This window comes from Pleurodeles waltl, chromosome 10, assembly GCF_031143425.1.
Source record: "Pleurodeles waltl isolate 20211129_DDA chromosome 10, aPleWal1.hap1.20221129, whole genome shotgun sequence".
Taxonomy (NCBI): domain Eukaryota; kingdom Metazoa; phylum Chordata; class Amphibia; order Caudata; family Salamandridae; genus Pleurodeles; species Pleurodeles waltl.
In genome coordinates, this window is record NC_090449.1 from 188,687,373 (window position 1) to 188,759,240 (window position 71,868).

Genomic DNA, 71,868 nt, shown 5'->3' on the forward strand with positions numbered 1-71,868 from the left:
TTTTTTTGCAAAGTGCCTACCTGTAGATTTTGGCCTGTAGCTCAGCCGCCACCTAGGGAAACCTACCAAACCTGTGCATTTCTGAAAACTAGAGACCTAGGGGAATCCAAGATGGGGTGACTTGTGTGGCTCGGACCAGGTTCTGTTACCCAGAATCCTTTGCAAACCTCAAAATTTGGCTAAAAAAACACATGTTCCTCACATTTCTGTGGCAGAAAGTTCTGGAATCTGAGAGGAGCCACGAATTTCCTTCCACCCAGCGTTCCCCCACGTCTCCCGATAAAAATGATACCTCACTTGTGTGGGTAGGCCTAGTGCCCGTGACAGGAAATGCCCCAAAGCGCAAAGTGGACACAGCCAAATTGGTGAAGGAAAAGAGAGGTGTTTTTTGGAAAGTGCCTACCTGTAGATTTTGGACTGTAGCTCAGCCGCCACCTAGAGAAACCTACCAAACCTGTGCATTTCTGAAAACTAGAGACCTAGGGGAATCCAAGATGGGGTGACTTGCGTGGCTCGGACCAGGTTCTGTTACCCAGAATCCTTTGCAAACCTCAAAATTTGGCTAAAAAAACACATGTTCCTCACATTTCTGTGGCAGAAAGTTCTGGAATCTGAGAGGAGCCACGAATTTCCTTCCACCCAGCGTTCCCCCACGTCTCCCGATAAAAATGATACCTCACTTGTGTGGGTAGGCCTAGCGCCCGTGACAGGAAATGCCCCAAAGCGCAACGTGGACACAGCCAAATTGGTGAAGGAAAACAGGTGTTTTTTGCAAAGTGCCTACCTGTAGATTTTGGCCTGTAGCTCAGCCGCCACCTAGGGAAACCTACCAAACCTGTGCATTTCTGAAAACTAGAGACCTAGGGGAATCCAAGATGGGGTGACTTGTGTGGCTCGGACCAGGTTCTGTTACCCAGAATCCTTTGCAAACCTCAAAATTTGGCTAAAAAAACACATGTTCCTCACATTTCTGTGGCAGAAAGTTCTGGAATCTGAGAGGAGCCACGAATTTCCTTCCACCCAGCGTTTCCCAACGTCTCCCGATAAAAATGATACCTCACTTGTGTGGGTAGGCCTAGCGCCCGCGACAGGAAACGCCCCAAAGCGCAACGTGGACACATCCAAATTTGTGAAGGAAAACAGAGGTGTTTTTTTCAAAGTGCCTACCTGTAGATTTTGGCTTGTAGCTCAGCCGCCACCTAGGGAAACCTACCAAACCTGTGCATTTCTGAAAACTAGAGACCTAGGGGAATCCAAGATGGGGGGACTTGTGTGGCTCGGACCAGGTTCTGTTAACCAGAATCCTTTGCAAACCTCAAAATTTGGCTATAAAAACACATGTTTCTCACATTTCTGTGGCAGAAAGTTCTGGAATCTGAGAGGAGCCGCGAATTTCCTTCCACCCAGAGTTCCCCCACGTCTCCCGATAAAAATGATACCTCACTTGTGTGGGTAGGCCTAGCGCCCGTGACAGGAAATGCCCCAAAGCGCAACGTGAACACAGCCAAATTGGTGAAGGAAAACAGAGGTGTTTTTTGCAAAGAGCCTACCTGTAGATTTTGGACTGTAGCTCAGCCGCCACCTAGGGAAACCTACCAAACCTGTGCATTTCTAAAAACTAGAGACCTAGGGGAATCCAAGATGGGGTGACTTGTGTGGCTCAGACCAGGTTCTGTTACCCAGAATCCTTTGCAAACCTCAAAATTTGGCTAAAAAAACACATGTTCCTCACATTTCTGTGGCAGAAAGTTCTGGAATCTGAGAGGCGGCACGATTTTCCTTCCACCCAGCGTTCCCCCATGTCTCCCGATAAAAATGATACCTCACTTGTGTGGGTAGGCCTAGCGCCCGTGACAGGAAATGCCCCAAAGCGCAACGTGGACACAGCCAAATTGGTGAAGGAAAACAGAGGTGTTTTTTGCAAAGTGCCTACCTGTAGATTTTGGCCTGTAGCTCAGCCGCTACCTAGGGAAACCTACCAAACCTGTGCATTTCTGAAAACTAGAGACCTAGGGGAATCCAAGATGGGTTGACTTGTGTGGCTCGGACCAGGTTCTGTTACCCAGAATCCTTTGCAAACCTAAAAATTTGGCTAAAAAAACACATGTTCCTCACATTTCTGTGGCAGAAAGTTCTGGAATCTGAGAGGAGCCACGAATTTCCTTCCACCCAGCGTTCCCCCATGTCTCCCGATAAAAATGATACCTCACTTGTGTGGGTAGGCCTAGCGCCCGTGACAGGAAATGCCCCAAAGCGCAACGTGGACACAGCCAAATTGGTGAAGTAAAACAGATGTGTTTTTTGCAAAGTGCCTACCTGTAGATTTTGTCCTGTAGCTCAGCCGCCACCTAGGGAAACATACCAAACCTGTGCATTTCTGAAAACTAGAGACCTAGGGGAATCCAAGATGGGGTGACTTGTGTGGCTCGGACCAGGTTCTGTTACCCAGAATCCTTTGCAAACCTCAAAATTTGGCTAAAAAAACACATGTTCCTCACATTTCTGTGGCAGAAAGTTCTGGAATCTGAGAGGAGCCACGAATTTCCTTCCACCCAGCGTTCCCCCACGTCTCCCGATAAAAATGATACCTCACTTGTGTGGGTAGGCCTAGTGCCCGTGACAGGAAATGCCCTAAAGCGCAACGTGGACACAGCCAAATTGGTGAAGGAAAAGAGAGGTGTTTTTTGGAAAGTGCCTACCTGTAGATTTTGGCCTGTAGCTCAGCCGCCACCTAGAGAAACCTACCAAACCTGTGCATTTCTGAAAACTAGAGACCTAGGGGAATCCAAGAAGGGGTGACTTGCGTGGCTCGGACCAGGTTCTGTTACCCAGAATCCTTTGCAAACCTCAAAATTTGGCTAAAAAAACACATGTTCCTCACATTTCTGTGGCAGAAAGTTCTGGAATCTGAGAGGAGCCACGAATTTCCTTCCACCCAGCGTTCCCCCACGTCTCCCGATAAAAATGATACCTCACTTGTGTGGGTAGGCCTAGTGCCCGTGACAGGAAATGCCCCAAAGCGTAACGTGGACACAGCCAAATTGGTGAAGGAAAACAGAGTTGTTTTTTTGCAAAGTGCCTACCTGTAGATTTTGGCCTGTAGCTCAGCCGCCACCTAGGGAAACCTACCAAACCTGTGCATTTCTGAAAACTAGAGACCTAGGGGAATCCAAGATGGGAGTGACTTGTGTGGCTCGGACCAGGTTCTGTTACCCAGAATCCTTTGCAAACCTCAAAATTTGGCTAAAAAAACACATGTTCCTCATATTTCTGTGGCAGAAAGTTCTGGAATCTGAGAGGAGCCACGAATTTCCTTCCACCCAGCGTTTCCCAACGTCTCCCGATAAAAATGATACCTCACTTGTGTGGGTAGGCCTAGCGCCCGCGACAGGAAACGCCCCAAAGCGCAACGTGGACACATCCAAATAAGTGAAGGAAAACAGAGGTGTTTTTTGCAAAGTGCCTACCTGTAGATTTTGGCTTGTAGCTCAGCCGCCACCTATGGAAACCTACCAAACCTGTGCATTTCTGAAAACTAGAGACCTAGGGGAATCCAAGATGGGGGGACTTGTGTGGCTCGGACCAGGTTCTGTTACCCAGAATCCTTTGCAAACCTCAAAATTTGGCTAAAAAAACACATGTTCCTCACATTTCTGTGGCAGAAAGTTCTGGAATCTGAGAGGCGGCACTAATTTCCTTCCACCCAGCGTTCCCCCACGTCTCCTGATAAAAATGATACCTCACTTGTGTGGGTAGGCCTAGCGCCCGTGACAGGAAATGCCCCAAAGCGCAACGTGGACACAGCCAAATTGGTGAAGGAAAACAGAGGTGTTTTTTGCAAAGTGCCTACCTGTAGATTTTGGCCTGTAGCTCAGCCGCCACCTAGGGAAACCTACCAAACCTGTGCATTTCTGAAAACTAGAGACCTAGGGGAATCCAAGATGGGGTGACTTGTGTGGCTCGGACCAGGTTCTGTTACCCAGAATCCTTTGCAAACCTCAAAATTTGGCTAAAAAAACACATGTTCCTCACATTTCTGTGGCAGAAAGTTCTGGAATCTGAGAGGCGGCACAAATTTCCTTCCACCCAGCGTTCCCCCACGTCTCCCGATAAAAATGATACCTCACTTGTGTGGGTAGGCCTAGCGCCCGTGACAGGAAATGCCCCAAAGCGCAACGTGAACACAGCCAAATTGGTGAAGGAAAACAGAGGTGTTTTTCGCAAAGTGCCTACCTGTAGATTTTGGCCTGTAGCTCAGCCACCACCTAGGGAAACCTACCAAACCTGTGCATTTCTGAAAACTAGAGACCTAGGGGAATCCAAGATGGGGTGACTTGTGTGGCTCGGACCAGGTTCTGTTACCCAGAATCCTTTGCAAACCTCAAAATTTGGCTAAAAAAACACATGTTCCTCATATTTCTGTGGCAGAAAGTTCTGGAATCTGAGAGAAGCCACGAATTTCCTTCCACCCAGCGTTCCCCCACGTCTCCGGATAAAAATGATACCTCACTTGTGTGGGTAGGCCTAGTGCCCGTGACAGGAAATGCCCCAAAGCGCAACGTGGACACAGCCAAATTGGTGAAGGACAACAGAGGTGTTTTTTGGAAAGTGCCTACCTGTAGATTTTGGCCTGTAGCTCAGCCGCCACCTAGAGAAACCTACCAAACCTGTGCATTTCTGAAAACTAGAGACCTAGGGGAATCCAAGATGGGGTGACTTGCGTGGCTCGGACCAGGTTCTGTTACCCAGAATCCTTTGCAAACCTCAAAATTTGGCTAAAAAAACACATGTTCCTCACATTTCTGTGGCAGAAAGTTCTGGAATCTGAGAGGAGCCACGAATTTCCTTCCACCCAGCGTTCCCCCTCGTCTCCCGATAAAAATGATACCTCACTTGTGTGGGTAGGCCTAGCGCCCGTGACAGGAAATGCCCCAAAGCGCAACGTGAACACAGCCAAATTGGTGAAGGAAAACAGAGGTGTTTTTTGCAAAGTGCCTACCTGTAGATTTTGGCCTGTAGCTCAGCCACCACCAAGGAAAACCTACCAAACCTGTGCATTTCTGAAAACTAGAGACCTAGGGGAATCCAAGATGGGGTGACTTGTGTGGCTCGGACCAGGTTCTGTTACCCAGAATCCTTTGCAAACCTCAAAATTTGGCTAAAAAAACACATGTTCCTCACATTTCTGTGGCAGAAAGTTCTGGAATCTGAGAGGAGCCACGAATTTCCTTCCACCCAGCGTTCCCCCACGTCTCCCGATAAAAATGATACCTCACTTGTGTGGGTAGGCCTAGTGCCCGTGACAGGAAATGCCCCAAAGCGCAAAGTGGACACAGCCAAATTGGTGAAGGAAAAGAGAGGTGTTTTTTGGAAAGTGCCTACCTGTAGATTTTGGACTGTAGCTCAGCCGCCACCTAGAGAAACCTACCAAACCTGTGCATTTCTGAAAACTAGAGACCTAGGGGAATCCAAGATGGGGTGACTTGCGTGGCTCGGACCAGGTTCTGTTACCCAGAATCCTTTGCAAACCTCAAAATTTGGCTAAAAAAACACATGTTCCTCACATTTCTGTGGCAGAAAGTTCTGGAATCTGAGAGGAGCCATGAATTTCCTTCCACCCAGCGTTCCCCCACGTCTCCCGATAAAAATGATACCTCACTTGTGTGGGTAGGCCTAGCGCCCGTGACAGGAAATGCCCCAAAGCGCAACGTGGACACAGCCAAATTGGTGAAGGAAAACAGAGGTGTTTTTTGCAAAGTGCCTACCTGTAGATTTTGGCCTGTGGCTCAGCCGCCACCTAGGGAAACCTACCAAACCTGTGCATTTCTGAAAACTAGAGACCTAGGGGAATCCAAGATGGGGTGACTTGTGTGGCTCGGACCAGGTTCTGTTACCCAGAATCCTTTGCAAACCTCAAAATTTGGCTAAAAAAACACATGTTCCTCACATTTCTGTGGCAGAAAGTTCTGGAATCTGAGAGGAGCCACGAATTTCCTTCCACCCAGCGTTTCCCAACGTCTCCCGATAAAAATGATACCTCACTTGTGTGGGTAGGCCTAGCGCCCGCGACAGGAAACGCCCCAAAGCGCAACGTGGACACATCCAAATTTGTGAAGGAAAACAGAGGTGTTTTTTGCAAAGTGCCTACCTGTAGATTTTGGCTTGTAGCTCAGCCGCCACCTAGGGAAACCTACCAAACCTGTGCATTTCTGAAAACTAGAGACCTAGGGGAATCCAAGATGGGGGGACTTGTGTGGCTCGGACCAGGTTCTGTTAACCAGAATCCTTTGCAAACCTCAAAATTTGGCTATAAAAACACATGTTTCTCACATTTCTGTGGCAGAAAGTTCTGGAATCTGAGAGGAGCCGCGAATTTCCTTCCACCCAGCGTTCCCCCACGTCTCCCGATAAAAATGATACCTCACTTGTGTGGGTAGGCCTAGCGCCCGTGACAGGAAATGCCCCAAAGCGCAACGTGGACACAGCCAAATTGGTGAAGGAAAACAGAGGTGTTTTTTGCAAAGTGCCTACCTGTAGATTTTGGCCTGTAGCTCAGCCGCCACCTAGGGAAACCTACCAAACCTGTGCATTTCTGAAAACTAGAGACCTAGGGGAATCCAAGATGGGGTGACTTGTGTGGCTCGGACCAGGTTCTGTTACCCAGAATCCTTTGCAAACCTCAAGATTTGGCTAAAAAAACACATGTTCCTCACATTTCTGTGGCAGAAAGTTCTGGAATCTGAGAGGAGCCACGAATTTCCTTCCACCCAGCGTTCCCCCACATCTCCCGATAAAAATGATACCTCACTTGTGTGGGTAGGCCTAGCGCCCCGTGCCAGGAGATGCCCCAAAGCGCAACGTGGACACAGACAAATTGGTGAAGGAAAACAGAGGTGTTTTTTGCAAAGTGCCTACCTGTAGATTTTGGCCTGTAGCTCAGCCGCCACCTAGAGAAACCTACCAAACCTGTGCATTTCTGAAAACTAAAGACCTAGGTGAATCCAAGATGGGGTGACTTGCGTGGCTCGGACCAGGTTCTCTTACCCAGAATCCTTTGCAAACCTCAAAATTTGGCTAAAAAAACACATGTTCCTCACATTTCTGTGGCAGAAAGTTCTGGAATCTGAGAGGAGCCACGAATTTCCTTCCACCCAGCGTTCCCCCTCGTCTCCCGATAAAAATGATACCTCACTTGTGTGGGTAGGCCTAGCGCCCGTGACAGGAAATGCCCCAAAGCGCAACGTGAACACAGCCAAATTGGTGAAGGAAAACAGAGGTGTTTTTTGCAAAGTGCCTACCTGTAGATTTTGGCCTGTAGCTCAGCCACCACCAAGGAAAACCTACCAAACCTGTGCATTTCTGAAAACTAGAGACCTAGGGGAATCCAAGATGGGGTGACTTGTGTGGCTCGGACCAGGTTCTGTTACCCAGAATCCTTTGCAAACCTCAAAATTTGGCTAAAAAAACACATGTTCCTCACATTTCTGTGGCAGAAAGTTCTGGAATCTGAGAGGAGCCGCGAATTTCCTTCCACCCAGCGTTCCCCCACGTCTCCCGATAAAAATGATACCTCACTTGTGTGGGTAGGCCTAGCGCCCGTGACAGGAAATGCCCCAAAGCGCAACGTGGACACAGCCAAATTGGTGAAGGAAAACAGAGGTGTTTTTTGCAAAGTGCCTACCTGTAGATTTTGGCCTGTAGCTCAGCCGCCACCTAGGGAAACCTACCAAACCTGTGCATTTCTGAAAACTAGAGACCTAGGGGAATCCAAGATGGGGGACTTGTGTGGCTCGGACCAGGTTCTGTTACCCAGAATCCTTTGCAAACCTCAAGATTTGGTTAAAAAAACACATGTTCCTCACATTTCTGTGGCAGAAAGTTCTGGAATCTGAGAGGAGCCACGAATTTCCTTCCACCCAGCGTTCCCCCACATCTCCCGATAAAAATGATACCTCACTTGTGTGGGTAGGCCTAGCGCCCCGTGCCAGGAGATGCCCCAAAGCGCAACGTGGACACAGCCAAATTGGTGAAGGAAAACAGAGGTGTTTTTTGCAAAGTGCCTACCTGTAGATTTTGGCCTGTAGCTCAGCCGCCACCTAGGGAAACCTACCAAACCTGTGCATTTCTGAAAACTAGAGACCTAGGGGAATCCAAGATGGGGTGACTTGTGTGGCTCGGACCAGGTTCTGTTACCCAGAATCCTTTGCAAACCTCAAAATTTGGCTAAAAAAACACATGTTCCTCACATTTCTGTGGCAGAAAGTTCTGGAATCTGAGAGGAGCCACGAATTTCCTTCCACCCAGCGTTCCCCCACGTCTCCGGATAAAAATGATACCTCACTTGTGTGGGTAGGCCTAGTGCCCGTGACAGGAAATGCTCCAAAGCGCAACGTGGACACAGCCAAATTGGTGAAGGAAAACAGAGGTGTTTTTTGGAAAGTGCCTACCTGTAGATTTTGGCCTGTAGCTCAGCCGCCACCTAGAGAAACCTACCAAACCTGTGCATTTCTGAAAACTAGAGACCTAGGGGAATCCAAGATGGGGTGACTTGCGTGGCTCGGACCAGGTTCTGTTACCCAGAATCCTTTGCAAACCTCAAAATTTGGCTAAAAAAACACATGTTCCTCACATTTCTGTGGCAGAAAGTTCTGGAATCTGAGAGGAGCCACGAATTTCCTTCCACCCAGCGTTCCCCCTTGTCTCCCGATAAAAATGATACCTCACTTGTGTGGGTAGGCCTAGCGCCCGTGACAGGAAATGCCCCAAAGCGCAACGTGAACACAGCCAAATTGGTGAAGGAAAACAGAGGTGTTTTTTGCAAAGTGCCTACCTGTAGATTTTGGCCTGTAGCTCAGCCACCACCAAGGAAAACCTACCAAACCTGTGCATTTCTGAAAACTAGAGACCTAGGGGAATCCAAGATGGGGTGACTTGTGTGGCTCGGACCAGGTTCTGTTACCCAGAATCCTTTGCAAACCTCAAAATTTGGCTAAAAAAACACATGTTCCTCACATTTCTGTGGCAGAAAGTTCTGGAATCTGAGAGGAGCCACGAATTTCCTTCCACCCAGCGTTCCCCCACGTCTCCCGATAAAAATGATACCTCACTTGTGTGGGTAGGCCTAGTGCCCGTGACAGGAAATGCCCCAAAGCGCAAAGTGGACACAGCCAAATTGGTGAAGGAAAAGAGAGGTGTTTTTTGGAAAGTGCCTACCTGTAGATTTTGGACTGTAGCTCAGCCGCCACCTAGAGAAACCTACCAAACCTGTGCATTTCTGAAAACTAGAGACCTAGGGGAATCCAAGATGGGGTGACTTGCGTGGCTCGGACCAGGTTCTGTTACCCAGAATCCTTTGCAAACCTCAAAATTTGGCTAAAAAAACACATGTTCCTCACATTTCTGTGGCAGAAAGTTCTGGAATCTGAGAGGAGCCACGAATTTCCTTCCACCCAGCGTTCCCCCACGTCTCCCGATAAAAATGATACCTCACTTGTGTGGGTAGGCCTAGCGCCCGTGACAGGAAATGCCCCAAAGCGCAACGTGAACACAGCCAAATTGGTGAAGGAAAACAGAGGTGTTTTTTGCAAAGTGCCTACCTGTAGATTTTGGCCTGTAGCTCAGCCACCACCAAGGAAAACCTACCAAACCTGTGCATTTCTGAAAACTAGAGACCTAGGGGAATCCAAGATGGGGTGACTTGTGTGGCTCGGACCAGGTTCTGTTACCCAGAATCCTTTGCAAACCTCAAAATTTGGCTAAAAAAACACATGTTCCTCACATTTCTGTGGCAGAAAGTTCTGGAATCTGAGAGGAGCCACGAATTTCCTTCCACCCAGCGTTCCCCCACGTCTCCCGATAAAAATGATACCTCACTTGTGTGGGTAGGCCTAGTGCCCGTGACAGGAAATGCCCCAAAGCGCAAAGTGGACACAGCCAAATTGGTGAAGGAAAAGAGAGGTGTTTTTTGGAAAGTGCCTACCTGTAGATTTTGGACTGTAGCTCAGCCGCCACCTAGAGAAAACTACCAAACCTGTGCATTTCTGAAAACTAGAGACCTAGGGGAATCCAAGATGGGGTGACTTGCGTGGCTCGGACCAGGTTCTGTTACCCAGAATCCTTTGCAAACCTCAAAATTTGGCTAAAAAAACACATGTTCCTCACATTTCTGTGGCAGAAAGTTCTGGAATCTGAGAGGAGCCACGAATTTCCTTCCACCCAGCGTTCCCCCACGTCTCCCGATAAAAATGATACCTCACTTGTGTGGGTAGGCCTAGCGCCCGTGACAGGAAATGCCCCAAAGCGCAACGTGGACACAGCCAAATTGGTGAAGGAAAACAGAGGTGTTTTTTGCAAAGTGCCTACCTGTAGATTTTGGCCTGTAGCTCAGCCGCCACCTAGGGAAACCTACCAAACCTGTGCATTTCTGAAAACTAGAGACCTAGGGGAATCCAAGATGGGGTGACTTGTGTGGCTCGGACCAGGTTCTGTTACCCAGAATCCTTTGCAAACCTCAAAATTTGGCCAAAAAAACACATGTTCCTCACATTTCTGTGGCAGAAAGTTCTGGAATCTGAGAGGAGCCACGAATTTCCTTCCACCCAGCGTTTCCCAACGTCTCCCGATAAAAATGATACCTCACTTGTGTGGGTAGGCCTAGCGCCCGCGACAGGAAACGCCCCAAAGCGCAACGTGGACACATCCAAATTTGTGAAGGAAAACAGAGGTGTTTTTTGCAAAGTGCCTACCTGTAGATTTTGGCTTGTAGCTCAGCCGCCACCTAGGGAAACCTACCAAACCTGTGCATTTCTGAAAACTAGAGACCTAGGGGAATCCAAGATGGGGGGACTTGTGTGGCTCGGACCAGGTTCTGTTAACCAGAATCCTTTGCAAACCTCAAAATTTGGCTATAAAAACACATGTTTCTCACATTTCTGTGGCAGAAAGTTCTGGAATCTGAGAGGAGCCGCGAATTTCCTTCCACCCAGCGTTCCCCCACGTCTCCCGATAAAAATGATACCTCACTTGTGTGGGTAGGCCTAGCGCCCGTGACAGGAAATGCCCCAAAGCGCAACGTGGACACAGCCAAATTGGTGAAGGAAAACAGAGGTGTTTTTTGCAAAGTGCCTACCTGTAGATTTTGGCCTGTAGCTCAGCCGCCACCTAGGGAAACCTACCAAACCTGTGCATTTCTGAAAACTAGAGACCTAGGGGAATCCAAGATGGGGTGACTTGTGTGGCTCGGACCAGGTTCTGTTACCCAGAATCCTTTGCAAACCTCAAAATTTGGCTAAAAAAACACATGTTCCTCACATTTCTGTGGCAGAAAGTTCTGGAATCTTAGAGGAGCCACGAATTTCCTTCCACCCAGCGTTCCCCCACGTCTCCCGATAAAAATGATACCTCACTTGTGTGGGTAGGCCTAGTGCCCGTGACAGGAAATGCCCTAAAGCGCAACGTGGACACAGCCAAATTGGTGAAGGAAAAGAGAGGTGTTTTTTGGAAAGTGCCTACCTGTAGATTTTGGCCTGTAGCTCAGCCGCCACCTAGAGAAACCTACCAAACCTGTGCATTTCTGAAAACTAGAGACCTAGGGGAATCCAAGATGGGGTGACTTGCGTGGCTCGGACCAGGTTCTGTTACCCAGAATCCTTTGCAAACCTCAAAATTTGGCTAAAAAAACACATGTTCCTCACATTTCTGAGGCAGAAAGTTCTGGAATCTGAGAGGAGCCACGAATTTCCTTCCACCCAGCGTTCCCCCACGTCTCCCGATAAAAATGATACCTCACTTGTGTGGGTAGGCCTAGCGCCCGTGACAGGAAATGCCCCAAAGCGTAACGTGGACACAGCCAAATTGGTGAAGGAAAACAGAGTTGTTTTTTGCAAAGTGCCTACCTGTAGATTTTGGCCTGTAGCTCAGCCGCCACCTAGGGAAACCTACCAAACCTGTGCATTTCTGAAAACTAGAGACCTAGGGGAATCCAAGATGGGGTGACTTGTGTGGCTCGGACCAGGTTCTGTTACCCAGAATCCTTTGCAAACCTCAAAATTTGGCTAAAAAAACACATGTTCCTCACATTTCTGTGGCAGAAAGTTCTGGAATCTGAGAGGAGCCACGAATTTCCTTCCACCCAGCGTTCCCCCACGTCTCCCGATAAAAATGATACCTCACTTGTGTGGGTAGGCCTAGCGCCCGTGACAGGAAAAGCCCCAAAGCGTAACGTGGACACAGCCAAATTGGTGAAGGAAAACAGAGTTGTTTTTTGCAAAGTGCCTACCTGTAGATTTTGGCCTGTAGCTCAGCCGCCACCTAGGGAAACCTACCAAACCTGTGCATTTCTGAAAACTAGAGACCTAGGGGAATCCAAGATGGGGTGACTTGTGTGGCTCGGACCAGGTTCTGTTACCCAGAATCCTTTGCAAACCTCAAAATTTGGCTAAAAAAACACATGTTCCTCATATTTCTGTGGCAGAAAGTTCTGGAATCTGAGAGGAGCCACGAATTTCCTTCCACCCAGCGTTTCCCAACGTCTCCCGATAAAAATGATACCTCACTTGTGTGGGTAGGCCTAGCGCCCGCGACAGGAAACGCCCCAAAGCGCAACGTGGACACATCCAAATTAGTGAAGGAAAACAGAGGTGTTTTTTGCAAAGTGCCTACCTGTAGATTTTGGCTTGTAGCTCAGCCGCCACCTATGGAAACCTACCAAACCTGTGCATTTCTGAAAACTAGAGACCTAGGGGAATCCAAGATGGGGGGACTTGTGTGGCTCGGACCAGGTTCTGTTACCCAGAATCCTTTGCAAACCTCAAAATTTGGCTAAAAAAACACATGTTCCTCACATTTCTGTGGCAGAAAGTTCTGGAATCTGAGAGGCGGCACTAATTTCCTTCCACCCAGCGTTCCCCCACGTCTCCTGATAAAAATGATACCTCACTTGTGTGGGTAGGCCTAGCGCCCGCGACAGGAAACGCCCCAAAGCGCAACGTGGACACATCCAAATTTGTGAAGGAAAACAGAGGTGTTTTTTGCAAAGTGCCTACCTGTAGATTTTGGCTTGTAGCTCAGCCGCCACCTAGGGAAACCTACCAAACCTGTGCATTTCTGAAAACTAGAGACCTAGGGGAATCCAAGATGGGGGGACTTGTGTGGCTCGGACCAGGTTCTGTTAACCAGAATCCTTTGCAAACCTCAAAATTTGGCTATAAAAACACATGTTTCTCACATTTCTGTGGCAGAAAGTTCTGGAATCTGAGAGGAGCCGCGAATTTCCTTCCACCCAGCGTTCCCCCACGTCTCCCGATAAAAATGATACCTCACTTGTGTGGGTAGACCTAGCGCCCGTGACAGGAAATGCCCCAAAGCGCAACGTGGACACAGCCAAATTGGTGAAGGAAAACAGAGGTGTTTTTTGCAAAGTGCCTACCTGTAGATTTTGGCCTGTAGCTCAGCCGCCACCTAGGGAAACCTACCAAACCTGTGCATTTCTGAAAACTAGAGACCTAGGGGAATCCAAGATGGGGTGACTTGTGTGGCTCGGACCAGGTTCTGTTACCCAGAATCCTTTGCAAACCTCAAAATTTGGCTAAAAAAACACATGTTCCTCACATTTCTGTGGCAGAAAGTTCTGGAATCTGAGAGGAGCCACGAATTTCCTTCCACCCAGCGTTCCCCCACGTCTCCCGATAAAAATGATACCTCACTTGTGTGGGTAGGCCTAGTGCCCGTGACAGGAAATGCCCTAAAGCGCAACGTGGACACAGCCAAATTGGTGAAGGAAAAGAGAGGTGTTTTTTGGAAAGTGCCTACCTGTAGATTTTGGCCTGTAGCTCAGCCGCCACCTAGAGAAACCTACCAAACCTGTGCATTTCTGAAAACTAGAGACCTAGGGGAATCCAAGATGGGGTGACTTGCGTGGCTCGGACCAGGTTCTGTTACCCAGAATCCTTTGCAAACCTCAAAATTTGGCTAAAAAAACACATGTTCCTCACATTTCTGAGGCAGAAAGTTCTGGAATCTGAGAGGAGCCACGAATTTCCTTCCACCCAGCGTTCCCCCACGTCTCCCGATAAAAATGATACCTCACTTGTGTGGGTAGGCCTAGCGCCCGTGACAGGAAATGCCCCAAAGCGTAACGTGGACACAGCCAAATTGGTGAAGGAAAACAGAGTTGTTTTTTGCAAAGTGCCTACCTGTAGATTTTGGCCTGTAGCTCAGCCGCCACCTAGGGAAACCTACCAAACCTGTGCATTTCTGAAAACTAGAGACCTAGGGGAATCCAAGATGGGGTGACTTGTGTGGCTCGGACCAGGTTCTGTTACCCAGAATCCTTTGCAAACCTCAAAATGTGGCTAAAAAAACACATGTTCCTCACATTTCTGTGGCAGAAAGTTCTGGAATCTGAGAGGAGCCACGAATTTCCTTCCACCCAGCGTTCCCCCACGTCTCCCGATAAAAATGATACCTCACTTGTGTGGGTAGGCCTAGCGCCCGTGACAGGAAATGCCCCAAAGCGTAACGTGGACACAGCCAAATTGGTGAAGGAAAACAGAGTTGTTTTTTGCAAAGTGCCTACCTGTAGATTTTGGCCTGTAGCTCAGCCGCCACCTAGGGAAACCTACCAAACCTGTGCATTTCTGAAAACTAGAGACCTAGGGGAATCCAAGATGGGGTGACTTGTGTGGCTCGGACCAGGTTCTGTTACCCAGAATCCTTTGCAAACCTCAAAATTTGGCTAAAAAAACACATGTTCCTCATATTTCTGTGGCAGAAAGTTCTGGAATCTGAGAGGAGCCACGAATTTCCTTTTACCCAGCGTTCCCCCACGTCTCCCGATAAAAATGATACCTCACTTGTGTGGGTAGGCCTAGCGCCCGTGACAGGAAATGCCCCAAAGCGCAACGTGGACACAGCCAAATTGGTGAAGGAAAACAGAGGTGTTTTTTGCAAAGTGCCTACCTGTAGATTTTGGCCTGTAGCTCAGCCGCCACCTAGGGAAACCTACCAAACCTGTGCATTTCTGAAAACTAGAGACCTAGGGGAATCCAAGATGGGGTGACTTGTGTGGCTCGGACCAGGTTCTGTTACCCAGAATCCTTTGCAAACCTCAAAATTTGGCTAAAAAAACATATGTTCCTCACATTTCTGTGGCAGAAAGTTCTGGAATCTGAGAGGAGCCACGAATTTCCTTCCACCCAGCGTTCCCCCATGTCTCCCGATAAAAATGATACCTCACTTGTGTGGGTAGGCCTAGCGCCCGTGACAGGAAATGCCCCAAAGCGCAACGTGGACACAGCCAAATTGGTGAAGGAAAACAGAGGTGTTTTTTGCAAAGTGCCTACCTGTAGATTTTGGCCTGTAGCTCAGCCGCCACCTAGGGAAACCTACCAAACCTGTGCATTTCTGAAAACTAGAGACCTAGGGGAATCCAAGATGGGGTGACTTGTGTGGCTCGGACCAGGTTCTGTTACCCAGAATCCTTTGCAAACCTCAAAATTTGGCTAAAAAAACACATGTTCCTCACATTTCTGTGGCAGAAAGTTCTGGAATCTGAGAGGAGCCACGAATTTCCTTCCACCCAGCGTTCCCCCACGTCTCCCGATAAAAATGATACCTCACTTGTGTGGGTAGGCCTAGTGCCCGTGACAGGAAATGCCCTAAAGCGCAACGTGGACACAGCCAAATTGGTGAAGGAAAAGAGAGGTGTTTTTTGGAAAGTGCCTACCTGTAGATTTTGGCCTGTAGCTCAGCCGCCACCTAGAGAAACCTACCAAACCTGTGCATTTCTGAAAACTAGAGACCTAGGGGAATCCAAGATGGGGTGACTTGCGTGGCTCGGACCAGGTTCTGTTACCCAGAATCCTTTGCAAACCTCAAAATTTGGCTAAAAAAACACATGTTCCTCACATTTCTGAGGCAGAAAGTTCTGGAATCTGAGAGGAGCCACGAATTTCCTTCCACCCAGCGTTCCCCCACGTCTCCCGATAAAAATGATACCTCACTTGTGTGGGTAGGCATAGCGCCCGTGACAGGAAATGCCCCAAAGCGTAACGTGGACACAGCCAAATTGGTGAAGGAAAACAGAGTTGTTTTTTGCAAAGTGCCTACCTGTAGATTTTGGCCTGTAGCTCAGCCGCCACCTAGGGAAACCTACCAAACCTGTGCATTTCTGAAAACTAGAGACCTAGGGGAATCCAAGATGGGGTGACTTGTGTGGCTCGGACCAGGTTCTGTTACCCAGAATCCTTTGCAAACCTCAAAATTTGGCTAAAAAAACACATGTTCCTCACATTTCTGTGGCAGAAAGTTCTGGAATCTGAGAGGAGCCACGAATTTCCTTCCACCCAGCGTTCCCCCACGTCTCCCGATAAAAATGATACCTCACTTGTGTGGGTAGGCCTAGCGCCCGTGACAGTAAATGCCCCAAAGCGTAACGTGGACACAGCCAAATTGGTGAAGGAAAACAGAGTTGTTTTTTGCAAAGTGCCTACCTGTAGATTTTGGCCTGTAGCTCAGCCGCCACCTAGGGAAACCTACCAAACCTGTGCATTTCTGAAAACTAGAGACCTAGGGGAATCCAAGATGGGGTGACTTGTGTGGCTCGGACCAGGTTCTGTTACCCAGAATCCTTTGCAAACCTCAAAATTTGGCTAAAAAAACACATGTTCCTCATATTTCTGTGGCAGAAAGTTCTGGAATCTGAGAGGAGCCACGAATTTCCTTCCACCCAGCGTTTCCCAACGTCTCCCGATAAAAATGATACCTCACTTGTGTGGGTAGGCCTAGCGCCCGCGACAGGAAACGCCCCAAAGCGCAACGTGGACACATCCAAATTAGTGAAGGAAAACAGAGGTGTTTTTTGCAAAGTGCCTACCTGTAGATTTTGGCTTGTAGCTCAGCCGCCACCTATGGAAACCTACCAAACCTGTGCATTTCTGAAAACTAGAGACCTAGGGGAATCCAAGATGGGGGGACTTGTGTGGCTCGGACCAGGTTCTGTTACCCAGAATCCTTTGCAAACCTCAAAATTTGGCTAAAAAAACACATGTTCCTCACATTTCTGTGGCAGAAAGTTCTGGAATCTGAGAGGCGGCACTAATTTCCTTCCACCCAGCGTTCCCCCACGTCTCCTGATAAAAATGATACCTCACTTGTGTGGGTAGGCCTAGCGCCCGTGACAGGAAATGCCCCAAAGCGCAACGTGGACACAGCCAAATTGGTGAAGGAAAACAGAGGTGTTTTTTGCAAAGTGCCTACCTGTAGATTTTGGCCTGTAGCTCAGCCGCCACCTAGGGAAACCTACCAAACCTGTGCATTTCTGAAAACTAGAGACCTAGGGGAATCCAAGATGGGGTGACTTGTGTGGCTCGGACCAGGTTCTGTTACCCAGAATCCTTTGCAAACCTCAACATTTGGCTAAAAAAACACATGTTCCTCACATTTCTGTGGCAGAAAGTTCTGGAATCTGAGAGGCGGCACAAATTTCCTTCCACCCAGTGTTCCCCCACGTCTCCCGATAAAAATGATACCTCACTTGTGTGGGTAGGCCTAGCGCCCGTGACAGGAAATGCCCCAAAGCGCAACGTGAACACAGCCAAATTGGTGAAGGAAAACAGAGGTGTTTTTTGCAAAGTGCCTACCTGTAGATTTTGGCCTGTAGCTCAGCCACCACCTAGGGAAACCTACCAAACCTGTGTATTTCTGAAAACTAGAGACCTAGGGGAATCCAAGATGGGGTGATTTGTGTGGCTCGGACCAGGTTCTGTTACCCAGAATCCTTTGCAAACCTCAAAATTTGGCTAAAAAAACACATGTTCCTCACATTTCTGTGGCAGAAAGTTCTGGAATCTGAGAGGAGCCACGAATTTCCTTCCACCCAGCGTTCCCCCACGTCTCCGGATAAAAATGATACCTCACTTGTGTGGGTAGGCCTAGTGCCCGTGACAGGAAATGCCCCAAAGCGCAACGTGGACACAGCCAAATTGGTGAAGGACAACAGAGGTGTTTTTTGGAAAGTGCCTACCTGTAGATTTTGGCCTGTAGCTCAGCCGCCACCTAGAGAAACCTACCAAACCTGTGCATTTCTGAAAACTAGAGACCTAGGGGAATCCAAGATGGGGTGACTTGCGTGGCTCGGACCAGGTTCTGTTACCCAGAATCCTTTGCAAACCTCAAAATTTGGCTAAAAAAACACATGTTCCTCACATTTCTGTGGCAGAAAGTTCTGGAATCTGAGAGGAGCCACGAATTTCCTTCCACCCAGCGTTCCCCCTCGTCTCCCGATAAAAATGATACCTCACTTGTGTGGGTAGGCCTAGCGCCCGTGACAGGAAATGCCCCAAAGCGCAACGTGAACACAGCCAAATTGGTGAAGGAAAACAGAGGTGTTTTTTGCAAAGTGCCTACCTGTAGATTTTGGCCTGTAGCTCAGCCACCACCAAGGAAAACCTACCAAACCTGTGCATTTCTGAAAACTAGAGACCTAGGGGAATCCAAGATGGGGTGACTTGTGTGGCTCGGACCAGGTTCTGTTACCCAGAATCCTTTGCAAACCTCAAAATTTGGCTAAAAAACACATGTTCCTCACATTTCTGTGGCAGAAAGTTCTGGAATCTGAGAGGAGCCACGAATTTCCTTCCACCCAGCGTTCCCCCACGTCTCCCGATAAAAATGATACCTCACTTGTGTGGGTAGGCCTAGTGCCCGTGACAGGAAATGCCCCAAAGCGCAAAGTGGACACAGCCAAATTGGTGAAGGAAAAGAGAGGTATTTTTTGGAAAGTGCCTACCTGTAGATTTTGGACTGTAGCTCAGCCGCCACCTAGAGAAACCTACCAAACCTGTGCATTTCTGAAAACTAGAGACCTAGGGGAATCCAAGATGGGGTGACTTGCGTGGCTCGGACCAGGTTCTGTTACCCAGAATGCTTTGCAAACCTCAAAATTTGGCTAAAAAAACACATGTTCCTCACATTTCTGTGGCAGAAAGTTCTGGAATCTGAGAGGAGCCATGAATTTTCTTCCACCCAGCGTTCCCCCACGTCTCCCGATAAAAATGATACCTCACTTGTGTGGGTAGGCCTAGCGCCCGTGACAGGAAATGCCCCAAAGCGCAACGTGGACACAGCCAAATTGGTGAAGGAAAACAGAGGTGTTTTTTGCAAAGTGCCTACCTGTAGATTTTGGCCTGTGGCTCAGCCGCCACCTAGGGAAACCTACCAAACCTGTGCATTTCTGAAAACTAGAGACCTAGGGGAATCCAAGATGGGGTGACTTGTGTGGCTCGGACCAGGTTCTGTTACCCAGAATCCTTTGCAAACCTCAAAATTTGGCTAAAAAAACACATGTTCCTCACATTTCTGTGGCAGAAAGTTCTTTAATCTGAGAGGAGCCACGAATTTCCTTCCACCCAGCGTTTCCCAACGTCTCCCGATAAAAATGATACCTCACTTGTGTGGGTAGGCCTAGCGCCCGCGACAGGAAACGCCCCAAAGCGCAACGTGGACACATCCAAATTTGTGAAGGAAAACAGAGGTGTTTTTTGCAAAGTGCCTACCTGTAGATTTTGGCTTGTAGCTCAGCCGCCACCTAGGGAAACCTACCAAACCTGTGCATTTCTGAAAACTAGAGATTTAGGGGAATCCAAGATGGGGGGACTTGTGTGGCTCGGACCAGGTTCTGTTAACCAGAATCCTTTGCAAACCTCAAAATTTGGCTATAAAAACACATGTTTCTCACATTTCTGTGGCAGAAAGTTCTGGAATCTGAGAGGAGCCGCGAATTTCCTTCCACCCAGCGTTCCCCCACGTCTCCCGATAAAAATGATACCTCACTTGTGTGGGTAGGCCTAGCGCCCGTGACAGGAAATGCCCCAAAGCGCAACGTGGACACAGCCAAATTGGAGAAGGAAAACAGAGGTGTTTTTTGCAAAGTGCCTACCTGTAGATTTTGGCCTGTAGCTCAGCCGCCACCTAGGGAAACCTACCAAACCTGTGCATTTCTGAAAACTAGAGACCTAGGGGAATCCAAGATGGGGTGACTTGTGTGGCTCGGACCAGGTTCTGTTACCCAGAATCCTTTGCAAACCTCAAGATTTGGCTAAAAAAACACATGTTCCTCACATTTCTGTGGCAGAAAGTTCTGGAATCTGAGAGGAGCCACGAATTTCCTTCCACCCAGCGTTCCCCCACATCTCCCGATAAAAATGATACCTCACTTGTGTGGGTAGGCCTAGTGCCCGTGACAGGAAATGCTCCAAAGCGCAACGTGGACACAGCCAAATTGGTGAAGGAAAACAGAGGTGTTTTTTGGAAAGTGCCTACCTGTAGATTTTGGCCTGTAGCTCAGCCGCCACCTAGAGAAACCTACCAAACCTGTGCATTTCTGAAAACTAGAGACCTAGGGGAATCCAAGATGGGGTGAGTTGCGTGGCTCGGACCAGGTTCTGTTACCCAGAATCCTTTGCAAACCTCAAAATTTGGCTAAAAAAACACATGTTCCTCACATTTCTGTGGCAGAAAGTTCTGGAATCTGAGAGGAGCCACGAATTTCCTTCCACCCAGCGTTCCCCCTCGTCTCCCGATAAAAATGATACCTCACTTGTGTGGGTAGGCCTAGCGCCCGTGACAGGAAATGCCCCAAAGCGCAACGTGAACACAGCCAAATTGGTGAAGGAAAACAGAGGTGTTTTTTGCAAAGTGCCTACCTGTAGATTTTGGCCTGTAGCTCAGCCACCACCTAGGGAAACCTACCAAACCTGTGCAATTCTGAAAACTAGAGACCTAGGGGAATCCAAGATGGGGTGACTTGTGTGGCTCGGACCAGGTTCTGTTACCCAGAATCCTTTGCAAACCTCAAAATTTGGCTAAAAAAACACATGTTCCTCACATTTCTGTGGCAGAAAGTTCTGGAATCTGAGAGGAGCCACGAATTTCCTTCCACCCAGCGTTCCCCCACGTCTCCCGATAAAAATGATACCTCACTTGTGTGGGTAGGCCTAGTGCCCGTGACAGGAAATGCCCCAAAGCGCAAAGTGGACACAGCCAAATTGGTGAAGGAAAAGAGAGGTGTTTTTTGGAAAGTGCCTACCTGTAGATTTTGGACTGTAGCTCAGCCGCCACCTAGAGAAACCTACCAAACCTGTGCATTTCTGAAAACTAGAGACCTAGGGGAATCCAAGATGGGGTGACTTGCGTGGCTCGGACCAGGTTCTGTTACCCAGAATCCTTTGCAAACCTCAAAATTTGGCTAAAAAAACACATGTTCCTCACATTTCTGTGGCAGAAAGTTCTGGAATCTGAGAGGAGCCACGAATTTCCTTCCACCCAGCGTTCCCCCACGTCTCCCGATAAAAATGATACCTCACTTGTGTGGGTAGGCCTAGCGCCCGTGACAGGAAATGCCCCAAAGCGCAAAGTGGACACAGCCAAATTGGTGAAGGAAAACAGAGGTGTTTTTTGCAAAGTGCCTACCTGTAGATTTTGGCCTGTAGCTCAGCCGCCACCTAGGGAAACCTACCAAACCTGTGCAATTCTGAAAACTAGAGACCTAGGGGAATCCAAGATGGGGTGACTTGTGTGGCTCGGACCAGGTTCTGTTACCCAGAATCCTTTGCAAACCTCAAAATTTGGCTAAAAAAACACATGTTCCTCACATTTCTGTGGCAGAAAGTTCTGGAATCTGAGAGGAGCCACGAATTTCCTTCCACCCAGCGTTTCCCAACGTCTCCCGATAAAAATGATACCTCACTTGTGTGGGTAGGCCTAGCGCCCGCGACAGGAAACGCCCCAAAGCGCAACGTGGACACATCCAAATTTGTGAAGGAAAACAGAGGTGTTTTTTGCAAAGTGCCTACCTGTAGATTTTGGCTTGTAGCTCAGCCGCCACCTAGGGAAACCTACCAAACCTGTGCATTTCTGAAAACTAGAGACCTAGGGGAATCCAAGATGGGGGGACTTGTGTGGCTCGGACCAGGTTCTGTTAACCAGAATCCTTTGCAAACCTCAAAATTTGGCTATAAAAACACATGTTTCTCACATTTCTGTGGCAGAAAGTTCTGGAATCTGAGAGGAGCCGCGAATTTCCTTCCACCCAGCGTTCCCCCACGTCTCCCGATAAAAATGATACCTCACTTGTGTGGGTAGGCCTAGCGCCCGTGACAGGAAATGCCCCAAAGCGCAACGTGGACACAGCCAAATTGGTGAAGGAAAACAGAGGTGTTTTTTGCAAAGTGCCTACCTGTAGATTTTGGCCTGTAGCTCAGCCGCCACCTAGGGAAACCTACCAAACCTGTGCATTTCTGAAAACTAGAGACCTAGGGGAATCCAAGATGGGGTGACTTGTGTGGCTCGGACCAGGTTCTGTTACCCAGAATCCTTTGCAAACCTCAAAATTTGGCTAAAAAAACACATGTTCCTCACATTTCTGTGGCAGAAAGTTCTGGAATCTGAGAGGAGCCACGAATTTCCTTCCACCCAGCGTTCCCCCACGTCTCCCGATAAAAATGATACCTCACTTGTGTGGGTAGGCCTAGTGCCCGTCACAGGAAATGCCCTAAAGCGCAACGTGGACACAGCCAAATTGGTGAAGGAAAAGAGAGGTATTTTTTGGAAAGTGCCTACCTGTAGATTTTGGCCTGTAGCTCAGCCGCCACCTAGAGAAACCTACCAAACCTGTGCATTTCTGAAAACTAGAGACCTAGGGGAATCCAAGATGGGGTGACTTGCGTGGCTCGGACCAGGTTCTGTTACCCAGAATCCTTGGCAAACCTCAAAATTTGGCTAAAAAAACACATGTTCCTCACATTTCTGAGGCAGAAAGTTCTGGAATCTGAGAGGAGCCACGAATTTCCTTCCACCCAGCGTTCCCCCACGTCTCCCGATAAAAATGATACCTCACTTGTGTGGGTAGGCCTAGCGCCCGTGACAGGAAATGCCCCAAAGCGTAACGTGGACACAGCCAAATTGGTGAAGGAAAACTGAGTTGTTTTTTGCAAAGTGCCTACCTGTAGATTTTGGCCTGTAGCTCAGCCGCCACCTAGGGAAACCTACCAAACCTGTGCATTTCTGAAAACTAGAGACCTAGGGGAATCCAAGATGGGGTGACTTGTGTGGCTCGGACCAGGTTCTGTTACCCAGAATCCTTTGCAAACCTCAAAATTTGGCTGAAAAAAAACACATGTTCCTCACATTTCTGTGGCAGAAAGTTCTGGAATCTGAGAGGCGGCACAAATTTCCTTCCACCCAGCGTTCCCCCACGTCTCCCGATAAAAATGATACCTCACTTGTGTGGGTAGGCCTAGCGCCCGTGACAGGAAATGCCCCAAAGCGCAACGTGAACACAGCCAAATTGGTGAAGGAAAACAGAGGTGTTTTTTGCAAAGTGCCTACCTGTAGATTTTGGCCTGTAGCTCAGCCACCACCTAGGGAAACCTACCAAACCTGTGCATTTCTGAAAACTAGAGACCTAGGGGAATCCAAGATGGGGTGACTTGTGTGGCTCGGACCAGGTTCTGTTACCCAGAATCCTTTGCAAACCTCAAAATTTGGCTAAAAAAACACATGTTCCTCACATTTCTGTGGCAGAAAGTTCTGGAATCTGAGAGGAGCCACGAATTTCCTTCCACCCAGCGTTCCCCCACGTCTCCCGATAAAAATGATACCTCACTTGTGTGGGTAGGCCTAGCGCCCGTGACAGGAAATGCCCCAAAGCGCAACGTGGACACAGCCAAATTGGTGAAGGAAAACAGAGGTGTTTTTTGCAAAGTGCCTACCTGTAGATTTTGGCCTGTAGCTCAGCCGCCACCTAGGGAAACCTACCAAACCTGTGCAATTCTGAAAACTAGAGACCTAGGGGAATCCAAGATGGGGTGACTTGTGTGGCTCGGACCAGGTTCTGTTACCCAGAATCCTTTGCAAACCTCAAAATTTGGCTAAAAAAACACATGTTCCTCACATTTCTGTGGCAGAAAGTTCTGGAATCTGAGAGGAGCCACGAATTTCCTTCCACCCAGCGTTTCCCAACGTCTCCCGATAAAAATGATACCTCACTTGTGTGGGTAGGCCTAGCGCCCGCGACAGGAAACGCCCCAAAGCGCAACGTGGACACATCCAAATTTGTGAAGGAAAACAGAGGTGTTTTTTGCAAAGTGCCTACCTGTAGATTTTGGCTTGTAGCTCAGCCGCCACCTAGGGAAACCTACCAAACCTGTGCATTTCTGAAAACTAGAGACCTAGGGGAATCCAAGATGGGGGGACTTGTGTGGCTCGGACCAGGTTCTGTTAACCAGAATCCTTTGCAAACCTCAAAATTTGGCTATAAAAACACATGTTTCTCACATTTCTGTGGCAGAAAGTTCTGGAATCTGAGAGGAGCCGCGAATTTCCTTCCACCCAGCGTTCCCCCACGTCTCCCGATAAAAATGATACCTCACTTGTGTGGGTAGGCCTAGCGCCCGTGACAGGAAATGCCCCAAAGCGCAACGTGGACACAGCCAAATTGGTGAAGGAAAACAGAGGTGTTTTTTGCAAAGTGCCTACCTGTAGATTTTGGCCTGTAGCTCAGCCGCCACCTAGGGAAACCTACCAAACCTGTGCATTTCTGAAAACTAGAGACCTAGGGGAATCCAAGATGGGGTGACTTGTGTGGCTCGGACCAGGTTCTGTTACCCAGAATCCTTTGCAAACCTCAAAATTTGGCTAAAAAAACACATGTTCCTCACATTTCTGTGGCAGAAAGTTCTGGAATCTGAGAGGAGCCACGAATTTCCTTCCACCCAGCGTTCCCCCACGTCTCCCGATAAAAATGATACCTCACTTGTGTGGGTAGGCCTAGTGCCCGTCACAGGAAATGCCCTAAAGCGCAACGTGGACACAGCCAAATTGGTGAAGGAAAAGAGAGGTATTTTTTGGAAAGTGCCTACCTGTAGATTTTGGCCTGTAGCTCAGCCGCCACCTAGAGAAACCTACCAAACCTGTGCATTTCTGAAAACTAGAGACCTAGGGGAATCCAAGATGGGGTGACTTGCGTGGCTCGGACCAGGTTCTGTTACCCAGAATCCTTGTCAAACCTCAAAATTTGGCTAAAAAAACACATGTTCCTCACATTTCTGTGGCAGAAAGTTCTGGAATCTGAGAGGAGCCACGAATTTCCTTCCACCCAGCGTTCCCCCACGTCTCCCGATAAAAATGATACCTCACTTGTGTGGGTAGGCCTAGCGCCCGTGACAGGAAATGCCCCAAAGCGTAACGTGGACACAGCCAAATTGGTGAAGGAAAACTGAGTTGTTTTTTGCAAAGTGCCTACCTGTAGATTTTGGCCTGTAGCTCAGCCGCCACCTAGGGAAACCTACCAAACCTGTGCATTTCTGAAAACTAGAGACCTAGGGGAATCCAAGATGGGGTGACTTGTGTGGCTCGGACCAGGTTCTGTTACCCAGAATCCTTTGCAAACCTCAAAATTTGGCTGAAAAAAAACACATGTTCCTCACATTTCTGTGGCAGAAAGTTCTGGAATCTGAGAGGCGGCACAAATTTCCTTCCACCCAGCGTTCCCCCACGTCTCCCGATAAAAATGATACCTCACTTGTGTGGGTAGGCCTAGCGCCCGTGACAGGAAATGCCCCAAAGCGCAACGTGAACACAGCCAAATTGGTGAAGGAAAACAGAGGTGTTTTTTGCAAAGTGCCTACCTGTAGATTTTGGCCTGTAGCTCAGCCACCACCTAGGGAAACCTACCAAACCTGTGCATTTCTGAAAACTAGAGACCTAGGGGAATCCAAGATGGGGTGACTTGTGTGGCTCGGACCAGGTTCTGTTACCCAGAATCCTTTGCAAACCTCAAAATTTGGCTAAAAAAACACATGTTCCTCACATTTCTGTGGCAGAAAGTTCTGGAATCTGAGAGGAGCCACGAATTTCCTTCCACCCAGCGTTCCCCCACGTCTCCGGATAAAAATGATACCTCACTTGTGTGGGTAGGCCTAGTGCCCGTGACAGGAAATGCCCCAAAGCGCAACGTGGACACAGCCAAATTGGTGAAGGACAACAGAGGTGTTTTTTGGAAAGTGCCTACCTGTAGATTTTGGCCTGTAGCTCAGCCGCCACCTAGAGAAACCTACCAAACCTGTGCATTTCTGAAAACTAGAGACCTAGGGGAATCCAAGATGGGGTGACTTGCGTGGCTCGGACCAGGTTCTGTTACCCAGAATCCTTTGCAAACCTCAAAATTTGGCTAAAAAAACACATGTTCCTCACATTTCTGTGGCAGAAAGTTCTGGAATCTGAGAGGAGCCACGAATTTCCTTCCACCCAGCGTTCCCCCTCGTCTCCCGATAAAAATGATACCTCACTTGTGTGGGTAGGCCTAGCGCCCGTGACAGGAAATGCCCCAAAGCGCAACGTGAACACAGCCAAATTGGTGAAGGAAAACAGAGGTGTTTTTTGCAAAGTGCCTACCTGTAGATTTTGGCCTGTAGCTCAGCCGCCACCTAGGGAAACCTACCAAACCTGTACATTTCTGAAAACTAGAGACCTAGGGGAATCCAAGATGGGGTGACTTGTGTGGCTCGGACCAGGTTCTGTTACCCAGAATCCTTTGCAAACCTCAAAATTTGGCTAAAAAAACACATGTTCCTCATATTTCTGTGGCAGAAAGTTCTGGAATCTGAGAGGAGCCACGAATTTCCTTCCACCCAGCGTTTCCCAACGTCTCCCGATAAAAATGATACCTCACTTGTGTGGGTAGGCCTAGCGCCCGCGACAGGAAACGCCCCAAAGCGCAACGTGGATACATCCAAATTAGTGAAGGAAAACAGAGGTGTTTTTTGCAAAGTGCCTACCTGTAGATTTTGGCTTGTAGCTCAGCCGCCACCTATGGAAACCTACCAAACCTGTGCATTTCTGAAAACTAGAGACCTAGGGGAATCCAAGATGGGGGGACTTGTGTGGCTCGGTCCAGGTTCTGTTACCCAGAATCCTTTGCAAACCTCAAAATTTGGCTAAAAAAACACATGTTCCTCACATTTCTGTGGCAGAAAGTTCTGGAATCTGAGAGGCGGCACTAATTTCCTTCCACCCAGCGTTCCCCCACGTCTCCTGATAAAAATGATACCTCACTTGTGTGGGTAGGCCTAGCGCCCGTGACAGGAAATGCCCCAAAGCGCAACGTGGTCACAGCCAAATTGGTGAAGGAAAACAGAGGTGTTTTTTGCAAAGTGCCTACCTGTAGATTTTGGCCTGTAGCTCAGCCGACACCTAGGGAAACCTACCAAACCTGTGCATTTCTGAAAACTAGAGACCCAGGGGAATCCAAGATGGGGTGACTTGTGTGGCTCGGACCAGGTTCTGTTACCCAGAATCCTTTGCAAACCTCAAAATTTGGCTAAAAAAACACATGTTCCTCACATTTCTGTGGCAGAAAGTTCTGGAATCTGAGAGGCGGCACAAATTTCCTTCCACCCAGCGTTCCCCCACGTCTCCCGATAAAAATGATACCTCACTTGTGTGGGTAGGCCTAGCGCCCGTGGCAGGAAATGCCCCAAAGCGCAACGTGAACACAGCCAAATTGGTGAAGGAAAACAGAGGTGTTTTTTGCAAAGTGCCTACCTGTAGAATTTGGCCTGTAGCTCAGCCACCACCTAGGGAAACCTACCAAACCTGTGCATTTCTGAAAACTAGAGACCTAGGGGAATCCAAGATGGGGTGACTTGTGTGGCTCGGACCAGGTTCTGTTACCCAGAATCCTTTGCAAACCTCAAAATTTGGCTAAAAAAACACATGTTCCTCACATTTCTGTGGCAGAAAGTTCTGGAATCTGAGAGGAGCCACGAATTTCCTTCCACCCAGCGTTCCCCCACGTCTCCGGATAAAAATGATACCTCACTTGTGTGGGTAGGCCTAGTGCCCGTGACAGGAAATGCCCCAAAGCGCAACGTGGACACAGCCAAATTGGTGAAGGACAACAGAGGTGTTTTTTGGAAAGTGCCTACCTGTAGATTTTGGCCTGTAGCTCAGCCGCCACCTAGAGAAACCTACCAAACCTGTGCATTTCTGAAAACTAGAGACCTAGGGGAATCCAAGATGGGGTGACTTGCATGGCTCGGACCAGGTTCTGTTACCCAGAATCCTTTGCAAACCTCAAAATTTGGCTAAAAAAACACATGTTCCTCACATTTCTGTGGCAGAAAGTTCTGGAATCTGAGAGGAGCCACGAATTTCCTTCCACCCAGCGTTCCCCCTCGTCTCCCGATAAAAATGATACCTCACTTGTGTGGGTAGGCCTAGCGCCCGTGACAGGAAATGCCCCAAAGCGCAACGTGAACACAGCCAAATTGGTGAAGGAAAACAGAGGTGTTTTTTGCAAAGTGCCTACCTGTAGATTTTGGCCTGTAGCTCAGCCACCACCAAGGAAAACCTACCAAACCTGTGCATTTTTGAAAACTAGAGACCTAGGGGAATCCAAGATGGGGTGACTTGTGTGGCTCGGACCAGGTTCTGTTACCCAGAATCCTTTGCAAACCTCAAAATTTGGCTAAAAAAACTCATGTTCCTCACATTTCTGTGGCAGAAAGTTCTGGAATCTGAGAGGAGCCACGAATTTCCTTCCACCCAGCGTTCCCCCACGTCTCCCGATAAAAATGATACCTCACTTGTGTGGGTAGGCCTAGTGCCCGTGACAGGAAATGCCCCAAAGCGCAAAGTGGACACAGCCAAATTGGTGAAGGAAAAGAGAGGTGTTTTTTGGAAAGTGCCTACCTGTAGATTTTGGACTGTAGCTCAGCCGCCACCTAGAGAAACCTACCAAACCTGTGCATTTCTGAATTCTAGAGACCTAGGGGAATCCAAGATGGGGTGACTTGCGTGGCTCGGACCAGGTTCTGTTACCCAGAATCCTTTGCAAACCTCAAAATTTGGCTAAAAAAACACATGTTCCTCACATTTCTGTGGCAGAAAGTTCTGGAATCTGAGAGGAGCCATGAATTTCCTTCCACCCAGCGTTCCCCCACGTCTCCCGATAAAAATGATACCTCACTTGTGTGGGTAGGCCTAGCGCCCGTGACAGGAAATGCCCCAAAGCGCAACGTGGACACAGCCAAATTGGTGAAGGAAAACAGAGGTGTTTTTTGCAAAGTGCCTACCTGTAGATTTTGGCCTGTGGCTCAGCCGCCACCTAGGGAAACCTACCAAACCTGTGCATTTCTGAAAACTAGAGACCTAGGGGAATCCAAGATGGGGTGACTTGTGTGGCTCGGACCAGGTTCTGTTACCCAGAATCCTTTGCAAACCTCAAAATTTGGCTAAAAAAACACATGTTCCTCACATTTCTGTGGCAGAAAGTTCTGGAATCTGAGAGGAGCCACGAATTTCCTTCCACCCAGCGTTTCCCAACGTCTCCCGATAAAAATGATACCTCACTTGTGTGGGTAGGCCTAGCGCCCGCGACAGGAAACGCCCCAAAGCGCAACGTGGACACATCCAAATTTGTGAAGGAAAACAGAGGTGTTTTTTGCAAAGTGCCTACCTGTAGATTTTGGCTTGTAGCTCAGCCGCCACCTAGGGAAACCTACCAAACCTGTGCATTTCTGAAAACTAGAGACCTAGGGGAATCCAAGATGGGGGGACTTGTGTGGCTCGGACCAGGTTCTGTTAACCAGAATCCTTTGCAAACCTCAAAATTTGGCTATAAAAACACATGTTTCTCACATTTCTGTGGCAGAAAGTTCTGGAATCTGAGAGGAGCCGCGAATTTCCTTCCACCCAGCGTTCCCCCACGTCTCCCGATAAAAATGATACCTCACTTGTGTGGGTAGGCCTAGCGCCCGTGACAGGAAATGCCCCAAAGCGCAACGTGGACACAGCCAAATTGGTGAAGGAAAACAGAGGTGTTTTTTGCAAAGTGCCTACCTGTAGATTTTGGCCTGTAGCTCAGCCGCCACCTAGGGAAACCTACCAAACCTGTGCATTTCTGAAAACTAGAGACCTAGGGGAATCCAAGATGGGGTGACTTGTGTGGCTCGGACCAGGTTCTGTTACCCAGAATCCTTTGCAAACCTCAAGATTTGGCTAAAAAAACACATGTTCCTCACATTTCTGTGGCAGAAAGTTCTGGAATCTGAGAGGAGCCACGAATTTCCTTCCACCCAGCGTTCCCCCACATCTCCCGATAAAAATGATACCTCACTTGTGTGGGTAGGCCTAGCGCCCCGTGCCAGGAGATGCCCCAAAGCGCAACGTGGACACAGCCAAATTGGTGAAGGAAAACAGAGGTGTTTTTTGCAAAGTGCCTACCTGTAGATTTTGGCCTGTAGCTCAGCCGCCACCTAGGGAAACCTACCAAACCTGTGCATTTCTGAAAACTAGAGACCTAGGGGAATCCAAGATGGGGTGACTTGTGTGGCTCGGACCAGGTTCTGTTACCCAGAATCCTTTGCAAACCTCAAAATTTGGCTAAAAAAACGCATGTTCCTCACATTTCTGTGGCAGAAAGTTCTGGAATCTGAGAGGCGGCACAAATTTCCTTCCACCCAGCGTTCCCCCACGTCTCCCGATAAAAATGATACCTCACTTGTGTGGGTAGGCCTAGCGCCCGTGACAGGAAATGCCCCAAAGCGCAACGTGAACACAGCCAAATTGGTGAAGGAAAACAGAGGTGTTTTTTGCAAAGTGCCTACCTGTAGATTTTGGCCTGTAGCTCAGCCACCACCTAGGGAAACCTACCAAACCTGTGCATTTCTGAAAACTAGAGACCTAGGGGAATCCAAGATGGGGTGACTTGTGTGGCTCGGACCAGGTTCTGTTACCCAGAATCCTTTGCAAACCTCAAAATTTGGCTAAAAAAACACATGTTCCTCACATTTCTGTGGCAGAAAGTTCTGGAATCTGAGAGGAGCCACGAATTTCCTTCCACCCAGCGTTTCCCAACGTCTCCCGATAAAAATGATACCTCACTTGTGTGGGTAGGCCTAGCGCCCGTGACAGGAAATGCCCCAAAGCGCAACGTGGACACAGCCAAATTGGTGAAGGAAAACAGAGGTGTTTTTTGCAAAGTGCCTACCTGTAGATTTTGGCCTGTAGCTCAGCCGCCACCTAGGGAAACCTACCAAACCTGTGCATTTCTGAAAACTAGAGACCTAGGGGAATCCAAGATGGGGTGACTTGCGTGGCTCGGACCAGGTTCTGTTACCCAGAATCCTTTGCAACCCTCAAAATTTGGCTAAAAAAACACATGTTCCTCACATTTCTGAGGCAGAAAGTTCTGGAATCTGAGAGGAGCCACGAATTTCCTTCCACCCAGCGTTTCCCCACGTCTCCCGATAAAAATGATACCTCACTTGTGTGGGTAGGCCTAGCGCCCGTGACAGGAAATGCCCCAAAGCGTAACGTGGACACAGCCAAATTGGTGAAGGAAAACAGAGTTGTTTTTTTCAAAGTGCCTACCTGTAGATTTTGGCCTGTAGCTCAGCCGCCACCTAGGGAAACCTACCAAACCTGTGCATTTCTGAAAACTAGAGACCTAGGGGAATCCAAGATGGGGTGACTTGTGTGGCTCGTACCAGGTTCTGTTACCCAGAATCCTTTGCAAACCTCAAAATTTGGCTAAAAAAACACATGTTCCTCACATTTGTGTGGCAGAAAGTTCTGGAATCTGAGAGGAGCCACGAATTTCCTTCCACCCAGCGTTCCCCCACGTCTCCCGATAAAAATGATACCTCACTTGTGTGGGTAGGCCTAGCGCCCGTGACAGGAAATGCCCCAAAGCGTAACGTGGACACAGCCAAATTGGTGAAGGAAAACAGAGTTGTTTTTTGCAAAGTGCCTACCTGTAGATTTTGGCCTGTAGCTCAGCCGCCACCTAGGGAAACCTACCAAACCTGTGCATTTCTGAAAACTAGAGACCTAGGGGAATCCAAGATGGGGTGACTTGTGTGGCTCGGACCAGGTTCTGTTACCCAGAATCCTTTGCAAACCTCAAAATTTGGCTAAAAAAACACATGTTCCTCATATTTCTGTGGCAGAAAGTTCTGGAATCTGAGAGGAGCCACGAATTTCCTTCCACCCAGCGTTTCCCAACGTCTCCCGATAAAAATGATACCTCACTTGTGTGGGTAGGCCTAGCGCCCGCGACAGGAAACGCCCCAAAGCGCAACGTGGACACATCCAAATTAGTGAAGGAAAACAGAGGTGTTTTTTGCAAAGTGCCTACCTGTAGATTTTGGCTTGTAGCTCAGCCGCCACCTATGGAAACCTACCAAACCTGTGCATTTCTGAAAACTAGAGACCTAGGGGAATCCAAGATGGGGGGACTTGTGTGGCTCGGACCAGGTTCTGTTACCCAGAATCCTTTGCAAACCTCAAAATTTGGCTAAAAAAACACATGTTCCTCACATTTCTGTGGCAGAAAGTTCTGGAATCTGAGAGGCGGCACTAATTTCCTTCCACCCAGCGTTCCCCCACGTCTCCTGATAAAAATGATACCTCACTTGTGTGGGTAGGCCTAGCGCCCGTGACAGGAAATGCCCCAAAGCGCAACGTGGACACAGCCAAATTGGTGAAGGAAAACAGAGGTGTTTTTTGCAAAGTGCCTACCTGTAGATTTTGGCCTGTAGCTCAGCCGCCACCTAGGGAAACCTACCAAACCTGTGCATTTCTGAAAACTAGAGACCTAGGGGAATCCAAGATGGGGTGACTTGTGTGGCTCGGACCAGGTTCTGTTACCCAGAATCCTTTGCAAACCTCAAAATTTGGCTAAAAAAACACATGTTCCTCACATTTCTGTGGCAGAAAGTTCTGGAATCTGAGAGGCGGCACAAATTTCCTTCCACCCAGCGTTCCCCCACGTCTCCCGATAAAAATGATACCTCACTTGTGTGGGTAGGCCTAGTGCCCGTGACAGGAAATGCCCCAAAGCGCAAAGTGGACACAGCCAAATTGGTGAAGGAAAAGAGAGGTGTTTTTTGGAAAGTGCCTACCTGTAGATTTTGGACTGTAGCTCAGCCGCCACCTAGAGAAACCTACCAAACCTGTGCATTTCTGAAAACTAGAGACCTAGGGGAATCCAAGATGGGGTGACTTGCGTGGCTCGGACCAGGTTCTGTTACCCAGAATCCTTTGCAAACCTCAAAATTTGGCTAAAAAAACACATGTTCCTCACATTTCTGTGGCAGAAAGTTCTGGAATCTGAGAGGAGCCACGAATTTCCTTCCACCCAGCGTTCCCCCACGTCTCCCGATAAAAATGATACCTCACTTGTGTGGGTAGGCCTAGTGCCCGTGACAGGAAATGCCCCAAAGCGCAAAGTGGACACAGCCAAATTGGTGAAGGAAAAGAGAGGTGTTTTTTGGAAAGTGCCTACCTGTAGATTTTGGACTGTAGCTCAGCCGCCACCTAGAGAAACCTACCAAACCTGTGCATTTCTGAAAACTAGAGACCTAGGGGAATCCAAGATGGGGTGACTTGCGTGGCTCGGACCAGGTTCTGTTACCCAGAATCCTTTGCAAACCTCAAAATTTGGCTAAAAAAACACATGTTCCTCACATTTCTGTGGCAGAAAGTTCTGGAATCTGAGAGGAGCCACGAATTTCCTTCCACCCAGCGTTCCCCCACGTCTCCCGATAAAAATGATACCTCACTTGTGTGGGTAGGCCTAGCGCCCGTGACAGGAAATGCCCCAAAGCGCAACGTGGACTCAGCCAAATTGGTGAAGGAAAACAGAGGTGTTTTTTGGAAAGTGCCTACCTGTAGATTTTGGCCTGTAGCTCAGCCGCCACCTAGGGAAACCTACCAAACCTGTGCATTTCTGAAAACTAGAGACCTAGGGGAATCCAAGATGGGGTGACTTGTGTGGCTCGGACCAGGTTCTGTTACCCAGAATCCTTTGCAAACCTCAAAATTTGGCTAAAAAAACACATGTTCCTCACATTTCTGTGGCAGAAAGTTCTGGAATCTGAGAGGAGCCACGAATTTCCTTCCACCCAGCGTTCCCCCACGTCTCCGGATAAAAATGATACCTCACTTGTGTGGGTAGGCCTAGTGCCCGTGACAGGAAATGCCCCAAAGCGCGACGTGGACACAGCCAAATTGGTGAAGGAAAAGAGAGGTGTTTTTTGGAAAGTGCCTACCTGTAGATTTTGGCCTGTAGCTCAGCCGCCACCTAGAGAAACCTACCAAACCTGTGCATTTCTGAAAACTAGAGACCTAGGGGAATCCAAGATGGGGTGACTTGCGTGGCTCGGACCAGGTTCTGTTACCCAGAATCCTTTGCAAACATCAAAATTTGGCTAAAAAAACACATGTTCCTCACATTTCTGTGGCAGAAAGTTCTGGAATCTGAGAGGAGCCACGAATTTCCTTCCACCCAGCGTTCCCCCTCGTCTCCCGATAAAAATGATACCTCACTTGTGTGGGTAGGCCTAGCGCCCGTGACAGGAAATGCCCCAAAGCGCAACGTGAACACAGCCAAATTGGTGAAGGAAAACAGAGGTGTTTTTTGCAAAGTGCCTACCTGTAGATTTTGGCCTGTAGCTCAGCCACCACCAAGGAAAACCTACCAAACCTGTGCATTTCTGAAAACTAGAGACCTAGGGGAATCCAAGATGGGGTGACTTGTGTGGCTCGGACCAAGTTCTGTTACCCAGAATCCTTTGCAAACCTCAAAATTTGGCTAAAAAAACACATGTTCCTCACATTTCTGTGGCAGAAAGTTCTGGAATCTGAGAGGAGCCACGAATTTCCTTCCACCCAGCGTTCCCCCACGTCTCCCGATAAAAATGATACCTCACTTGTGTGGGTAGGCCTAGTGCCCGTGACAGGAAATGCCCCAAAGCGCAAAGTGGACACAGCCAAATTGGTGAAGGAAAACAGAGGTGTTTTTTGCAAAGTGCCTACCTGTAGATTTTGGCCTGTAGCTCAGCCGCCACCTAGGGAAACCTACCAAACCTGTGCATTTCTGAAAACTAGAGACCTAGGGGAATCCAAGATGGGGTGACTTGTGTGGCTCGGACCAGGTTCTGTTACCCAGAATCCTTTGCAAACCTCAAAATTTGGCTAAAAAAACACATGTTCCTCACATTTCTGTGGCAGAAAGTTCTGGAATCTGAGAGGAGCCACGAATTTCCTTCCACCCAGCGTTTCCCAACTTCTCCTGATAAAAATTATACCTCACTTGTGTGGGTAGGCCTAGCGCCCGCGACAGGAAACGCCCCAAAGCGCAACGTGGACACATCCAAATTTGTGAAGGAAAACAGAGGTGTTTTTTGCAAAGTGCCTACCTGTAGATTTTGGCTTGTAGCTCAGCCGCCACCTAGGGAAACCTACCAAACCTGTGCATTTCTGAAAACTAGAGACCTAGGGGAATCCAAGATGGGGGGACTTGTGTGGCTCGGACCAGGTTCTGTTAACCAGAATCCTTTGCAAACCTCAAAATTTGGCTATAAAAACACATGTTTCTCACATTTCTGTGGCAGAAAGTTCTGGAATCTGAGAGGAGCCGCGAATTTCCTTCCACCCAGCGTTCCCCCACGTCTCCCGATAAAAATTATACCTCACTTGTGTGGGTAGGCCTAGCGCCCGTGACAGGAAATGCCCCAAAGCGCAACGTGGACACAGCCAAATTGGTGAAGGAAAACAGAGGTGTTTTTTGCAAAGTGCCTACCTGTAGATTTTGGCCTGTAGCTCAGCCGCCACCTAGGGAAACCTACCAAACCTGTGCATTTCTGAAAACTAGAGACCTAAGGGAATCCAAGATGGGGTGACTTGTGTGGCTCGGACCAGGTTCTGTTACCCAGAATCCTTTGCAAACCTCAAGATTTGGCTAAAAAAACACATGTTCCTCACATTTCTGTGGCAGAAAGTTCTGGAATCTGAGAGGAGCCACGAATTTCCTTCCACCCAGCGTTCCCCCACATCTCCCGATAAAAATGATACCTCACTTGTGTGGGTAGGCCTAGCGCCCCGTGACAGGAGATGCCCCAAAGCGCAACGTGGACACAGCCAAATTGGTGAAGGAAAACAGAGGTGTTTTTTGCAAAGTGCCTACCTGTAGATTTTGGCCTGTAGCTCAGCCGCCACCTAGGGAAACCTACCAAACCTGTGCATTTCTGAAAACTAGAGACCTAGGGGAATCCAAGATGGGGTGACTTGTGTTGCTCGGACCAGGTTCTGTTACCCAGAATCCTTTGCAAACCTCAAAATTTGGCTAAAAAAACACATGTTCCTCACATTTCTGTGGCAGAAAGTTCTGGAATCTGAGAGGAGCCACGAATTTCCTTCCACCCAGCGTTCCCCCACGTCTCCCGATAAAAATGATACCTCACTTGTGTGGGTAGGCCTAGCGCCCGTGACAGGAAATGCCCCAAAGCGCAACGTGGACACAGCCAAATTGGTGAAGGAAAACAGAGGTGTTTTTTGCAAAGTGCCTACCTGTAGATTTTGGCCTGTAGCTCAGCCGCCACCTAGGGAAACCTACCAAACCTGTGCATTTCTGAAAACTAGAGACCTAGGGGAATCCAAGATGGGGTGACTTGTGTGGCTCGGACCAGGTTCTGTTACCCAGAATCCTTTGCAAACCTCAAAATTTGGCTAAAAAAACACATGTTCCTCACATTTCTGTGGCAGAAAGTTCTGGAATCTGAGAGGAGCCACGAATTTCCTTCCACCCAGCGTTTCCCAACGTCTCCCGATAAAAATGATACCTCACTTGTGTGGGTAGGCCTAGCGCCCGCGACAGGAAACGCCCCAAAGCGCAACGTGGACACAGCCAAATTTGTGAAGGAAAACAGAGGTGTTTTTTGCAAAGTGCCTACCTGTAGATTTTGGCTTGTAGCTCAGCCGCCACCTAGGGAAACCTACCAAACCTGTGCATTTCTGAAAACTAGAGACCTAGGGGAATCCAAGATGGGGTGACTTGTGTGGCTCGGACCAGGTTCTGTTACCCAGAATCCTTTGCAAACCTCAAAATTTGGCTAAAAAAACACATGTTCCTCACATTTCTGTGGCAGAAAGTTCTGGAATCTGAGAGGAGCCACGAATTTCCTTCCACCCAGCGTTCCCCCACGTCTCCCGATAAAAATGATACCTCACTTGTGTGGGTAGGCCTAGTGCCCGTGACAGGAAATGCCCCAAAGCGCAAAGTGGACACAGCCAAATTGGTGAAGGAAAAGAGAGGTGTTTTTTGGAAAGTGCCTACCTGTAGATTTTGGACTGTAGCTCAGCCGCCACCTAGAGAAACCTACCAAACCTGTGCATTTCTGAAAACTAGAGACCTAGGGGAAACCAAGATGGGGTGACTTGCGTGGCTCGGACCAGGTTCTGTTACCCAGAATCCTTTGCAAACCTCAAAATTTGGCTAAAAAAACACATGTTCCTCACATTTCTGTGGCAGAAAGTTCTGGAATCTGAGAGGAGCCACGAATTTCCTTCCACCCAGCGTTCCCCCACGTCTCCCGATAAAAATGATACCTCACTTGTGTGGGTAGGCCTAGTGCCCGTGACAGGAAATGCCCCAAAGCGCAAAGTGGACACAGCCAAATTGGTGAAGGAAAAGAGAGGTGTTTTTTGGAAAGTGCCTACCTGTAGATTTTGGACTGTAGCTCAGCCGCCACCTAGAGAAACCTACCAAACCTGTGCATTTCTGAAAACTAGAGACCTAGGGGAATGCAAGATGGGGTGACTTGCGTGGCTCGGACCAGGTTCTGTTACCCAGAATCCTTTGCAAACCTCAAAATTTGGCTAAAAAAACACATGTTCCTCACATTTCTGTGGCAGAAAGTTCTGGAATCTGAGAGGAGCCACGAATTTCCTTCCACCCAGCGTTCCCCCACGTCTCCCGATAAAAATGATACCTCACTTGTGTGGGTAGGCCTAGCGCCCGTGAGAGGAAATGCCCCAAAGCGCAACGTGGACACAGCCAAATTGGTGAAGGAAAACAGAGGTGTTTTTTGGAAAGTGCCTACCTGTAGATTTTGGCCTGTAGCTCAGCCGCCACCTAGGGAAACCTACCAAACCTGTGCATTTCTGAAAACTAGAGACCTAGGGGAATCTAAGATGGGGTGACTTGTGTGGCTCGTACCAGGTTCTGTTACCCAGAATCCTTTGCAAACCTCAAAATTTGGCTAAAAAAACACATGTTCCTCACATTTGTGTGGCAGAAAGTTCTGGAATCTGAGAGGAGCCACGAATTTCCTTCCACCCAGCGTTCCCCCACGTCTCCCGATAAAAATGATACCTCACTTGTGTGGGTAGGCCTAGCGCCCGTGACAGGAAATGCCCCAAAGCGTAACGTGGACACAGCCAAATTGGTGAAGGAAAACAGAGTTGTTTTTTGCAAAGTGCCTACCTGTAGATTTTGGCCTGTAGCTCAGCCGCCACCTAGGGAAACCTACCAAACCTGTGCATTTCTGAAAACTAGAGACCTAGGGGAATCCAAGATGGGGTGACTTGTGTGGCTCGGACCAGGTTCTGTTACCCAGAATCCTTTGCAAACCTCAAAATTTGGCTAAAAAAACACATGTTCCTCATATTTCTGTGGCAGAAAGTTCTGGAATCTGAGAGGAGCCACGAATTTCCTTCCACCCAGCGTTTCCCAACGTCTCCCGATAAAAATGATACCTCACTTGTGTGGGTAGGCCTAGCGCCCGCGACAGGAAACGCCCCAAAGCGCAACGTGGACACATCCAAATTAGTGAAGGAAAACAGAGGTGTTTTTTGCAAAGTGCCTACCTGTAGATTTTGGCTTGTAGCTCAGCCGCCACCTATGGAAACCTACCAAACCTGTGCATTTCTGAAAACTAGAGACCTAGGGGAATCCAAGATGGGGGGACTTGTGTGGCTCGGACCAGGTTCTGTTACCCAGAATCCTTTGCAAACCTCAAAATTTGGCTAAAAAAACACATGTTCCTCACATTTCTGTGGCAGAAAGTTCTGGAATCTGAGAGGCGGCACTAATTTCCTTCCACCCAGCGTTCCCCCACGTCTCCTGATAAAAATGATACCTCACTTGTGTGGGTAGGCCTAGCGCCCGTGACAGGAAATGCCCCAAAGCGCAACGTGGACACAGCCAAATTGGTGAAGGAAAACAGAGGTGTTTTTTGCAAAGTGCCTACCTGTAGATTTTGGCCTGTAGCTCAGCCGCCACCTAGGGAAACCTACCAAACCTGTGCATTTCTGAAAACTAGAGACCTAGGGGAATCCAAGATGGGGTGACTTGTGTGGCTCGGACCAGGTTCTGTTACCCAGAATCCTTTGCAAACCTCAAAATTTGGCTAAAAAAACACATGTTCCTCACATTTCTGTGGCAGAAAGTTCTGGAATCTGAGAGGCGGCACAAATTTCCTTCCACCCAGCGTTCCCCCACGTCTCCCGATAAAAATGATACCTCACTTGTGTGGGTAGGCCTAGTGCCCGTGACAGGAAATGCCCCAAAGCGCAAAGTGGACACAGCCAAATTGGTGAAGGAAAAGAGAGGTGTTTTTTGGAAAGTGCCTACCTGTAGATTTTGGACTGTAGCTCAGCCGCCACCTAGAGAAACCTACCAAACCTGTGCATTTCTGAAAACTAGAGACCTAGGGGAATCCAAGATGGGGTGACTTGCGTGGCTCGGACCAGGTTCTGTTACCCAGAATCCTTTGCAAACCTCAAAATTTGGCTAAAAAAACACATGTTCCTCACATTTCTGTGGCAGAAAGTTCTGGAATCTGAGAGGAGCCACGAATTTCCTTCCACCCAGCGTTCCCCCACGTCTCCCGATAAAAATGATACCTCACTTGTGTGGGTAGGCCTAGTGCCCGTGACAGGAAATGCCCCAAAGCGCAAAGTGGACACAGCCAAATTGGTGAAGGAAAAGAGAGGTGTTTTTTGGAAAGTGCCTACCTGTAGATTTTGGACTGTAGCTCAGCCGCCACCTAGAGAAACCTACCAAACCTGTGCATTTCTGAAAACTAGAGACCTAGGGGAATCCAAGATGGGGTGACTTGCGTGGCTCGGACCAGGTTCTGTTACCCAGAATCCTTTGCAAACCTCAAAATTTGGCTAAAAAAACACATGTTCCTCACATTTCTGTGGCAGAAAGTTCTGGAATCTGAGAGGAGCCACGAATTTCCTTCCACCCAGCGTTCCCCCACGTCTCCCGATAAAAATGATACCTCACTTGTGTGGGTAGGCCTAGTGCCCGTGACAGGAAATGCCCCAAAGCGCAAAGTGGACACAGCCAAATTGGTGAAGGAAAAGAGAGGTGTTTTTTGGAAAGTGCCTACCTGTAGATTTTGGACTGTAGCTCAGCCGCCACCTAGAGAAACCTACCAAACCTGTGCATTTCTGAAAACTAGAGACCTAGGGGAATCCAAGATGGGGTGACTTGCGTGGCTCGGACCAGGTTCTGTTACCCAGAATCCTTTGCAAACCTCAAAATTTGGCTAAAAAAACACATGTTCCTCACATTTCTGTGGCAGAAAGTTCTGGAATCTGAGAGGAGCCACGAATTTCCTTCCACCCAGCGTTCCCCCACGTCTCCCGATAAAAATGATACCTCACTTGTGTGGGTAGGCCTAGTGCCCGTGACAGGAAATGCCCCAAAGCGCAAAGTGGACACAGCCAAATTGGTGAAGGAAAAGAGAGGTGTTTTTTGGAAAGTGCCTACCTGTAGATTTTGGACTGTAGCTCAGCCGCCACCTAGAGAAACCTACCAAACCTGTGCATTTCTGAAAACTAGAGACCTAGGGGAATCCAAGATGGGGTGACTTGCGTGGCTCGGACCAGGTTCTGTTACCCAGAATCCTTTGCAAACCTCAAAATTTGGCTAAAAAAACACATGTTCCTCACATTTCTGTGGCAGAAAGTTCTGGAATCTGAGAGGAGCCACGAATTTCCTTCCACCCAGCGTTCCCCCACGTCTCCCGATAAAAATGATACCTCACTTGTGTGGGTAGGCCTAGCGCCCGTGACAGGAAATGCCCCAAAGCGCAACGTGGACTCAGCCAAATTGGTGAAGGAAAACAGAGGTGTTTTTTGGAAAGTGCCTACCTGTAGATTTTGGCCTGTAGCTCAGCCGCCACCTAGGGAAACCTACCAAACCTGTGCATTTCTGAAAACTAGAGACCTAGGGGAATCCAAGATGGGGTGACTTGTGTGGCTCGGACCAGGTTCTGTTACCCAGAATCCTTTGCAAACCTCAAAATTTGGCTAAAAAAACACATGTTCCTCACATTTCTGTGGCAGAAAGTTCTGGAATCTGAGAGGAGCCACGAATTTCCTTCCACCCAGCGTTCCCCCACGTCTCCGGATAAAAATGATACCTCACTTGTGTGGGTAGGCCTAGTGCCCGTGACAGGAAATGCCCCAAAGCGCGACGTGGACACAGCCAAATTGGTGAAGGAAAAGAGAGGTGTTTTTTGGAAAGTGCCTACCTGTAGATTTTGGCCTGTAGCTCAGCCGCCACCTAGAGAAACCTACCAAACCTGTGCATTTCTGAAAACTAGAGACCTAGGGGAATCCAAGATGGGGTGACTTGCGTGGCTCGGACCAGGTTCTGTTACCCAGAATCCTTTGCAAACATCAAAATTTGGCTAAAAAAACACATGTTCCTCACATTTCTGTGGCAGAAAGTTCTGGAATCTGAGAGGAGCCACGAATTTCCTTCCACCCAGCGTTCCCCCTCGTCTCCCGATAAAAATGATACCTCACTTGTGTGGGTAGGCCTAGCGCCCGTGACAGGAAATGCCCCAAAGCGCAACGTGAACACAGCCAAATTGGTGAAGGAAAACAGAGGTGTTTTTTGCAAAGTGCCTACCTGTAGATTTTGGCCTGTAGCTCAGCCACCACCAAGGAAAACCTACCAAACCTGTGCATTTCTGAAAACTAGAGACCTAGGGGAATCCAAGATGGGGTGACTTGTGTGGCTCGGACCAAGTTCTGTTACCCAGAATCCTTTGCAAACCTCAAAATTTGGCTAAAAAAACACATGTTCCTCACATTTCTGTGGCAGAAAGTTCTGGAATCTGAGAGGAGCCACGAATTTCCTTCCACCCAGCGTTCCCCCACGTCTCCCGATAAAAATGATACCTCACTTGTGTGGGTAGGCCTAGTGCCCGTGACAGGAAATGCCCCAAAGCGCAAAGTGGACACAGCCAAATTGGTGAAGGAAAACAGAGGTGTTTTTTGCAAAGTGCCTACCTGTAGATTTTGGCCTGTAGCTCAGCCGCCACCTAGGGAAACCTACCAAACCTGTGCATTTCTGAAAACTAGAGACCTAGGGGAATCCAAGATGGGGTGACTTGTGTGGCTCGGACCAGGTTCTGTTACCCAGAATCCTTTGCAAACCTCAAAATTTGGCTAAAAAAACACATGTTCCTCACATTTCTGTGGCAGAAAGTTCTGGAATCTGAGAGGAGCCACGAATTTCCTTCCACCCAGCGTTTCCCAACTTCTCCTGATAAAAATTATACCTCACTTGTGTGGGTAGGCCTAGCGCCCGCGACAGGAAACGCCCCAAAGCGCAACGTGGACACATCCAAATTTGTGAAGGAAAACAGAGGTGTTTTTTGCAAAGTGCCTACCTGTAGATTTTGGCTTGTAGCTCAGCCGCCACCTAGGGAAACCTACCAAACCTGTGCATTTCTGAAAACTAGAGACCTAGGGGAATCCAAGATGGGGGGACTTGTGTGGCTCGGACCAGGTTCTGTTAACCAGAATCCTTTGCAAACCTCAAAATTTGGCTATAAAAACACATGTTTCTCACATTTCTGTGGCAGAAAGTTCTGGAATCTGAGAGGAGCCGCGAATTTCCTTCCACCCAGCGTTCCCCCACGTCTCCCGATAAAAATTATACCTCACTTGTGTGGGTAGGCCTAGCGCCCGTGACAGGAAATGCCCCAAAGCGCAACGTGGACACAGCCAAATTGGTGAAGGAAAACAGAGGTGTTTTTTGCAAAGTGCCTACCTGTAGATTTTGGCCTGTAGCTCAGCCGCCACCTAGGGAAACCTACCAAACCTGTGCATTTCTGAAAACTAGAGACCTAGGGGAATCCAAGATGGGGTGACTTGTGTGGCTCGGACCAGGTTCTGTTACCCAGAATCCTTTGCAAACCTCAAGATTTGGCTAAAAAAACACATGTTCCTCACATTTCTGTGGCAGAAAGTTCTGGAATCTGAGAGGAGCCACGAATTTCCTTCCACCCAGCGTTCCCCCACATCTCCCGATAAAAATGATACCTCACTTGTGTGGGTAGGCCTAGCGCCCCGTGACAGGAGATGCCCCAAAGCGCAACGTGGACACAGCCAAATTGGTGAAGGAAAACAGAGGTGTTTTTTGCAAAGTGCCTACCTGTAGATTTTGGCCTGTAGCTCAGCCGCCACCTAGGGAAACCTACCAAACCTGTGCATTTCTGAAAACTAGAGACCTAGGGGAATCCAAGATGGGGTGACTTGTGTTGCTCGGACCAGGTTCTGTTACCCAGAATCCTTTGCAAACCTCAAAATTTGGCTAAAAAAACACATGTTCCTCACATTTCTGTGGCAGAAAGTTCTGGAATCTGAGAGGAGCCACGAATTTCCTTCCACCCAGCGTTCCCCCACGTCTCCCGATAAAAATGATACCTCACTTGTGTGGGTAGGCCTAGCGCCCGTGACAGGAAATGCCCCAAAGCGCAACGTGGACACAGCCAAATTGGTGAAGGAAAACAGAGGTGTTTTTTGCAAAGTGCCTACCTGTAGATTTTGGCCTGTAGCTCAGCCGCCACCTAGGGAAACCTACCAAACCTGTGCATTTCTGAAAACTAGAGACCTAGGGGAATCCAAGATGGGGTGACTTGTGTGGCTCGGACCAGGTTCTGTTACCCAGAATCCTTTGCAAACCTCAAAATTTGGCTAAAAAAACACATGTTCCTCACATTTCTGTGGCAGAAAGTTCTGGAATCTGAGAGGAGCCACGAATTTCCTTCCACCCAGCGTTTCCCAACGTCTCCCGATAAAAATGATACCTCACTTGTGTGGGTAGGCCTAGCGCCCGCGACAGGAAACGCCCCAAAGCGCAACGTGGACACAGCCAAATTTGTGAAGGAAAACAGAGGTGTTTTTTGCAAAGTGCCTACCTGTAGATTTTGGCTTGTAGCTCAGCCGCCACCTAGGGAAACCTACCAAACCTGTGCATTTCTGAAAACTAGAGACCTAGGGGAATCCAAGATGGGGTGACTTGTGTGGCTCGGACCAGGTTCTGTTACCCAGAATCCTTTGCAAACCTCAAAATTTGGCTAAAAAAACACATGTTCCTCACATTTCTGTGGCAGAAAGTTCTGGAATCTGAGAGGAGCCACGAATTTCCTTCCACCCAGCGTTCCCCCACGTCTCCCGATAAAAATGATACCTCACTTGTGTGGGTAGGCCTAGTGCCCGTGACAGGAAATGCCCCAAAGCGCAAAGTGGACACAGCCAAATTGGTGAAGGAAAAGAGAGGTGTTTTTTGGAAAGTGCCTACCTGTAGATTTTGGACTGTAGCTCAGCCGCCACCTAGAGAAACCTACCAAACCTGTGCATTTCTGAAAACTAGAGACCTAGGGGAAACCAAGATGGGGTGACTTGCGTGGCTCGGACCAGGTTCTGTTACCCAGAATCCTTTGCAAACCTCAAAATTTGGCTAAAAAAACACATGTTCCTCACATTTCTGTGGCAGAAAGTTCTGGAATCTGAGAGGAGCCACGAATTTCCTTCCACCCAGCGTTCCCCCACGTCTCCCGATAAAAATGATACCTCACTTGTGTGGGTAGGCCTAGTGCCCGTGACAGGAAATGCCCCAAAGCGCAAAGTGGACACAGCCAAATTGGTGAAGGAAAAGAGAGGTGTTTTTTGGAAAGTGCCTACCTGTAGATTTTGGACTGTAGCTCAGCCGCCACCTAGAGAAACCTACCAAACCTGTGCATTTCTGAAAACTAGAGACCTAGGGGAATGCAAGATGGGGTGACTTGCGTGGCTCGGACCAGGTTCTGTTACCCAGAATCCTTTGCAAACCTCAAAATTTGGCTAAAAAAACACATGTTCCTCACATTTCTGTGGCAGAAAGTTCTGGAATCTGAGAGGAGCCACGAATTTCCTTCCACCCAGCGTTCCCCCACGTCTCCCGATAAAAATGATACCTCACTTGTGTGGGTAGGCCTAGCGCCCGTGAGAGGAAATGCCCCAAAGCGCAACGTGGACACAGCCAAATTGGTGAAGGAAAACAGAGGTGTTTTTTGGAAAGTGCCTACCTGTAGATTTTGGCCTGTAGCTCAGCCGCCACCTAGGGAAACCTACCAAACCTGTGCATTTCTGAAAACTAGAGACCTAGGGGAATCCAAGATGGGGTGACTTGTGTGGCTCGGACCAGGTTCTGTTACCCAGAATCCTTTGCAAACCTCAAAATTTGGCTAAAAAAACACATGTTCCTCACATTTCTGTGGCAGAAAGTTCTGGAATCTGAGAGGAGCCACGAATTTCCTTCCACCCAGCGTTCCCCCACGTCTCCGGATAAAAATGATACCTCACTTGTGTGGGTAGGCCTAGTGCCCGTGACAGGAAATGCCCCAAAGCGCGACGTGGACACAGCCAAATTGGTGAAGGAACAGAGAGGTGTTTTTTGGAAAGTGCCTACCTGTAGATTTTGGCCTGTAGCTCAGCCGCCACCTAGAGAAACCTACCAAACCTGTGCATTTCTGAAAACTAGAGACCTAGGGGAATCCAAGATGGGGTGACTTGCGTGGCTCGGACCAGGTTCTGTTACCCAGAATCCTTTGCAAACCTCAAAATTTGGCTAAAAAAACACATGTTCCTCACATTTCTGTGGCAGAAAGTTCTGGAATCTGAGAGGAGCCACGAATTTCCTTCCACCCAGCGTTCCCCCTCGTCTCCCGATAAAAATGATACCTCACTTGTGTGGGTAGGCCTAGCGCCCGTGACAGGAAATGCCCCAAAGCGCAACGTGAACACAGCCAAATTGGTGAAGGAAAACAGAGGTGTTTTTTTGCAGAGTGCCTACCTGTAGATTTTGGCCTGTAGCTCAGCCACCACCAAGGAAAACCTACCAAACCTGTGCATTTCTGAAAACTAGAGACCTAGGGGAATCCAAGATGGGGTGACTTGTGTGGCTCGGACCAGGTTCTGTTACCCAGAATCCTTTGCAAACCTCAAAATTTGGCTAAAAAAACACATGTTCCTCACATTTCTGTGGCAGAAAGTTCTGGAATCTGAGAGGAGCCACGAATTTCCTTCCACCCAGCGTTCCCCCACGTCTCCCGATAAAAATGATACCTCACTTGTGTGGGTAGGCCTAGTGCCCGTGACAGGAAATGCCCCAAAGCGCAAAGTGGACACAGCCAAATTGGTGAAGGAAAAGAGAGGTGTTTTTTGGAAAGTGCCTACCTGTAGATTTTGGACTGTAGCTCAGCCGCCACCTAGAGAAACCTACCAAACCTGTGCATTTCTGAAAACTAGAGACCTAGGGGAATCCAAGATGGGGTGACTTGCGTGGCTCGGACCAGGTTCTGTTACCCAGAATCCTTTGCAAACCTCAAAATTTGGCTAAAAAAACACATGTTCCTCACATTTCTGTGGCAGAAAGTTCTGGAATCTGAGAGGAGCCACGAATTTCCTTCCACCCAGCGTTCCCCCACGTCTCCCGATAAAAATGATACCTCACTTGTGTGGGTAGGCCTAGCGCCCGTGACAGGAAATGCCCCAAAGCGCAACGTGGACACAGCCAAATTGGTGAAGGAAAACAGAGGTGTTTTTTGCAAAGTGCCTACCTGTAGATTTTGGCCTGTAGCTCAGCCGCCACCTAGGGAAACCTACCAAACCTGTGCATTTCTGAAAACTAGAGACCTAGGGGAATCCAAGATGGGGTGACTTGTGTGGCTCGGACCAGGTTCTGTTACCCAGAATCCTTTGCAAACCTCAAAATTTGGCTAAAAAAACACATGTTCCTCACATTTCTGTGGCAGAAAGTTCTGGAATCTGAGAGGAGCCACGAATTTCCTTCCACCCAGCGTTTCCCAACGTCTCCCGATAAAAATTATACCTCACTTGTGTGGGTAGGCCTAGCGCCCGCGACAGGAAACGCCCCAAAGCGCAACGTGGACACATCCAAATTTGTGAAGGAAAACAGAGGTGTTTTTTGCAAAGTGCCTACCTGTAGATTTTGGCTTGTAGCTCAGCCGCCACCTAGGGAAACCTACCAAACCTGTGCATTTCTGAAAACTAGAGACCTAGGGGAATCCAAGATGGGGGGACTTGTGTGGCTCGGACCAGGTTCTGTTAACCAGAATCCTTTGCAAACCTCAAAATTTGGCTATAAAAACACATGTTTCTCACATTTCTGTGGCAGAAAGTTCTGGAATCTGAGAGGAGCCGCGAATTTCCTTCCACCCAGCGTTCCCCCACGTCTCCCGATAAAAATGATACCTCACTTGTGTGGGTAGGCCTAGCGCCCGTGACAGGAAATGCCCCAAAGCGCAACGTGGACACAGCCAAATTGGTGAATGAAAACAGAGGTGTTTTTTGCAAAGTGCCTACCTGTAGATTTTGGCCTGTAGCTCAGCCGCCACCTAGGGAAACCTACCAAACCTGTGCATTTCTGAAAACTAGAGACCTAGGGGAATCCAAGATGGGGTGACTTGTGTTGCTCGGACCAGGTTCTGTTACCCAGAATCCTTTGCAAACCTAAAAATTTGGCTAAAAAAACACATGTTCCTCACATTTCTGTGGCAGAAAGTTCTGGAATCTGAGAGGAGCCACGAATTTCCTTCCACCCAGCGTTCCCCCACGTCTCCCGATAAAAATGATACCTCACTTGTGTGGGTAGGCCTAGCGCCCGTGACAGGAAATGCCCCAAAGCGCAACGTGGACACAGCCAAATTGGTGAAGGAAAACAGAGGTGTTTTTTGCAAAGTGCCTACCTGTAGATTTTGGCCTGTAGCTCAGCCGCCACCTAGGGAAACCTACCAAACCTGTGCATTTCTGAAAACTAGAGACCTAGGGGAATCCAAGATGGGGTGACTTGTGTGGCTCGGACCAGGTTCTGTTACCCAGAATCCTTTGCAAACCTCAAAATTTGGCTAAAAAAACACATGTTCCTCACATTTCTGTGGCAGAAAGTTCTGGAATCTGAGAGGAGCCACGAATTTCCTTCCACCCAGCGTTTCCCAACGTCTCCCGATAAAAATGATACCTCACTTGTGTGGGTAGGCCTAGCGCCCGCGACAGGAAACGCCCCAAAGCGCAACGTGGACACAGCCAAATTTGTGAAGGAAAACAGAGGTGTTTTTTGCAAAGTGCCTACCTGTAGATTTTGGCTTGTAGCTCAGCCGCCACCTAGGGAAACCTACCAAACCTGTGCATTTCTGAAAACTAGAGACCTAGGGGAATCCAAGATGGGGTGACTTGTGTGGCTCGGACCAGGTTCTGTTACCCAGAATCCTTTGCAAACCTCAAAATTTGGCTAAAAAAACACATGTTCCTCACATTTCTGTGGCAGAAAGTTCTGGAATCTGAGAGGAGCCACGAATTTCCTTCCACCCAGCGTTCCCCCTCGTCTCCCGATAAAAATGATACCTCACTTGTGTGGGTAGGCCTAGCGCCCGTGACAGGAAATGCCCCAAAGAGCAACGTGAACACAGCCAAATTGGTGAAGGAAAACAGAGGTGTTTTTTGCAAAGTGCCTACCTGTAGATTTTGGCTTGTAGCTCAGCCACCACCAAGGAAAACCTACCAAACCTGTGCATTTCTGAAAACTAGAGACCTAGGGGAATCCAAGATGGGGTGACTTGTGTGGCTCGGACCAGGTTCTGTTACCCAGAATCCTTTGCAAACCTCAAAATTTGGCTAAAAAAACACATGTTCCTCACATTTCTGTGGCAGAAAGTTCTGGAATCTGAGAGGAGCCACGAATTTCCTTCCACCCAGCGTTCCCCCACGTCTCCCGATAAAAATGATACCTCACTTGTGTGGGTAGGCCTAGTGCCCGTGACAGGAAATGCCCCAAAGCGCAAAGTGGACACAGCCAAATTGGTGAAGGAAAAGAGAGGTGTTTTTTGGAAAGTGGCTACCTGTAGATTTTGGACTGTAGCTCAGCCGCCACCTAGAGAAACCTACCAAACCTGTGCATTTCTGAAACCTAGAGAACTAGGGGAATCCAAGATGGGGTGACTTGCGTGGTTCGGACCAGGTTCTGTTACCCAGAATCCTTTGCAAACCTCAAAATTTGGCAAAAAAACACATGTTCCTCACATTTCTGTGGCAGAAAGTTCTGGAATCTGAGAGGAGCCACAAATTTCCTTCCACCCAGCGTTCCCCCACGTCTCCCGATAAAAATGATACCTCACTTGTGTGGGTAGGCCTAGCGCCCGTGACAGGAAATGCCCCAAAGCGCAACGTGGACACAGCCAAATTGGTGAAGGAAAACAGAGGTGTTTTTTGCAAAGTGCCTACCTGTAGATTTTGGCCTGTAGCTCAGCCGCCACCTAGGGAAACCTACCAAACCTGTGCATTTCTGAAAACTAGAGACCTAGGGGAATCCAAGATGGGGTGACTTGTGTGGCTCGGACCAGGTTCTGTTACCCAGAATCCTTTGCAAACCTCAAAATTTGGCTAAAAAAACACATGTTCCTCACATTTCTGTGGCAGAAAGTTCTGGAATCTGAGAGGAGCCACGAATTTCCTTCCACCCAGCGTTTCCCAACGTCTCCCGATAAAAATTATACCTCACTTGTGTGGGTAGGCCTAGCGCCCGCGACAGGAAACGCCCCAAAGCGCAACGTGGACACATCCAAATTTGTGAAGGAAAACAGAGGTGTTTTTTGCAAAGTGCCTACCTGTAGATTTTGGCTTGTAGCTCAGCCGCCACCTAGGGAAACCTACCAAACCTGTGCATTTCTGAAAACTAGAGACCTAGGGGAATCCAAGATGGGGGGACTTGTGTGGCTCGGACCAGGTTCTGTTAACCAGAATCCTTTGCAAACCTCAAAATTTGGCTATAAAAACACATGTTTCTCACATTTCTGTGGCAGAAAGTTCTGGAATCTGAGAGGAGTCGCGAATTTCCTTCCACCCAGCGTTCCCCCACGTCTCCCGATAAAAATGATACCTCACTTGTGTGGGTAGGCCTAGCGCCCGTGACAGGAAATGCCCCAAAGCGCAACGTGGACACAGCCAAATTGGTGAAGGAAAACAGAGGTGTTTTTTGCAAAGTGCCTACCTGTAGATTTTGGCCTGTAGCTCAGCCGCCACCTAGGGAAACCTACCAAACCTGTGCATTTCTGAAAACTAGAGACCTAGGGGAATACAAGATGGGGTGACTTGTGTGGCTCGGACCAGGTTCTGTTACCCAGAATCCTTTGCAAACCTCAAAATTTGGCTAAAAAAACACATGTTCCTCACATTTCTGTGGCAGAAAGTTCTGGAATCTGAGAGGAGCCACGAATTTCCTTCCACCCAGCGTTTCCCAACGTCTCCCGATAAAAATGATACCTCACTTGTGTGGGTAGGCCTAGCGCCCGCGACAGGAAACGCCCCAAAGCGCAACGTGGACACATCCAAATTTGTGAAGGAAAACAGAGGTGTTTTTTGCAAAGTGCCTACCTGTAGATTTTGGCTTGTAGCTCAGCCGCCACCTAGGGAAACCTACCAAACCTGTGCATTTCTGAAAACTAGAGACCTAGGGGAATCAAAGATGGGGGGACTTGTGTGGCTCGGACCAGGTTCTGTTAACCAGAATCCTTTGCAAACCTCAAAATTTGGCTATAAAAACACATGTTTCTCACATTTCTGTGGCAGAAAGTTCTGGAATCTGAGAGGAGCCGCGAATTTCCTTCCACCCAGCGTTCCCCCACGTCTCCCGATAAAAATGATACCTCACTTGTATGGGTAGGCCTAGCGCCCGTGACAGGAAATGCCCCAAAGCGCAACGTGGACACAGCCAAATTGGTGAAGGAAAACAGAGGTGTTTTTTGCAAAGTGCCTACCTGTAGATTTTGGCCTGTAGCTCAGCCGCCACCTAGGGAAACCTACCAAACCTGTGCATTTCTGAAAACTAGAGACCTAGGGGAATCCAAGATGGGGGGACTTGTGTGGCTCGGACCAGGTTCTGTTACCCAGAATCCTTTGCAAACCTCAAGATTTGGCTAAAAAAACACATGTTCCTCACATTTCTGTGGCAGAAAGTTCTGGAATCTGAGAGGAGCCACGAATTTCCTTCCACCCAGCGTTCCCCCACATCTCCCGATAAAAATGATACCTCACTTGTGTGGGTAGGCCTAGCGCCCCGTGACAGGAGATGCCCCAAAGCGCAACGTGGACACAGCCAAATTGGTGAAGGAAAACAGAGGTGTTTTTTGCAAAGTGCCTACCTGTAGATTTTGGCCTGTAGCTCAGCCGCCACCTAGGGAAACCTACCAAACCTGTGCATTTCTGAAAACTAGAGACCTAGGGGAATCCAAGATGGGGAGACTTGTGTGGCTCGGACCAGGTTCTGTTACCCAGAATCCTTTGCAAACCTCAAAATTTGGCTAAAAAAACACATGTTCCTCACATTTCTGTGGCAGAAAGTTCTGGAATCTGAGAGGAGCCACGAATTTCCTTCCACCCAGCGTTCCCCCACGTCTCCCGATAAAAATGATACCTCACTTGTGTGGGTAGGCCTAGTGCCCGTGACAGGAAATGCTCTAAAGCGCAACGTGGACACAGCCAAATTGGTGAAGGAAAACAGAGGTGTTTTTTGGAAAGTGCCTACCTGTAGATTTTGGCCTGTAGCTCAGCCGCCACCTAGAGAAACCTACCAAACCTGTGCATTTCTGAAAACTAGAGACCTAGGGGAATCCAAGATGGGGTGACTTGTGTGGCTCGGACCAGGTTCTGTTACCCAGAATCCTTTGCAAACCTCAAAATTTGGCTAAAAAAACACATGTTCCTCACATTTCTGTGGCAGAAAGTTCTGGAATCTGAGAGGAGCCACGAATTTCCTTCCACCCAGCGTTCCCCCACGTCTCCCGATAAAAATGATACCTCACTTGTGTGGGTAGGCCTAGCGCCCGTGACAGGAAATGCCCCAAAGCGCAACGTGGACACAGCCAAATTGGTGAAGGAAAACAGAGGTGTTTTTTGCAAAGTGCCTACCTGTAGATTTTGGCCTGTAGCTCAGCCGCCACCTAGGGAAACCTACCAAACCTGTGCATTTCTGAAAACTAGAGACCTAGGGGAATCCAAGATGGGGAGACTTGTGTGGCTCGGACCAGGTTCTGTTACCCAGAATCCTTTGCAAACCTCAAAATTTGGCTAAAAAAACACATGTTCCTCACATTTCTGTGGCAGAAAGTTCTGGAATCTGAGAGGAGCCACGAATTTCCTTCCACCCAGCGTTTCCCCACGTCTCCCGATAAAAATGATACCTCACTTGTGTGGGTAGGCCTAGCGCCCGCGACAGGAAACGCCCCAAAGCGCAACGTGGACACATCCAAATTTGTGAAGGAAAACAGAGGTGTTTTTTGCAAAGTGCCTACCTGTAGATTTTGGCTTGTAGCTCAGCCGCCACCTAGGGAAACCTACCAAACCTGTGCATTTCTGAAAACTAGAGACCTAGGGGAATCCAAGACGGGGGGACTTGTGTGGCTCGGACCAGGTTCTGTTACCCAGAATCCTTTGCAAACCTCAAAATTTGGCTAAAAAAACACATGTTCCTCACATTTCTGTGGCAGAAAGTTCTGGAATCTGAGAGGAGCCACGAATTTCCTTCCACCCAGCGTTCCCCCACGTCTCCTGATAAAAATGATACCTCACTTGTGTGGGTAGGCCTAGCGCCCGTGACAGGAAATGCCCCAAAGCGCAACGTCGACACAGCCAAATTGGTGAAGGAAAACAGAGGTGTTTTTTGCAAAGTGCCTACCTGTAGATTTTGGCCTGTAGCTCAGCCGCCACCTAGGGAAACCTACCAAACCTGTGCATTTCTGAAAACTAGAGACCTAGGGGAATCCAAGATGGGGTGACTTGTGTGGCTCGGACCAGGTTCTGTTACCCAGAATCCTTTGCAAACCTCAAAATTTGGCTAAAAAAACACATGTTCCTCACATTTCTGTGGCAGAAAGTTCTGGAATCTGAGAGGCGGCACAAATTTCCTTCCACCCAGCGTTCCCCCACGTCTCCCGATAAAAATGATACCTCACTTGTGTGGGTAGGCCTAGCGCCCGTGACAGGAAATGCCCCAAAGCGCAACGTGAACACAGCCAAATTGGTGAAGGAAAACAGAGGTGTTTTTTGCAAAGTGCCTACCTGTAGATTTTGGCCTGTAGCTCAGTCACCACCTAGGGAAACCTACCAAACCTGTGCATTTCTGAAAACTAGAGACCTAGGGGAATCCAAGATGGGGTGACTTGTGTGGCTCGGACCAGGTTCTGTTACCCAGAATCCTTTGCAAACCTCAAAATTTGGCTAAAAAAACACATGTTCCTCACATTTCTGTGGCAGAAAGTTCTGGAATCTGAGAGGAGCCACGAATTTCCTTCCACCCAGCGTTCCCCCACGTCTCCCGATAAAAATGATACCTCACTTGTGTGGGTAGGCCTAGTGCCCGTGACAGGAAATGCCCCAAAGCGCAACGTGGACACAGCCAAATTGGTGAAGGAAAACAGAGGTGTTTTTTGCAAAGTGCCTATCTGTAGATTTTGGCCTGTAGCTCAGCCGCCACCTAGAGAAACCTACCAAACCTGTGCATTTCTGAAAACTAGAGACCTAGGGGAATCCAAGATGGGGTGACTTGCGTGGCTCGGACCAGGTTCTGTTACCCAGAATCCTTTGCAAACCTCAAAATTTGGCTAAAAAAACACATGTTCCTCACATTTCTGTGGCAGAAAGTTCTGGAATCTGAGAGGAGCCACGAATTTCCTTCCACCCAGCGTTCCCCCACGTCTCCTGATAAAAATGATACCTCACTTGTGTGGGTAGGCCTAGCGCCCGTGACAGGAAATGCCCCAAAGCGCAACGTGGACACAGCCAAATTGGTGAAGGAAAACAGAGGTGTTTTTTGCAAAGTGCCTACCTGTAGATTTTGGCCTGTAGCTCAGCCGCCACCTTGGGAAACCTACCAAACCTGTGCATTTCTGAAAACTAGAGACCTAGGGGAATCCAAGATGGGGTGACTTGTGTGGCTCGGACCAGGTTCTGTTACCCAGAATCCTTTGCAAACCTCAAAATTTGGCTAAGAAAACACATGTTCCTCACATTTCTGTGGCAGAAAGTTCTGGAATCTGAGAGGCGGCACAAATTTCCTTCCCCCCAGCGTTCCCCCACGTCTCCCGATAAAAATGATACCTCACTTGTGTGGGTAGGCCTAGCGCCCGTGACAGGAAATGCCCCAAAGCGCAACGTGAACACAGCCAAATTGGTGAAGGAAAACAGAGGTGTTTTTTGCAAAGTGCCTACCTGTAGATTTTGGCCTGTAGCTCAGCCACCACCTAGGAAAACCCACCAAACCTGTGCATTTCTGAAAACTAGAGACCTAGGGGAATCCAAGATGGGGTGACTTGTGTGGCTCGGACCAGGTTCTGTTACCCAGAATCCTTTGCAAACCTCAAAATTTGGCTAAAAAAACACATGTTCCTCACATTTCTGTGGCAGAAAGTTCTGGAATCTGAGAGGAGCCACGAATTTCCTTCCACCCAGCGTTCCCCCACGTCTCCCGATAAAAATGATACCTCACTTGTGTGGGTAGGCCTAGTGCCCGTGACAGGAAATGCCCCAAAGCGCAAAGTGGACACAGCCAAATTGGTGAAGGAAAAGAGAGGTGTTTTTTGGAAAGTGCCTACCTGTAGATTTTGGACTGTAGCTCAGCCGCCACCTAGAGAAACCTACCAAACCTGTGCATATCTGAAAACTAGAGACCTAGGGGAATCCAAGATGGGGTGACTTGCGTGGCTCGGACCAGGTTCTGTTACCCAGAATCCTTTGCAAACCTCAAAATTTGGCTAAAAAAACACATGTTCCTCACATTTCTGTGGCAGAAAGTTCTGGAATCTGAGAGGAGCCACGAATTTCCTTCCACCCAGCGTTCCCCCACGTCTCCCGATAAAAATGATACCTCACTTGTGTGGGTAGGCCTAGCGCCCGTGACAGGAAATGCCCCAAAGCGCAACGTGGACACAGCCAAATTGGTGAAGGAAAACAGAGGTGTTTTTTGCAAAGTGCCTACCTGTAGATTTTGGCCTGTAGCTCAGCCGCCACCTAGGGAAACCTACCAAACCTGTGCATTTCTGAAAACTAGAGACCTAGGGGAATCCAAGATGGGGTGACTTGTGTGGCTCGGACCAGGTTCTGTTACCCAGAATCCTTTGCAAACCTCAAAATTTGGCTAAAAAAACACATGTTCCTCACATTTCTGTGGCAGAAAGTTCTGGAATCTGAGAGGAGCCACGAATTTCCTTCCACCCAGCGTTTCCCAACGTCTCCCGATAAAAATGATACCTCACTTGTGTGGGTAGGCCTAGCGCCCGCGACAGGAAACGCCCCAAAGCGCAACGTGGACACATCCAAATTTGTGAAGGAAAACAGAGGTGTTTTTTGCAAAGTGCCTACCTGTAGATTTTGGCTTGTAGCTCAGCCGCCACCTAGGGAAACCTACCAAACCTGTGCATTTCTGAAAACTAGAGACCTAGGGGAATCCAAGATGGGGGGACTTGTGTGGCTCGGACCAGGTTCTGTTAACCAGAATCCTTTGCAAACCTCAAAATTTGGCTATAAAAACACATGTTTCTCACATTTCTGTGGCAGAAAGTTCTGGAATCTGAGAGGAGCCGCGAATTTCCTTCCACCCAGAGTTCCCCCACGTCTCCCGATAAAAATGATACCTCACTTGTGTGGGTAGGCCTAGCGCCCGTGACAGTAAATGCCCCAACGCGCAACGTGGACACAGCCAAATTGGTGAAGGAAAACAGAGGTGTTTTTTGCAAAGTGCCTACCTGTAGATTTTGGCCTGTAGCTCAGCCGCCACCTAGGGAAACCTACCAAACCTGTGCATTTCTGAAAACTAGAGACCTAGGGGAATCCAAGATGGGGTGACTTGTGTGGCTCGGACCAGGTTCTGTTACCCAGAATCCTTTGCAAACCTCAAAATTTGGCTAAAAAAACACATGTTCCTCACATTTCTGTGGCAGAAAGTTCTGGAATCTGAGAGGAGCCACGAATTTCCTTCCACCCAGCGTTCCCCCACGTCTCCCGATAAAAATGATACCTCACTTGTGTGGGTAGGCCTAGTGCCCGTGACAGGAAATGCTCCAAAGCGCAACGTGGACACAGCCAAATTGATGAAGGAAAACAGAGGTGTTTTTTGGAAAGTGCCTACCTGTAGATTTTGGCCTGTAGCTCAGCCGCCACCTAGAGAAACCTACCAAACCTGTGCATTTCTGAAAACTAGAGACCTAGGGGAATCCAAGATGGGGTGACTTGCGTGGCTCGGACCAGGTTCTGTTACCCAGAATCCTTTGCAAACCTCAAAATTTGGCTCAAAAAACACATGTTCCTCACATTTCTGTGGCAGAAAGTTCTGGAATCTGAGAGGAGCCACGAATTTCCTTCCACCCAGCGTTCCCCCTCGTCTCCCGATAAAAATGATACCTCACTTGTGTGGGTAGGCCTAGCGCCCGTGACAGGAAATGCCCCAAAGCGCAACGTGAACACAGCCAAATTGGTGAAGGAAAACAGAGGTGTTTTTTGCAAAGTGCCTACCTGTAGATTTTGGCCTGTAGCTCAGCCACCACCAAGGAAAACCTACCAAACCTGTGCATTTCTGAAAACTAGAGACCTAGGGGAATCCAAGATGGGGTGACTTGTGTGGCTCGGACCAGGTTCTGTTACCCAGAATCCTTTGCAAACCTCAAAATTTGGCTAAAAAAACACATGTTCCTCACATTTCTGTGGCAGAAAGTTCTGGAATCTGAGAGGAGCCACGAATTTCCTTCCACCCAGCGTTCCCCCACGTCTCCCGATAAAAATGATACCTCACTTGTGTGGGTAGGCCTAGTGCCCGTGACAGGAAATGCCCCAAAGCGCAAAGTGGACACAGCCAAATTGGTGAAGGAAAAGAGAGGTGTTTTTTGGAAAGTGCCTACCTGTAGATTTTGGACTGTAGCTCTGCCGCCACCTAGAGAAACCTACCAAACCTGTGCATTTCTGAAAACTAGAGACCTAGGGGAATCCAAGATGGGGTGACTTGCGTGGCTCGGACCAGGTTCTGTTACCCAGAATCCTTTGCAAACCTCAAAATTTGGCTAAAAAAACACATGTTCCTCACATTTCTGTGGCAGAAAGTTCTGGAATCTGAGAGGAGCCACGAATTTCCTTCCACCCAGCGTTCCCCCACGTCTCCCGATAAAAATGATACCTCACTTGTGTGGGTAGGCCTAGCGCCCGTGACAGGAAATGCCCCAAAGCGCAACGTGGACACAGCCAAATTGGTGAAGGAAAACAGAGGTGTTTTTTGCAAAGTGCCTACCTGTAGATTTTGGCCTGTAGCTCAGCCGCCACCTAGGGAAACCTACCAAACCTGTGCATTTCTGAAAACTAGAGACCTAGGGGAATACAAGATGGGGTGACTTGTGTGGCTCGGACCAGGTTCTGTTACCCAGAATCCTTTGCAAACCTCAAAATTTGGCTAAAAAAACACATGTTCCTCACATTTCTGTGGCAGAAAGTTCTGGAATCTGAGAGGAGCCACGAATTTCCTTCCACCCAGCGTTTCCCAACGTCTCCCGATAAAAATGATACCTCACTTGTGTGGGTAGGCCTAGCGCCCGCGACAGGAAACGCCCCAAAGCGCAACGTGGACACATCCAAATTTGTGAAGGAAAACAGAGGTGTTTTTTGCAAAGTGCCTACCTGTAGATTTTGGCTTGTAGCTCAGCCGCCACCTAGGGAAACCTACCAAACCTGTGCATTTCTGAAAACTAGAGACCTAGGGGAATCAAAGATGGGGGGACTTGTGTGGCTCGGACCAGGTTCTGTTAACCAGAATCCTTTGCAAACCTCAAAATTTGGCTATAAAAACACATGTTTCTCACATTTCTGTGGCAGAAAGTTCTGGAATCTGAGAGGAGCCGCGAATTTCCTTCCACCCAGCGTTCCCCCACGTCTCCCGATAAAAATGATACCTCACTTGTATGGGTAGGCCTAGCGCCCGTGACAGGAAATGCCCCAAAGCGCAACGTGGACACAGCCAAATTGGTGAAGGAAAACAGAGGTGTTTTTTGCAAAGTGCCTACCTGTAGATTTTGGCCTGTAGCTCAGCCGCCACCTAGGGAAACCTACCAAACCTGTGCATTTCTGAAAACTAGAGACCTAGGGGAATCCAAGATGGGGGGACTTGTGTGGCTCGGACCAGGTTCTGTTACCCAGAATCCTTTGCAAACCTCAAGATTTGGCTAAAAAAACACATGTTCCTCACATTTCTGTGGCAGAAAGTTCTGGAATCTGAGAGGAGCCACGAATTTCCTTCCACCCAGCGTTCCCCCACATCTCCCGATAAAAATGATACCTCACTTGTGTGGGTAGGCCTAGCGCCCCGTGACAGGAGATGCCCCAAAGCGCAACGTGGACACAGCCAAATTGGTGAAGGAAAACAGAGGTGTTTTTTGCAAAGTGCCTACCTGTAGATTTTGGCCTGTAGCTCAGCCGCCACCTAGGGAAACCTACAAAACCTGTGCATTTCTGAAAACTAGAGACCTAGGGGAATCCAAGATGGGGAGACTTGTGTGGCTCGGACCAGGTTCTGTTACCCAGAATCCTTTGCAAACCTCAAAATTTGGCTAAAAAAACACATGTTCCTCACATTTCTGTGGCAGAAAGTTCTGGAATCTGAGAGGAGCCACGAATTTCCTTCCACCCAGCGTTCCCCCACGTCTCCCGATAAAAATGATACCTCACTTGTGTGGGTAGGCCTAGTGCCCGTGACAGGAAATGCCCCAAAGCGCAAAGTGGACACAGCCAAATTGGTGAAGGAAAAGAGAGGTGTTTTTTGGAAAGTGCCTACCTGTAGATTTTGGACTGTAGCTCAGCCGCCACCTAGAGAAACCTACCAAACCTGTGCATTTCTGAAAACTAGAGACCTAGGGGAATCCAAGATGGGGTGACTTGCGTGGCTCGGACCAGGTTCTGTTACCCAGAATCCTTTGCAAACCTCAAAATTTGGCTAAAAAAACACATGTTCCTCACATTTCTGTGGCAGAAAGTTCTGGAATCTGAGAGGAGCCACGAATTTCCTTCCACCCAGCGTTCCCCCACGTCTCCCGATAAAAATGATACCTCACTTGTGTGGGTAGGCCTAGCGCCCGTGACAGGAAATGCCCCAAAGCGCAACGTGGACACAGCCAAATTGGTGAAGGAAAACAGAGGTGTTTTTTGCAAAGTGCCTACCTGTAGATTTTGGCCTGTAGCTCAGCCGCCACCTAGGGAAACCTACCAAACCTGTGCATTTCTGAAAACTAGAGACCTAGGGGAATACAAGATGGGGTGACTTGTGTGGCTCGGACCAGGTTCTGTTACCCAGAATCCTTTGCAAACCTCAAAATTTGGCTAAAAAAACACATGTTCCTCACATTTCTGTGGCAGAAAGTTCTGGAATCTGAGAGGAGCCACGAATTTCCTTCCACCCAGCGTTTCCCAACGTCTCCCGATAAAAATGATACCTCACTTGTGTGGGTAGGCCTAGCGCCCGCGACAGGAAACGCCCCAAAGCGCAACGTGGACACATCCAAATTTGTGAAGGAAAACAGAGGTGTTTTTTGCAAAGTGCCTACCTGTAGATTTTGGCTTGTAGCTCAGCCGCCACCTAGGGAAACCTACCAAACCTGTGCATTTCTGAAAACTAGAGACCTAGGGGAATCAAAGATGGGGGGACTTGTGTGGCTCGGACCAGGTTCTGTTAACCAGAATCCTTTGCAAACCTCAAAATTTGGCTATAAAAACACATGTTTCTCACATTTCTGTGGCAGAAAGTTCTGGAATCTGAGAGGAGCCGCGAATTTCCTTCCACCCAGCGTTCCCCCACGTCTCCCGATAAAAATGATACCTCACTTGTATGGGTAGGCCTAGCGCCCGTGACAGGAAATGCCCCAAAGCGCAACGTGGACACAGCCAAATTGGTGAAGGAAAACAGAGGTGTTTTTTGCAAAGTGCCTACCTGTAGATTTTGGCCTGTAGCTCAGCCGCCACCTAGGGAAACCTACCAAACCTGTGCATTTCTGAAAACTAGAGACCTAGGGGAATCCAAGATGGGGGGACTTGTGTGGCTCGGACCAGGTTCTGTTACCCAGAATCCTTTGCAAACCTCAAGATTTGGCTAAAAAAACACATGTTCCTCACATTTCTGTGGCAGAAAGTTCTGGAATCTGAGAGGAGCCACGAATTTCCTTCCACCCAGCGTTCCCCCACATCTCCCGATAAAAATGATACCTCACTTGTGTGGGTAGGCCTAGCGCCCCGTGACAGGAGATGCCCCAAAGCGCAACGTGGACACAGCCAAATTGGTGAAGGAAAACAGAGGTGTTTTTTGCAAAGTGCCTACCTGTAGATTTTGGCCTGTAGCTCAGCCGCCACCTAGGGAAACCTACCAAACCTGTGCATTTCTGAAAACTAGAGACCTAGGGGAATCCAAGATGGGGAGACTTGTGTGGCTCGGACCAGGTTCTGTTACCCAGAATCCTTTGCAAACCTCAAAATTTGGCTAAAAAAACACATGTTCCTCACATTTCTGTGGCAGAAAGTTCTGGAATCTGAGAGGAGCCACGAATTTCCTTCCACCCAGCGTTCCCCCACGTCTCCCGATAAAAATGATACCTCACTTGTGTGGGTAGGCCTAGTGCCCGTGACAGGAAATGCTCCAAAGCGCAACGTGGACACAGCCAAATTGGTGAAGGAAAACAGAGGTGTTTTTTGGAAAGTGCCTACCTGTAGATTTTGGCCTGTAGCTCAGCCGCCACCTAGAGAAACCTACCAAACCTGTGCATTTCTGAAAACTAGAGACCTAGGGGAATCCAAGATGGGGTGACTTGTGTGGCTCGGACCAGGTTCTGTTACCCAGAATCCTTTGCAAACCTCAAAATTTGGCTAAAAAAACACATGTTCCTCACATTTCTGTGGCAGAAAGTTCTGGAATCTGAGAGGAGCCACGAATTTCCTTCCACCCAGCGTTCCCCCACGTCTCCCGATAAAAATGATACCTCACTTGTGTGGGTAGGCCTAGCGCCCGTGACAGGAAATGCCCCAAAGCGCAACGTGGACACAGCCAAATTGGTGAAGGAAAACAGAGGTGTTTTTTGCAAAGTGCCTACCTGTAGATTTTGGCCTGTAGCTCAGCCGCCACCTAGGGAAACCTACCAAACCTGTGCATTTCTGAAAACTAGAGACCTAGGGGAATCCAAGATGGGGAGACTTGTGTGGCTCGGACCAGGTTCTGTTACCCAGAATCCTTTGCAAACCTCAAAATTTGGCTAAAAAAACACATGTTCCTCACATTTCTGTGGCAGAAAGTTCTGGAATCTGAGAGGAGCCACGAATTTCCTTCCACCCAGCGTTTCCCCACGTCTCCCGATAAAAATGATACCTCACTTGTGTGGGTAGGCCTAGCGCCCGCGACAGGAAACGCCCCAAAGCGCAACGTGGACACATCCAAATTTGTGAAGGAAAACAGAGGTGTTTTTTGCAAAGTGCCTACCTGTAGATTTTGGCTTGTAGCTCAGCCGCCACCTAGGGAAACCTACCAAACCTGTGCATTTCTGAAAACTAGAGACCTAGGGGAATCCAAGATGGGGGGACTTGTGTGGCTCGGACCAGGTTCTGTTACCCAGAATCCTTTGCAAACCTCAAAATTTGGCTAAAAAAACACATGTTCCTCACATTTCTGTGGCAGAAAGTTCTGGAATCTGAGAGGAGCCACGAATTTCCTTCCACCCAGCGTTCCCCCACATCTCCCGATAAAAATGATACCTCACTTGTGTGGGTAGGCCTAGCGCCCCGTGACAGGAGATGCCCCAAAGCGCAACGTGGACACAGCCAAATTGGTGAAGGAAAACAGAGGTGTTTTTTGCAAAGTGCCTACCTGTAGATTTTGGCCTGTAGCTCAGCCGCCACCTAGGGAAACCTACCAAACCTGTGCATTTCTGAAAACTAGAGACCTAGGGGAATCCAAGATGGGGTGACTTGTGTGGCTCGGACCAGGTTCTGTTACCCAGAATCCTTTGCAAACCTCAAGATTTGGCTAAAAAAACACATGTTCCTCACATTTCTGTGGCAGAAAGTTCTGGAATCTGAGAGGAGCCACGAATTTCCTTCCACCCAGCGTTCCCCCACATCTCCCGATAAAAATGATACCTCACTTGTGTGGGTAGGCCTAGCGCCCCGTGACAGGAGATGCCCCAAAGCGCAACGTGGACACAGCCAAATTGGTGAAGGAAAACAGAGGTGTTTTTTGCAAAGTGCCTACCTGTAGATTTTGGCCTGTAGCTCAGCCGCCACCTAGGGAAACCTACCAAACCTGTGCATTTCTGAAAACTAGAGACCTAGGGGAATCCAAGATGGGGTGACTTGTGTGGCTCGGACCAGGTTCTGTTACCCAGAATCCTTTGCAAACCTCAAAATTTGGCTAAAAAAACACATGTTCCTCACATTTCTGTGGCAGAAAGTTCTGGAATCTGAGAGGCGGCACAAATTTCCTTCCACCCAGCGTTCCCCCACGTCTCCCGATAAAAATGATACCTCACTTGTGTGGGTAGGCCTAGCGCCCGTGACAGGAAATGCCCCAAAGCGCAACGTGAACACAGCCAAATTGGTGAAGGAAAACAGAGGTGTTTTTTGCAAAGTGCCTACCTGTAGATTTTGGCCTGTAGCTCAGCCACCACCTAGGGAAACCTACCAAACCTGTGCATTTCTGAAAACTAGAGACCTAGGGGAATCCAAGATGGGGTGACTTGTGTGGCTCGGACCAGGTTCTGTTACCCAGAATCCTTTGCAAACCTCAAAATTTGGCTAAAAAAACACATGTTCCTCACATTTCTGTGGCAGAAAGTTCTGGAATCTGAGAGGAGCCACGAATTTCCTTCCACCCAGCGTTCCCCCACGTCTCCCGATAAAAATGATACCTCACTTGTGTGGGTAGGCCTAGTGCCCGTGACAGGAAATGCTCCAAAGCGCAACGTGGACACAGCCAAATTGGTGAAGGAAAACAGAGGTGTTTTTTGGAAAGTGCCTACCTGTAGATTTTGGCCTGTAGCTCAGCCGCCACCTAGAGAAACCTACTAAACCTGTGCATTTCTGAAAACTAGAGACCTAGGGGAATCCAAGATGGGGTGACTTGTGTGGCTCGGACCAGGTTCTGTTACCCAGAATCCTTTGCAAACCTCAAAATTTGGCTAAAAAAACACATGTTCCTCACATTTCTGTGGCAGAAAGTTCTGGAATCTGAGAGGAGCCACGAATTTCCTTCCACCCAGCGTTCCCCCACGTCTCCCGATAAAAATGATACCTCACTTGTGTGGGTAGGCCTAGCGCCCGTGACAGGAAATGCCCCAAAGCGCAACGTGGACACAGCCAAATTGGTGAAGGAAAACAGAGGTGTTTTTTGCAAAGTGCCTACCTGTAGATTTTGGCCTGTAGCTCAGCCGCCACCTAGGGAAACCTACCAAACCTGTGCATTTCTGAAAACTAGAGACCTAGGGGAATCCAAGATGGGGAGACTTGTGTGGCTCGGACCAGGTTCTGTTACCCAGAATCCTTTGCAAACCTCAAAATTTGGCTAAAAAAACACATGTTCCTCACATTTCTGTGGCAGAAAGTTCTGGAATCTGAGAGGAGCCACGAATTTCCTTCCACCCAGCGTTTCCCCACGTCTCCCGATAAAAATGATACCTCACTTGTGTGGGTAGGCCTAGCGCCCGCGACAGGAAACGCCCCAAAGCGCAACGTGGACACATCCAAATTTGTGAAGGAAAACAGAGGTGTTTTTTGCAAAGTGCCTACCTGTAGATTTTGGCTTGTAGCTCAGCCGCCACCTAGGGAAACCTACCAAACCTGTGCATTTCTGAAAACTAGAGACCTAGGGGAATCCAAGATGGGGGGACTTGTGTGGCTCGGACCAGGTTCTGTTACCCAGAATCCTTTGCAAACCTCAAAATTTGGCTAAAAAAACACATGTTCCTCACATTTCTGTGGCAGAAAGTTCTGGAATCTGAGAGGAGCCACGAATTTCCTTCCACCCAGCGTTCCCCCACATCTCCCGATAAAAATGATACCTCACTTGTGTGGGTAGGCCTAGCGCCCCGTGACAGGAGATGCCCCAAAGCGCAACGTGGACACAGCCAAATTGGTGAAGGAAAACAGAGGTGTTTTTTGCAAAGTGCCTACCTGTAGATTTTGGCCTGTAGCTCAGCCGCCACCTAGGGAAACCTACCAAACCTGTGCATTTCTGAAAACTAGAGACCTAGGGGAATCCAAGATGGGGTGACTTGTGTGGCTCGGACCAGGTTCTGTTACCCAGAATCCTTTGCAAACCTCAAGATTTGGCTAAAAAAACACATGTTCCTCACATTTCTGTGGCAGAAAGTTCTGGAATCTGAGAGGAGCCACGAATTTCCTTCCACCCAGCGTTCCCCCACATCTCCCGATAAAAATGATACCTCACTTGTGTGGGTAGGCCTAGCGCCCCGTGACAGGAGATGCCCCAAAGCGCAACGTGGACACAGCCAAATTGGTGAAGGAAAACAGAGGTGTTTTTTGCAAAGTGCCTACCTGTAGATTTTGGCCTGTAGCTCAGCCGCCACCTAGGGAAACCTACCAAACCTGTGCATTTCTGAAAACTAGAGACCTAGGGGAATCCAAGATGGGGTGACTTGTGTGGCTCGGACCAGGTTCTGTTACCCAGAATCCTTTGCAAACCTCAAAATTTGGCTAAAAAAACACATGTTCCTCACATTTCTGTGGCAGAAAGTTCTGGAATCTGAGAGGCGGCACAAATTTCCTTCCACCCAGCGTTCCCCCACGTCTCCCGATAAAAATGATACCTCACTTGTGTGGGTAGGCCTAGCGCCCGTGACAGGAAATGCCCCAAAGCGCAACGTGAACACAGCCAAATTGGTGAAGGAAAACAGAGGTGTTTTTTGCAAAGTGCCTACCTGTAGATTTTGGCCTGTAGCTCAGCCACCACCTAGGGAAACCTACCAAACCTGTGCATTTCTGAAAACTAGAGACCTAGGGGAATCCAAGATGGGGTGACTTGTGTGGCTCGGACCAGGTTCTGTTACCCAGAATCCTTTGCAAACCTCAAAATTTGGCTAAAAAAACACATGTTCCTCACATTTCTGTGGCAGAAAGTTCTGGAATCTGAGAGGAGCCACGAATTTCCTTCCACCCAGCGTTCCCCCACATCTCCCGATAAAAATGATACCTCACTTGTGTGGGTAGGCCTAGCGCCCCGTGACAGGAGATGCCCCAAAGCGCAACGTGGACACAGCCAAATTGGTGAAGGAAAACAGAGGTGTTTTTTGCAAAGTGCCTACCTGTAGATTTTGGCCTGTAGCTCAGCCGCCACCTAGGGAAACCTACCAAACCTGTGCATTTCTGAAAACTAGAGACCTAGGGGAATCCAAGATGGGGAGACTTGTGTGGCTCGGACCAGGTTCTGTTACCCAGAATCCTTTGCAAACCTCAAAATTTGGCTCAAAAAACACATGTTCCTCACATTTCTGTGGCAGAAAGTTCTGGAATCTGAGAGGAGCCACGAATTTCCTTCCACCCAGCGTTCCCCCTCGTCTCCCGATAAAAATGATACCTCACTTGTGTGGGTAGGCCTAGCGCCCGTGACAGGAAATGCCCCAAAGCGCAACGTGAACACAGCCAAATTGGTGAAGGAAAACAGAGGTGTTTTTTGCAAAGTGCCTACCTGTAGATTTTGGCCTGTAGCTCAGCCACCACCAAGGAAAACCTACCAAACCTGTGCATTTCTGAAAACTAGAGACCTAGGGGAATCCAAGATGGGGTGACTTGTGTGGCTCGGACCAGGTTCTGTTACCCAGAATCCTTTGCAAACCTCAAAATTTGGCTAAAAAAACACATGTTCCTCACATTTCTGTGGCAGAAAGTTCTGGAATCTGAGAGGAGCCACGAATTTCCTTCCACCCAGCGTTCCCCCACGTCTCCCGATAAAAATGATACCTCACTTGTGTGGGTAGGCCTAGTGCCCGTGACAGGAAATGCCCCAAAGCGCAAAGTGGACACAGCCAAATTGGTGAAGGAAAAGAGAGGTGTTTTTTGGAAAGTGCCTACCTGTAGATTTTGGACTGTAGCTCTGCCGCCACCTAGAGAAACCTACCAAACCTGTGCATTTCTGAAAACTAGAGACCTAGGGGAATCCAAGATGGGGTGACTTGCGTGGCTCGGACCAGGTTCTGTTACCCAGAATCCTTTGCAAACCTCAAAATTTGGCTAAAAAAACACATGTTCCTCACATTTCTGTGGCAGAAAGTTCTGGAATCTGAGAGGAGCCACGAATTTCCTTCCACCCAGCGTTCCCCCACGTCTCCCGATAAAAATGATACCTCACTTGTGTGGGTAGGCCTAGCGCCCGTGACAGGAAATGCCCCAAAGCGCAACGTGGACACAGCCAAATTGGTGAAGGAAAACAGAGGTGTTTTTTGCAAAGTGCCTACCTGTAGATTTTGGCCTGTAGCTCAGCCGCCACCTAGGGAAACCTACCAAACCTGTGCATTTCTGAAAACTAGAGACCTAGGGGAATACAAGATGGGGTGACTTGTGTGGCTCGGACCAGGTTCTGTTACCCAGAATCCTTTGCAAACCTCAAAATTTGGCTAAAAAAACACATGTTCCTCACATTTCTGTGGCAGAAAGTTCTGGAATCTGAGAGGAGCCACGAATTTCCTTCCACCCAGCGTTTCCCAACGTCTCCCGATAAAAATGATACCTCACTTGTGTGGGTAGGCCTAGCGCCCGCGACAGGAAACGCCCCAAAGCGCAACGTGGACACATCCAAATTTGTGAAGGAAAACAGAGGTGTTTTTTGCAAAGTGCCTACCTGTAGATTTTGGCTTGTAGCTCAGCCGCCACCTAGGGAAACCTACCAAACCTGTGCATTTCTGAAAACTAGAGACCTAGGGGAATCAAAGATGGGGGGACTTGTGTGGCTCGGACCAGGTTCTGTTAACCAGAATCCTTTGCAAACCTCAAAATTTGGCTATAAAAACACATGTTTCTCACATTTCTGTGGCAGAAAGTTCTGGAATCTGAGAGGAGCCGCGAATTTCCTTCCACCCAGCGTTCCCCCACGTCTCCCGATAAAAATGATACCTCACTTGTATGGGTAGGCCTAGCGCCCGTGACAGGAAATGCCCCAAAGCGCAACGTGGACACAGCCAAATTGGTGAAGGAAAACAGAGGTGTTTTTTGCAAAGTGCCTACCTGTAGATTTTGGCCTGTAGCTCAGCCGCCACCTAGGGAAACCTACCAAACCTGTGCATTTCTGAAAACTAGAGACCTAGGGGAATCCAAGATGGGGGGACTTGTGTGGCTCGGACCAGGTTCTGTTACCCAGAATCCTTTGCAAACCTCAAGATTTGGCTAAAAAAACACATGTTCCTCACATTTCTGTGGCAGAAAGTTCTGGAATCTGAGAGGAGCCACGAATTTCCTTCCACCCAGCGTTCCCCCACATCTCCCGATAAAAATGATACCTCACTTGTGTGGGTAGGCCTAGCGCCCCGTGACAGGAGATGCCCCAAAGCGCAACGTGGACACAGCCAAATTGGTGAAGGAAAACAGAGGTGTTTTTTGCAAAGTGCCTACCTGTAGATTTTGGCCTGTAGCTCAGCCGCCACCTAGGGAAACCTACCAAACCTGTGCATTTCTGAAAACTAGAGACCTAGGGGAATCCAAGATGGGGAGACTTGTGTGGCTCGGACCAGGTTCTGTTACCCAGAATCCTTTGCAAACCTCAAAATTTGGCTAAAAAAACACATGTTCCTCACATTTCTGTGGCAGAAAGTTCTGGAATCTGAGAGGAGCCACGAATTTCCTTCCACCCAGCGTTCCCCCACGTCTCCCGATAAAAATGATACCTCACTTGTGTGGGTAGGCCTAGTGCCCGTGACAGGAAATGCCCCAAAGCGCAAAGTGGACACAGCCAAATTGGTGAAGGAAAAGAGAGGTGTTTTTTGGAAAGTGCCTACCTGTAGATTTTGGACTGTAGCTCAGCCGCCACCTAGAGAAACCTACCAAACCTGTGCATTTCTGAAAACTAGAGACCTAGGGGAATCCAAGATGGGGTGACTTGCGTGGCTCGGACCAGGTTCTGTTACCCAGAATCCTTTGCAAACCTCAAAATTTGGCTAAAAAAACACATGTTCCTCACATTTCTGTGGCAGAAAGTTCTGGAATCTGAGAGGAGCCACGAATTTCCTTCCACCCAGCGTTCCCCCACGTCTCCCGATAAAAATGATACCTCACTTGTGTGGGTAGGCCTAGCGCCCGTGACAGGAAATGCCCCAAAGCGCAACGTGGACACAGCCAAATTGGTGAAGGAAAACAGAGGTGTTTTTTGCAAAGTGCCTACCTGTAGATTTTGGCCTGTAGCTCAGCCGCCACCTAGGGAAACCTACCAAACCTGTGCATTTCTGAAAACTAGAGACCTAGGGGAATACAAGATGGGGTGACTTGTGTGGCTCGGACCAGGTTCTGTTACCCAGAATCCTTTGCAAACCTCAAAATTTGGCTAAAAAAACACATGTTCCTCACATTTCTGTGGCAGAAAGTTCTGGAATCTGAGAGGAGCCACGAATTCCCTTCCACCCAGCGTTTCCCAACGTCTCCCGATAAAAATGATACCTCACTTGTGTGGGTAGGCCTAGCGCCCGCGACAGGAAACGCCCCAAAGCGCAACGTGGACACATCCAAATTTGTGAAGGAAAACAGAGGTGTTTTTTGCAAAGTGCCTACCTGTAGATTTTGGCTTGTAGCTCAGCCGCCACCTAGGGAAACCTACCAAACCTGTGCATTTCTGAAAACTAGAGACCTAGGGGAATCAAAGATGGGGGTACTTGTGTGGCTCGGACCAGGTTCTGTTAACCAGAATCCTTTGCAAACCTCAAAATTTGGCTATAAAAACACATGTTTCTCACATTTCTGTGGCAGAAAGTTCTGGAATCTGAGAGGAGCCGCGAATTTCCTTCCACCCAGCGTTCCCCCACGTCTCCCGATAAAAATGATACCTCACTTGTATGGGTAGGCCTAGCGCCCGTGACAGGAAATGCCCCAAAGCGCAACGTGGACACAGCCAAATTGGTGAAGGAAAACAGAGGTGTTTTTTGCAAAGTGCCTACCTGTAGATTTTGGCCTGTAGCTCAGCCGCCACCTAGGGAAACCTACCAAACCTGTGCATTTCTGAAAACTAGAGACCTAGGGGAATCCAAGATGGGGGGACTTGTGTGGCTCGGACCAGGTTCTGTTACCCAGAATCCTTTGCAAACCTCAAGATTTGGCTAAAAAAACACATGTTCCTCACATTTCTGTGGCAGAAAGTTCTGGAATCTGAGAGGAGCCACGAATTTCCTTCCACCCAGCGTTCCCCCACATCTCCCGATAAAAATGATACCTCACTTGTGTGGGTAGGCCTAGCGCCCCGTGACAGGAGATGCCCCAAAGCGCAACGTGGACACAGCCAAATTGGTGAAGGAAAACAGAGGTGTTTTTTGCAAAGTGCCTACCTGTAGATTTTGGCCTGTAGCTCAGCCGCCACCTAGGGAAACCTACCAAACCTGTGCATTTCTGAAAACTAGAGACCTAGGGGAATCCAAGATGGGGAGACTTGTGTGGCTCGGACCAGGTTCTGTTACCCAGAATCCTTTGCAAACCTCAAAATTTGGCTAAAAAAACACATGTTCCTCACATTTCTGTGGCAGAAAGTTCTGGAATCTGAGAGGAGCCACGAATTTCCTTCCACCCAGCGTTCCCCCACGTCTCCCGATAAAAATGATACCTCACTTGTGTGGGTAGGCCTAGTGCCCGTGACAGGAAATGCTCCAAAGCGCAACGTGGACACAGCCAAATTGGTGAAGGAAAACAGAGGTGTTTTTTGGAAAGTGCCTACCTGTAGATTTTGGCCTGTAGCTCAGCCGCCACCTAGAGAAACCTACCAAACCTGTGCATTTCTGAAAACTAGAGACCTAGGGGAATCCAAGATGGGGTGACTTGTGTGGCTCGGACCAGGTTCTGTTACCCAGAATCCTTTGCAAACCTCAAAATTTGGCTAAAAAAACACATGTTCCTCACATTTCTGTGGCAGAAAGTTCTGGAATCTGAGAGGAGCCACGAATTTCCTTCCACCCAGCGTTCCCCCACGTCTCCCGATAAAAATGATACCTCACTTGTGTGGGTAGGCCTAGCGCCCGTGACAGGAAATGCCCCAAAGCGCAACGTGGACACAGCCAAATTGGTGAAGGAAAACAGAGGTGTTTTTTGCAAAGTGCCTACCTGTAGATTTTGGCCTGTAGCTCAGCCGCCACCTAGGGAAACCTACCAAACCTGTGCATTTCTGAAAACTAGAGACCTAGGGGAATCCAAGATGGGGAGACTTGTGTGGCTCGGACCAGGTTCTGTTACCCAGAATCCTTTGCAAACCTCAAAATTTGGCTAAAAAAACACATGTTCCTCACATTTCTGTGGCAGAAAGTTCTGGAATCTGAGAGGAGCCACGAATTTCCTTCCACCCAGCGTTTCCCCACGTCTCCCGATAAAAATGATACCTCACTTGTGTGGGTAGGCCTAGCGCCCGCGACAGGAAACGCCCCAAAGCGCAACGTGGACACATCCAAATTTGTGAAGGAAAACAGAGGTGTTTTTTGCAAAGTGCCTACCTGTAGATTTTGGCTTGTAGCTCAGCCGCCACCTAGGGAAACCTACCAAACCTGTGCATTTCTGAAAACTAGAGACCTAGGGGAATCCAAGATGGGGGGACTTGTGTGGCTCGGACCAGGTTCTGTTACCCAGAATCCTTTGCAAACCTCAAAATTTGGCTAAAAAAACACATGTTCCTCACATTTCTGTGGCAGAAAGTTCTGGAATCTGAGAGGAGCCACGAATTTCCTTCCACCCAGCGTTCCCCCACATCTCCCGATAAAAATGATACCTCACTTGTGTGGGTAGGCCTAGCGCCCCGTGACAGGAGATGCCCCAAAGCGCAACGTGGACACAGCCAAATTGGTGAAGGAAAACAGAGGTGTTTTTTGCAAAGTGCCTACCTGTAGATTTTGGCCTGTAGCTCAGCCGCCACCTAGGGAAACCTACCAAACCTGTGCATTTCTGAAAACTAGAGACCTAGGGGAATCCAAGATGGGGTGACTTGTGTGGCTCGGACCAGGTTCTGTTACCCAGAATCCTTTGCAAACCTCAAGATTTGGCTAAAAAAACACATGTTCCTCACATTTCTGTTGCAGAAAGTTCTGGAATCTGAGAGGAGCCACGAATTTCCTTCCACCCAGCGTTCCCCCACATCTCCCGATAAAAATGATACCTCACTTGTGTGGGTAGGCCTAGCGCCCCGTGACAGGAGATGCCCCAAAGCGCAACGTGGACACAGCCAAATTGGTGAAGGAAAACAGAGGTGTTTTTTGCAAAGTGCCTACCTGTAGATTTTGGCCTGTAGCTCAGCCGCCACCTAGGGAAACCTACCAAACCTGTGCATTTCTGAAAACTAGAGACCTAGGGGAATCCAAGATGGGGTGACTTGTGTGGCTCGGACCAGGTTCTGTTACCCAGAATCCTTTGCAAACCTCAAAATTTGGCTAAAAAAACACATGTTCCTCACATTTCTGTGGCAGAAAGTTCTGGAAT